The following is a 63,360-nucleotide window of genomic DNA, read 5'->3' on the forward strand; positions in this document are numbered from 1 at the left end:
TAGATTAAAAAGAGAAAATCTACCCCCCCCCCTTTCTACTCCCCCCCCCCCTATTGGCACGAATACATACGGTATACATGGTTACTAATTATCTTTTTCATTTGACTTGTACTTCCTGAAAATCGATTTTGTTGAAAACACCAAATATTTTAGCAAAATTCTATGCCATATATATTTTTTGTTAATATTCAAGTTTACTTTTTTTATTTCATTTCTCAACTCGATGATACAGCATATGAAATAATTACACAGATATAAAATGATAACCGTACAAATCAATACAAATGAATACACATTGAATATACTGATGACGACCAGAACACGCTGGTTGAAATGTCGGTAACAGTTCTTTTCAGAGCTAACATATATTCAAGAAAGAATAACAAACAGTCCTAAAGTTTCAGGATTACATACATGGTGTTTACCGTAAAATCTTTTAATATTCTCTCCACCATGGAAACCTTCAAAGATCATCTAACATTGAATATACATAATATTTTTTTTTTTTTTTTTTTTTTTTTTTTTTTTTTTTTTTGTGCGCCTCCGTAGAGATAGCCTCTTTCATTTAGGGCTCTGTTCATTTTGTTGATTTTTTGCCTTATTTTGAGGTTACCTTGAATTTAGTTGTTAACACTGCATTCTGTATATGTCAAGGATCTTGCTAGACTTTTTTTATTCAATATTTTGGTGAGTAAGCTTAGTATTGAGAAGTTGTATTTTATGTACCATATCTGAACTTGCTCAACACTGCCATTTTCAGTGTCCTGTGTTACACTCATGCCTCTATTCACTGTCTATTTTACTTATTGTTCAGGCAGTTTAGTTTGTACTTCACTTCTGCCTCTTTAATCACAGACAGTAGTGACATTCCATCTACAATGGAGGGGATTAAATTCCTTAGGTTCTTCTTTGGTGTATCATTGATTGTATTTCTTTTGAATGTTAACCATGTATTCACTCTGCCTTCTGATGCCAGAGATACCTATTCATGTTCTGTTATTCCTGTATACAGGCATCTGAAGTACTGTAGTAGGCCTATTGCTTACTATAGCAATACAAGTGCCTGTTTTCAGTTAGCCATTTTACTATCAGGTGATATTCATATGAATCCAGGCCCACGCTATGATGTTGATTCATTTAAATCTACTAATGAATATTGTAACAGTTCACAGTCAGATCGTATTCAATATGATGTTCTCACTCTCCATCAGTTAGATAGGAAGCCTTCTCATCATCTTCCTCTGACTGTTTGGAAAAGGATTTGTGACCTTGGTATCCGCCGACATGGTCCTACTCATCGCGGACACAGGCGTATGGTCTCAAGGCCGCATCCCCTTCCTTCGAGGCCTACTGGTACTCGTTTAGGTTTATGGAATGCACGATCCTTGACAAACAAGATTGATGTAGTGACTTCTTTGATCATAGATAATGATATTGATGTATTAGTTATCACTGAGTCTTGGTTTTCAGGTGATCACAGAGATGACCCTACTCTTGCGCAGTTGAAATTGTCCCTTCCAAATTACAACATTATCAATCGTCCCAGGAAGACTAGGGGAGGAGGTATATGTGTCCTCTACAGGTCCACAGCACGCTGTGTTGTAAATGAAACCTTTAATTGTTCCTCATTTGAATTTTTGGATCTAACCGTCCATCTTACCCCATCATCTCCTGTTAAATTGTATTGCATTTACCGCCCACCCCAATCCTCCCGGCACACTTTTTCAAGTGGTGATTTTCTTGAAGAGTTTCTCACTCTTCTGGAAAGTGCTGCTGTGGATGTTCATCCTCCTATTCTTCTTGGTGACTTTAATATTCACGTGGATGATTCTTCAGACAATTTTGCTAGATCTTTTCTTAATGGAGTGGAAGCCCTTGGATTCAAACAACACATCAACGGGCCTACACACAAGGCTGGTCATACACTCGACCTTGTCCTTAGTAGAAATTCGGAAGATATTATCTCCCAGCATAGCATTTTACCATCTCTGCCATCTGATCACTCTGCTATTATATGTACTATTAATCTCAAAGGGCCCCAAAACCCCAAGAAGAAAGTGACTTTCAGGAAACTTTCTAACATTGACCCTAAATCTTTTAGTCTGGATGTTAAAGATGTCTTAGATTCCTCTCAATTTCCATCTTGCCCATCTGAGGCTGCTTCTCTGTATAACGACTGTCTTGGTAAACTGATGGACAAGCACGCCCCTCTGCAGACTGTGACTGTTACAGTTAGACCAAAAGCTCCCTGGTTCTCTGCTGAAATTAGGGAGGCACGGCGACTGAGGCGACGCGCAGAACGTCGAATGATGAAGTCTGGCCTGCAGTTTGATAAGACATTATATGCGAAACTTACTACAATCTCCTCACTGATGCCAAATCAAAATACTTTAGATATGAAATCGCTAACGCCGACTCCAAACAACTATTCAGTATTGTACAGAAACTCACCACCCCCTCTCAGTCCTCCATTTATCCTGAACACTCATCTGCTTCTGATCTCGCCAACAAATTCAGTGAATTCTTTAGCAAGAGGATCAGTGATATTGTGTCCTCTTTTGCACCTGACGTTCCTAGTGATCAACAACATCCTGTGGGCTCTTTGAATTGCAAACTGAGTGAGTTTACTCCAGTGACTGAAGTTCAACTTCGCCATCTCATCAAGTCATTACCACCGAAGTTCTGCAGTCTTGATCCTTTTCCAACTTGGTTGCTCAAAGACTGTATTGATGAACTTCTACCGCTTCTCATAAACATTATCAATTCATCACTCACAACAGGTGTTGTCCCTGAATCATTCAAATCATCACTAGTTCTTCCTCTGTTGAAAAAGCCCAATCTTGATCCGAATGACTTTGGCAATTATCGCCCTATCGCCAACCTGCCATTTGTTAGCAAGGTTTTGGAGAGAATCGTCGCATCCCAGCTCATGTGCTATGTGGACAGTCATCATTTGCTTCCTGAGAAGCAGTCAGCATATCGCAACTTTCATTCAACAGAAACGGCTCTCTTGAAAGTACTCAACGATCTACTGCTTACCGTCGACAAGGGTAACGAAGCTGCACTCCTTCTACTGGACTATTCTGCGGCGTTTGACACTTTAGACCACTCAGTGTTGCTCCAGCGTCTTGCACATGACTACTCCATTACCGGAACGGCTCTAAATTGGATTGAGTCATACCTGCAAGATCGTACTCAGCGGGTGATTATCAATGGAACTTTCTCAGCACCTTTCGCTTTGAGCTGCGGAGTCCCCCAAGGTTCTGTTGTGGGCCCTCTCCTATTTCTTCTGTACACTGGTCCTCTCGCAAAAATTATCACTAGCCATCGGGGTGTGAGTTATGCCATGTATGCAGATGACACGCAAATCTACGTATCCATGGCATCCGACCAGAAGACATATGCTGTTAATCTACTGAGTGACTGCCTCAAGGACATCAAGGTCTGGTCAGCGAAGAACAGACTCCGTCTCAACGAAGCCAAATCAGAACTGGTACATCTTTCTTCGCAATTTAGAGCTACGGAGCCTCTGCCAGACTTCAATATGGGAGAGGGCATACTTAAGATGTCTGACTCTGTCAAAGACCTTGGTGTCACTTTAGACAAGCACCTTACCCTCCAGCCACATATCAGGAACATCTGCAAATCAGCATCATGGGGTTTATTTAGGATTGGTAAGGTCAGGCGACTACTCGACCAAGCCTCTACTGAAAAACTCATTCATGCCTTCGTCTCATCCCATCTAGACTATTGCAACTCCCTCTTTGCCGGCCTCCCAATTTCTTCCATCTCTCCCCTCCAGCGAATCCTCAACACTGCAGCGAGAATGGTAACCTTGAGCAAGAAACACGAACACATCACCCCTATTCTCCGATCACTTCATTGGCTTCCGGTTCACTCTCGCATAACGTTCAAAATTCTACTCATTGCATACAAAATTACCCATAATATGTCACCCAAATATCTCCAAGACCTTATTTCCCTTCGTTCTTCCTCTTCTGTCAGATCCTTACGTTCATCATATTCCAATAATTTAATTCATGGCCCTCGCACTAAGACCCGATATGGTGATCGTGCATTTTCTGTAATTGCTCCCACCCTCTGGAATAAACTCCCAATTCATATCCAAAATGCTCCCTCCGTAGAAATTTTCAAATCGTCACTTAAAGCTCACCTTTTCTCATAACTTTTTTTTTTTTTTTTTTTTTTTTTTTTTCTCCCCCTTTTTTTCCGACCGATTGACTGTATATTATTATAATCTGCCAACCTGTGCGCTTTGAAACACCAGTATAAAGCGCCCTACAAATGTTATTATTATTATTATTATTATTATACTTGAACCAATATATTTTATGCATTTACACACACTTTTCTTACTTAGCTGAACCTTAAAAATGATGATCCACCAAACATAATCAGAGTATACCACCTTGCCCCTAACATAGCAACATTAAAATAATATGGAATAACAGTTTGTTGGGTTAAAAGCTTTTTTGGAAATAACACGGAGTCATAAAGTGTATTCACAATGTGCTCACGTCTGCACAATCATAACATAGTGAACTGAAGGTGTGATACACCGCTGGAATTGTGGAGATGTTAAGCAGAGCGTTTCCATTGTTACAATGCTCAAATTTAAAAGGTTGAAGATAATTTCACAGTGGACACTTCTATAGCCATGACAGCAAGAATATTCACAGCGCGTTTACATATGATAGTGGAATTTGTGAAGATAATGCTCAAATTTTACCTCCGCTGTGTGAGTTTTCAAGGTCTTTGGTTTTCACAGTGTCTCTCATAATGAACGATGTGATTCACACTATCAAAATACTAAAGATTAACAAAGGGAAACTTCTGTAGTGTGGATTTACAGGGGTTTTGCCCTATTATAATTGATTGTCTAAAGATGCGATTCACACCACAGTTAAACAGCTCAAATTAAACACTGTGAAGATAATTTCACACTATCTGTGTACACTTCAACAGCGGGGATATATTCAACATTGCGTTCACATATAGTAGAATTTGCAAAGATGGAGTGTCAAAGCTAACAGTGTGGTGATGATTTCACACTGTGGATACTACTGTAGTGCGCATTTACAAAGTGTGTCCATATAATGGACCGTGTGTGGAGCCTGGATTTAGTTTCACACTATGGAGACCTCAACACTGAGGGTGAAGTGTGTTCAAACAGTGACCTATGAGAAGATGTATTTCACACTGTTAAAATACTCAAATTTGAACAGTGTGAAGGAGAATCTCACACTATGTTCCACTTCGTGAACACACCGTGCGACACTGTATTATTTCCCACATGGAAAAGATCGGGTTTCAATATTGGATGAGTGATTTTATCTTAACTTACCACAAGCTGATGAAACCAGTAGCGAAAATAGGAAAAAAAATTTAACAATATTCGTCATTTTTTTATCGCTGAGTTCTTTGGATATGTACTCAATTATCAGAAACAATCGGCCCCAGTTGTAGTCTTCTTGGAAAACTTTTAATCATGAAATTCAGCTTGCAAATAACATAATAGTGTTTACTCCAATGATGTGTGCTTCCTTTATATATGAAATAAGGGGGAAATGTTTGAGAAGTAAAATTGGATTGAAATTTTCAGATAGGGTAATATACGACTTCAGAGGTTGAATAAACAAACTATTGCTCATTAACCTCAAAACAGGACATGTTCATGTGTTTCCTGATCTGATTTGCAGTATGTATACTTTCCTTCCGGGGGGGGGCAAAACGCATAGAAATTTTTTGAAGAAACGTGATAAGAGAGAGCGAAGAGAGAAAGCGAAGCGACATAGATGGTTATTTGGGGCGCCATTGCATTTTCCACTGTACAATTAAATTTAAGATAATCGTGCACACTTTTTGTCAATTTTGTGAAAACTTTAGTAAAAATTTACATTTTGGGGAGGGGCAAATGCCCCCCCCCCCCCGCATCGCCCCCGATATCTAAGGCCATGTTACTCAATTTTAGATCGAGGGGCTAATTTCGAATAAATAACAATTTCCGGGCACTTTATTCTGAATTTTATTTCATCTGAGTATAAATATTTATTTCCAAATCGTTATAGAATTAATTTTAATTGCAACTCGTTTCATCGATGTATTGCACTGTATCTTTCTTTCTTTTATTTTGTTATTGAATATTCAATCGGTTCATATATCGCATTACCCGCCCCTTCCCCCATAAAAGGAAAGAACATTACGAAAAAGTTAGAAAGACTTTCTCGTTTTAATCCCTTGAAAGATAATCGCTTAAAAACACTAACGTGTCTGTATACTGACACATATCTGGCCTCATTTAACCAAGAGTTGAAACCTCAAACACGATCGACATATTTCTTCTTTATCCTTGCTTATTTGTACAATTAACCATAGATATTTTGCTTAATCATTTGTCTGTTTGTTTATTCCTTCCGCCATGACAATCGGTCAGCCAATGATGATCAGGAAAATCTGGAGAACGGTTGATTGGCGCGTATAATGATATCACCTTATTTGTTTGGGATAATTACGATCGTAAACAAACCTTCGTATTACGAATTTTCTTTGGAAGGGATCACTTTGTAAAAAAAAAGAGTTCGTAATGAAAATGCTCGACCATGGAGGTAGAACGGGACGGCATCGACTTCTTAAATGTCAAGTCCTTCCCAGAAAAAAGTTGATATCAATAAATAGAGAAAAATCAAACAAGAATAATGCTGAAAACTTCTTCAAAATCGGATGGAAAATAAGAAAGTTATGACATTAAATTTTGTCGCTTATTTTTCACAAAACAGGTTTTTCCTGAACTCAGTGACATGCAAATGAGAGAGACGATGATGTCACTCACTCACTATTTATTTTGTTTTTTATTGTTTGAATTATACAATATTTCATTTTTTACAGATTTGAAAATTATGACAATCTTTTTTGAACCACAAAATGTTAAAACAATAGAATTCCACATGTTCAGGGAGCAATGAAAAATTTTCCGCATGACAATGAGGAGAAAATTTAAATATATCATATTTCATATAATAAAATACAAAAAAAATAGTGAGTGGGTGATGTCATCGGTTCCCTCATTTGCATACTGTCCAGGATGTGCATATAACTGTTTTATGAAATTTAGCAAAACTTTAAAATGTCATAACTTTCTTATTTCAGATCCAATTTTGATGAAATTTTCAGTGTTATCCTTGTTTGATTTTTCTTCGTCTGTTCAAATCATCTTTTTGTTGGGGTGGACTTGTCCTTTAAAGAATAAGAAAATGTATTTCAAAATTACTTCGGCCTCCTAAAAAATGTTGACAGGGCTAAGTAATTTTAAAACACATTTTTTTAGTTTGGGGATACTAATATTACTTTCCCAAGAGGAATTAGAGCGCATCCCGCAAACTCCTATAGTTGACGAGGGGCCATTGATCAGAACAACCCAACCGTACTATTACTGAACGGCCTATGTTCGATGTCAAAAACTCAAAAGGAGAGGGCGCCATACTTTACCAGAATATGTGAAACATCAATCGGACTTATAACCGGTAACTAATCCTCAGCTATATGCAGTTTCTCCCAAAATATCAGCATTTTGATTGGAATACGGATAGTAAAAATTAACGGAAGAACATCATGATAATGTTTAAAACAACAAGATACTAATAATGGTAATTGTCACACTATTCATTCATTCATTCAAATATATTTCAATTAATAGGTTAAAAATACATTTACAAACACCGTGATATACATGTATAAAGACACAAAAACAGAATTAATTCATAATTATCTGTTAATTCATAACAGATAATAATAATATAGGTATATTATTACCCCGGCTTTAGCTGGGCTGCCTAGGCGCTCAAATCATTCAAGGAATTTCTTCCTACCGGGTACCCATTCACCCCACCTGGGTTGAGTGCAGCACAGTGTGGATGAATTTCTTGCTGAAGGAAATTACGCCATGGCTGGGATTTGAACCCACGGCCCTCTGTTTCAAAGTCAGAAGACTAATCCACTGGGCCACAACACTCCACAATGTGAAAATACATTTTAATACAGATGAATTATGATATGCCATCATGAATAGAATTTTTCAAAAAATCCGATCTATATTAATTTTCGTTCGGTAAGTGCTTTCGTGAAACCGGGCCCCGGCAACATAAATCTGAATCAGAAGCCGCAAATCTGTCAGATCGATTTCCAGTCGTGGATCGGTCAATAAGCGCAAACTCGTGATCGGCATATCGAACTGAAATAAACTTTTCACAACAAATCTCTACAGCATCCGTTTCTCGCTTATCGGTTTATCATCATAAAATGGTTTTTGCCTTGAAAATTCAACAGATGCTGTATATTTTAAGAAAATAACATGGGTTACTGAGTGTTTTGAGATGTCATTTTCATTACATTAATGAAATAAAACATATTCATCCCGCAGTTGTTCGAGTAAAACCAGAAAGAAAATGTATTGATTACGGGCGTTTCTTCAAGCATTGCAAGATGTAGGCAGTATTACCTTATTTCGCAAAAGTTTTGACAAGGTTGAGAAAGTTTCTCAAAATGTTCTTTTGAGTACTTGCTGACTTCATCGGAGATTGCCATTTCATCATAATCCACGAGCAAAATAATCAAGGATGTGTAAATAGGACTAGACTAACTATCAAAAGGTAAGAAATTACAAAATGTGTTTGATCTCATTATTCAATATTTGTATGGTGGTTAGCTGTTTAGTCTCAGTATTTTTTAAATATTTACTTTATGTAGGTTTATGCATTGTAAAGCATTGAACATGCATGTTAAATCGGAGAATAAAGGCCTATATATATATACATGCTTATAACATTGGGGAAAATATTGCAGTTAATTATTTCATTTGGCTATAGGCAAGGGTTTTAATAATTTTCCATTTCTAATCATCTGTCTGTTGTTATGTTGTGTTTCACTTGTTAATTCGACAGATTTAATTTCTGATGTAAAGTGATGACAAAGCTTGAATTAGCTTCTCAAATATCACTACGATTTTTGTGCACGTAATCATATGATGACAGTGGTTACTTCATAATTCATAAATATACCACAAATCTCGCAAATCATTTTGATTACTGGTTCTAGCTAAACCTAACCAAAAGTAGGCCCGCAAATAACCGAAATGAATTAATAAAATTTATGGAATGCAATGCAGTAAAGGTTCGATTCTATTGTTGAAAGATATATATATATATTTCTGGTTCACTCTGTTCCACTCTCATTTCTAATTTCCCTCACACCCCCCCCCCCCCCCCCTTTTCTCTCTCCAACAATCCCGCCATCCATCTACCTGTTTTATCAGTTTATGTCCAAAGAGCTCTTTAATTTATTTGCTGTCTTCTGTCATTTTCTCGAACTGGTTATCTTTTATTTACTTTTTAAAAAGCGAATTCAGTAGCTGTTTTAATTGTTATTCTCTCCATTTTCTCTCTGATTTGATTTGATTTCATTCTTTTCATTATTTTGTTCCTTTATCCTATAGCTCTTCTTTTCCTTCTACTCCCCTCCTCGCATTTCATTTGAAAACTTTTTAACCGTATTATAATTTCCCCATGTGTTGTTATGATTATTCAAATGTCAAAGTTTGGTTCTATTCAATTCATTTATTTATTCAACCATCAAAAGGATAAAAACAGTACAATATACCTTATTAACAAAGTATCATAAAAACAACAACAACAACAAATAAATGGTTCGGAGACCCCGGAGAAGCGATGGTTATAAAAGGGGTCACCACAATACATTAATGCATTACAAATAACAAGTGTGAAGAAAAGTACAATTCAGATTATTGAAAACAATTTGGTCGTGACTTTATGCAAATAAGTGAAATAATAAATAAAGGAAACATTATTTCATAGTGATCTATTTCCAGATAACCTACTTGCATTTTTGTACCCTAGTCCTTTTTTGGAAAAGCTTCTTTAGAAAGCGATATTTAGATGTAAAGATAATTTAATATTAAGAAGGAGATACTGATATAGAACATTTAATTTTTTTGAAAAGTAAATGTTATGCCTTTGAAAAAAATTCCCCCATGACTTATTGATTATGATCTCTATTTTGTCAGAGTTTCCTATTTTCCATAGATGAACCTTGGATATATGATCTTCATCTTACTGCATTTATCATCTCTGTTACATAATGAATCAGCAGATGGTAAGTTTCCTCTTCCCATTTTTTTTTTCATTTCCCTTTTCCTCCGTTTCCTATTCACTTTATTTTCCTTTATTCCTCCCTCCTCTTAGTCATCATTCTTTTCTTCTTCTTCTTCTTCTCCTTCTTCTTCTTCTTCTTCTTCTCCTCCTCCTTCTTCTTCTTCTTTTTCTTCTCCTCCTTCTTCTTCTTCTTCTTCTCCTTCTTCTTCTTCTTCTCCTCCTTCTTCTTCTTCTTCTTCTTTTTCTTCTTTTTCTTCATCTCCTTCTTCTTCTTCTTCTTCTCCTTCTTTTTCGACCTCTTTCCTTTAATTCGAAAACTATTTTTTCATTTTCATTTTATAGTTATTTAATTGTTTAACGTTTTTGCCATTGTGCAATTTCACTCATATATGACAGTTATTAGTTTGTTTGTTTTTTCTTCAGTTTAAACATAAAGATAAGTAATAAAGGCAGGAAAATTTTTACCAAAGTTCTTTACGAAACATGTGTTTCACTGAAAACTAATGGTATATTCTTAAATTGGGGATTTCTTACTCTTACTTTTTTGTTATAAAATATTTTAGATATATAAACCTCTCATCAATATTACTAATTAATCTTTGATTAATTGCGAAATCATTGTGAAACGTGTCAAGTATATACAGTACAAATTTGCATCGTTATAGCCTTGACCATGTTTACACTCAAACTAACAAATATCGGCTCTAATGAATTTATTCAATTTGGCCAACATTGAATGCAATCTAAAAAAATCCAGAAAAAAAAACAAGATCAGTGCCTCACGATGTGACCTTCGCGAATGAGGAGTCAATGTTCATCTCCATGAGCCTCCCCATAATCCTATGCTAATTAGCTTCCGTTTAGCCGCTCTTACTTTAGTCTAAATCCTAGAATTTTTTTTAAAGTTCTCGAATGTTTTAGTTGCCATAAAATTTGCTTGACTTTAAATAATGGAAAATAAAACTGGCACAATGGTGTAAATTACATCGAAATCGGATATAAACAAGACGAACGTTCTTTTTTTTTCTTATATTCCCACATTTTGTGATTCTTTTAATTATACAATTTTGTATAAGTTATGCAAATGCTGAACTTGTGATTAAACTATATTGACTTTAATTTATTTTGCGAAATAAGATCATACAGAGTATTATGAAATACCTGGTCATAATGAAAATTAAAGGAAAAAAAAAAACAGACTGACGACTTTTCTTTAAAAAACAAAGCTTTTACGCTGAAGTAAATTTTGTTTTCTCATTCACTATAGAGAGCTTGATGTTAGATAAAGTTATTTTTGCTATCAGACTTAAAACTGATCTTTATTAATTTTTTTCATCTTATATGTAATGGTTTGCAATAATGAACTAAAAAAACAAAGCAAAACTGTTAATGGTTTTATAATTTCTCGTCCCACAATCGTTCAAAAGATAAAATCGTTGGGCTGTGGACACTAGCGTACCTACGGTTGAAGACCTTTTTTTTTTTTTTTTTTTTTTTTTTTTTTTTTTTTTTTTTTTTTTGCTTGACGAAAATCTTTATTTTGTATTGATGACCCCTTTTTTTTTTTTTTTTTTTTTTTTTTTTTTTTTTTTTTTTGCTTGTCAAATTTTTTCTGGTACGAAAATCTTTATTTTGTATTGATGACCCCTTTTTTTTTTTTTTTTTTTTTTTTTTTTTTTTTTGCTTGTCAAATTTTTGGGCGGCCAATTTTGCCCCCCCTGTGAAAAATCCTAGGTACGCCACTGGCTGTGGAGTGTTTCATGCAGCATATTCAAAAGTGATTTTCACTGATATTTTTACCCTAAACCAATCAGATGCCAGGATTTCAGAAGCTTATAAAAAAAGAGTAAATTAAAGTCACCAACTATATGTTTCATGAAAAGTCTCCTCGCCTGAGTATTTGTTTGTAAGCCAAAACCACAAAATTAGATTTGGGGAAGCTGATCTGAGGGGCGAAACGGTACGGGGCCGCTAGAACTAAAAATAAACGTTGGCCAAAATCTTGAACATTTTCTAACGTGCTGGCTCACGCGGGCAAAATTGATTAACATCCCTTGCAAATGAAATTATTGTCTATTCATCAATCATCTTGAGCCATGCTTTAAAACAATTATTCCGAGCCGTATGTTATCATGTGTGTTAAAGGAATTCATGAATGCTAATAAGTACCTAGAATAATATAAGCTTTTAAGCTTATTTCTTCCAATTAATTTTATTTTCTTCAGTTCTTGCCTTGCCTTGTCTTTTTGTTGTTGACTAATCATAATTTCCATTTTGAGCAGACTTTAACAATGATGAAATCGGGAGAGGAAGTATAACAAGACAGAAATAGACAAAAAACATATCTTGATAAGTATACAGTACTAATAACCTTTGTTGAATTTCTTATTTGTAAGGGATGTTTGCGTTGCATGTGTTTTGTTTTGTTTTGTTTTGCTTTGCTTTGCTTTATCGGAATCAACTCAACATCAGGGTGGGACTTTTCTTTTTTAATTTCTGTATTTCATTTGTTTATTTTTCATAGCTCATCCAGCTAAACGCAGGATCGGACCTCTCTTCTCTGACTTGGGCCTCATCGGTGGAAGGAGATATCAGAAAAGATCAGGAAGCAAGAGTGGAAGCAGCAGCGGTGGAAGCAACAGTGGTAGCAGAAGTGGTAGCAACAGTCGTATCAGGAGTGGTAGCAGAAGTGAGAGCAATGATTCATCCGACGAGCGTTTCAGAAAGAAGTATCCCTCAGCAACCCTTCCTACCATAACAGTGACAACACTTCCCAGAACCATGCCACCAAGATTCACAACAGCTCGCACGGCAGCTACAACGACTACACCGCCACCACCAACGACACCACCAGGAACGACTGTGACAACCTCTATGACGCCTACAGTTCGAGTAGAAACTACGGAGCTTACCACTTCAAACAATCCAATCACGCCAGCCACTCCTACGACGCCGACAGCAACTACAACTCCTATCACATCCAGATCTCCAACCACACCTACCACTTCCACTACAACCAACACCCCAACGATAATTACAACACCTACAAAGCCTACAATCCCCACCACTCCTACAACTCCTACCATCCAAACGACTCCCAGGACACCCACGACACCAATCACTCCTACAACGCCTTCGACACCAACAACACTAACTACCCCCACGACTCCTACAACAACAATAACAACGACGCCAACTACTCCTACAAAACCTACTACTACGACGACACCTACCACTCCTACGACACCAACTACCCCTACGACACCTACGACTCCTACGACATCAACTACCCCTACAACAACCACAACATCGACGACACCTACGACTCCTACGACACCAACTAACCCTACGACTCCTACAACAACAACGACGCCAACTACTACTACATCACCTACTACTACGACGACACCTACGACTCCTACGACACAAACAACCCCAACCACCCCTACAACACCTACGACTCCTACCACACCTACCACTCCACCAAGTACTACCAGGTGTATACGTCGAGGAGATATTTGCCCAGGAGAGTGAAGTTATATACTAAATGGGGGGGGGGGTAATTGAAGAAAAATGAAGAAACACACTGAAAAGTTTAATCTCATAAAGAACAAAGGAATATGTGACCAAATGCCGGAAGGGATATGATTTCAGCTTTTCAAGGCTCGGAAACTATTTTTCATTATCCGAGCAACACACTGCTTCTATTGGAGCTAAGTGCATGTAGGAACTTTGCATGCGTAGCATTGTTAAACAGAGCTCATAGACTAATTGGACCTAAATTGGCCAAATTTATTGCCGCTGTAATATTGTGAGCTGTACGCCTGCTCAAACTCCCTCGTGCGAATTGTTAGACAAACCTGATCGAGAAAGGTTACCAAAGTTTTTGTTTATATTTATGAACTTTTTGAGCTTTCGTCAATCACCTGGAATTTATTTCTAAAATATATATATTGCAGATATCATATAGAAGCAGAATTTCATGAACACAATTATTCACAATTGAAAAAGACAATCGCCGAAGTAAAAGACGTTCTATTGTAAACTGCCCGCCCTTGTGCTTTGCCCCCCCCCTTTTTTTTTTTACACTTTAAGCAGCTGAAGTAATATCCTGTTGAATGCATGTATGACTTTCTGATATATTTGGGGAGTAATATTGAATTAATAATAAATATGTGAATATTAAAATATACATATTTATTATTGTTTTAGCTCATTGGTATGTCTGTTTGTGTACGTGCGTGAATGTTAGTAGAATAATTGTGTATGTGAAATTTAAATCGTATTTATTTCTTGACAAGCTATAACCTTGGCAAAAAGAAGCTGCTGAAAACTGCTTATCTAATAAAAGAGAGCCAATGGAGTAAATTAGAAAGTCAAAGGGGGCCTAAGCTTTCGATCCTAGGAGAATCTTTGCCTCCGACGAAGATTCTGCTAGGATCGAAAGCTTAGGCCCTTTTTGACTTTCTAAGCTATAACCTTCATTACAATTAAGCCTATAGATTATATGTCATTTGGCTTCTGTCACACAAATGAGAAAATAACAAGCGTAACAATCTTTTAATATCAAGCAAACTGTTTGTTGATATTGTCTTCATATAACGCTGAATAAAAAAATAGTAGTTTGCATTTTGCAAAGCATGTTGATATTATTATTATTATTATTTTCATTTAACACTGAAAAAAAAATATACATATTTATGTTTGTTGATCAACGCTAAATTAAAAATAAAAAGCGATGAATCATAATTTCTTACATCGTTTTTTAATTGTCTTTCAACTGTGGGAATTCGTTTCTTATTCATTTTTTTAACAAGCGTATAAGCGTTAGGATTGAATAGAGTGTGGATAGTTGAGCTCTTAGTAATACGGATCTATGAGGGGATAGAGAGAAGAGGAGGCAGAGAGATAGAGGGAGATAGAAAATAGATAAATAGGTAGGTAGATAGATGGATAGATAGATGGATGGATAGATAATGATAGACAGATAAATAGATAGGTAGATAGATAGATAGACAGACAGACAGACAGGTAGATAGGTAGATAGATAGATAGATAGATGGAGATGATAGGAGAAAAGTGAATACGTGGAAGAAGGAAGAGTGTGAAAGAAAGGAAATCATGTAAAATTAGAGAAAGCGATTTACGAGGAAGAAATGGAAATAGAAGGACATGGGAGAATTTAACAAATAATAAGAAAATTTGAGAAAGAATGGAAAAAGGGAGTGAGAGAAAAATATCAGAAAGAAAGTAATGAAAGTGAAATGAAATTAATAAACCCCAGAAAATAGATGAGAAACAGAGTGAGGGTGATTCAAGGTGTTGATTGAAACTAGGGGCTTTGTTTTTCAATTGACTTTCGGTGTGTAACAGAGCGCAAGGTTGCATTAACTCTTATGAAAACCACAGGACGAGAAATGGAAAACAAATTATAAATTTTGAAAAATAACTGTCTGTTTTTTATTACTCGTCCAGGGAACATCTCATGAAATGCAGTGGCGGGTCAAAGCAAGATTTCATAAATGGGCGGGGGTGGGCACTGAAACTGAATCCATTGTTTAGCACTTTTTCCAAGCAGAAAGGGGGGTAACGAACAAACTGTCGAGCCAAGAAGTTGTTGGGCCTATGAATAAATGCTAAAACATAATTTTCCACACCAAAAAAATCTAACCTATCAAACAAACGTCTTTACTCAACGATTGCATACAACTTTGGGCATTGGGATCCGTCCATGATAAAACATGTCTATTGGTGAATGTTTTGTTATCTAAGGATTATAATACCACCACCGGTACCTCCTTATTCCACCCAGGTTTTGTTTACAAGTATTTTAGGGATTTCCCCTCATTTCCTTTGATTTGGCGATAGAGGGCAGTTTACCGAAACGGGGAAAAAATAAGACCGACCACAACATTCACATGATCCGAGCGAGCAGCTGTTGCAAGTTTGTTGTAAAAAGCAAACTCAAAACAGACATTGTAAACTCAATCACAAAGCGGAGATGAGTCCGAAGATGGGAATTCTCAGAATCTTCATATATTTGGGCATCATTTTGAATGTAGGTCCTCTGTTTTCCAGTGCCGAGAGCCCGGGAATCGAGGCGGTTTTCAACAAAACTTACTCGGGAAAGGTCTCGGAAGGGAACGATATGCTGTACAAATTCACCCACAACACGTCCGTGGTACGTACATGTATGCAACCCGATAACCCAGGGAGCTTCCGCCCGCTTCGCGGGCGGGAGCTCCCTGGGTTAGCAACCCGATTGATCTTTATTACCTTTATTACCGGATCTACTGGAAAAATGCAATTACTTATGCAGTCGTGTTTCCAGGTCTATCATTATCACTGTTGCTATCTCCATCTAACTATTAAAATAACGTGTGAATGATAACTATTATTCTCTGCCAAGTCTGACGTCTGCGCACCTAACGATTTGAGTTAAGATTTAACATGATTTTCTTTTTATTTCACACAATCTTTCAGTTGATAATGTTCCTTACAAGCATGACAAGTTACATCATTGACATTATGAGTTTTTAATTTGGTGTGCCAAATATCTCATAAAACTAAAACAAAGTTTGAAATAAATATAAGATAATCGTCAATTACCGGAAGTAAAGATCGGAAAACCTACACAGGCTACAGGAGAAGTCCTTTATTTCCGTACCTGATGTGATTGTGATGTGATATGATTTTCGGCGCTAATGCAGTTTCGCACCGGCCGATTACCAGCATACCTCATCACCAATACTTGTTCCCAAATCATGTCATGACAAGTCTCTCAGTCACATTTTGAGGTCAATAAGACAATATACCCACCTCTTTTCCAAATATCGCGATCGGGAAAGGCTGTATTTGAGCTTTGATCTCGATGTCGTTCGAATCCTCAGACATCACTTCGTGGATCGCTTGGATTCGCCGTGCGCCGTTATCTTGATATGGACTGAAGTTATGCGACCAAAAGTTTCGCCTGCAGCATGTTGGCAGTTTGTTTGCCACATGTTCGCATGATTTGGTTGCTAACTTCAGTCCATATCAACATTACAGCGCACGGTGAATCCAAGCGATCCGCGAAGTGATCTCTGAGGATTCGAACAACGACATCGAGATCAAAGCTGAAATACAGCCGATCGCGATATTTGGAAAAGAGGTGGGTATATTGACCTCGAAATGTGACTGAGAGACTTGTCATGACATTTGGGAACAAGTATTGGTGATGAGGTATGCTGGTAATCGGCCGATGCGAAACTGCATTAGCGCCTGATTTTTTTGGATTGAACAAAAAAATGGTGCCGCACCCATTCACTTTGCACGCGATTCTAGGATTTTGATGAGAAAGGCAGCATTTTGAGGCCGTCACAAGAAATGCCAGAATTTAATTATTTTTCCAACATTGTGAGTCGGATTTTGTATTTAATATCAGTCTATGCATTAGATGTGTAAAGTTTGTGATCATTGCGTATCTTCTTTTATTAGAATCGCACAGATACGCATATGCCCAGCCCAGACAAGGGGACTGCGCAGACTTAGGGGAACTTGCCATACTTCTAGCGATGTAACTACATGTATGGGAAGAGATGATAAATGTAATATTCAGGTCACTGTATTTGGATAGGGAATCACCTTTTCAAAATTTTGATTCTTGTTGACCAAAACTTTCGACAAAAATGAATGAGATGACATGCATCGTTTCTTTTCCTCCCAGACTCCGACCCAGAAAAATGAGAAAATATACAACGTTAACGGTTTCTGCCTTCTGGATCTGGATGTATACGATGCAAGGCCCTCTTGGGCATAAACGCATCTGGTGAGAGAGGGCGGAGTGAGGATAAGAAGGTTCTGTCAATGGCCTTCTTGAATGAGCTTGTCAATGTTGAGTTGATAACAGCGTCACTTGGGTGATTCCACTCAATAATAGTGGATGGGAAGAAAGAGTTCCTGTAGGCTGTACTATTCAGTTTGTGCTCTGATTGGATTGTAACACTTGTCATTACATACATCCATGGGTGATAAAAGCCCTTTAAAATCTAGATCGCGCATTCTTTCGAATGAGAGTCAGCATCATGTTAAAATGAAGAGATGGACTTGTAGTACAGGTCGAGACTTCATTTTCATATACATGTACATGTATTACCTATCAGATATTGAGATAAGAGTGTTTTTACATGATGACCAACATGACCAAATTAGTGAATTGTGCTTTCATTCCTTACTTCCCTCATCATGTATTGGACTTGTCTAATCTTAGCTGATCAAATTATGATTTAAAAACAATGTTTTGATCCGGGGGGGGGGGGGGGGGGAGTCACATATTGGTGGTATGGGGACATGCCGCTTTGATGACCCCCTTTTTCAGACCTATTAAATTTTCAGTTGTCTAGATACTCCGAACGACAAAAGTTCCGTTCAGAAGCCGCCACGCCCCGCTCGCAAAACCCCTGAATGAAACATGAAACATCTCAGCTCCCTAGCCCTGGCTTTACAATTCACTCCACTCCTCTAGCAGCTCCATGCATAGCTAGCACCACATATACATACACAGCACCGGCGTGTACCATACCTACAGTACTGTGATCCCATTCTGTACACCCTGTTTTTCACATCGCCTGGTATATATTTGGTTCCCGAGACCCCATATTTTATCATTTCCTTAGACGTCCATTTCAGGGTTTTGTGAGGCACACCCCCATAAAAATATAATTTGAGTGCCCCCCCCCCCCCCCCCGTTTTTTATCCTATGGGGCCAAATTATATCTTCAGACTCTATGCTCTAAACGGCCCTAGATGGTCTATACATTTACTAAACTCAGTGTAAAGTCCTATGTGATGATCAATATACATGTATAAATTAGACCCTCTTGTGTAGAAATGAAGTGAGTGACGTAACTGTGGTAGCCTCGATAGGCCCTTCCTCACCAAAGTTTAGATCTTATCTTTTGTTGTTGTTTGTTGATGTCAGGTATAACACCTGTTCAGTGATAAATTTAATTCATTGTCTGATAATAATAGAATTGACAGCATAATTAATTACTTTTTATGATTATTTTGATGTGTTGATTGCATGATGCACATTCTGTTTGCTCTATTCTGTTTGCTCTATTTTGTACATGTAATGGACAGAGCTGCTGCAAGCATAATCTAGGCGGTGGCTGCAGTTATTGTCTTTGCTGTTGAGCTGAACGCAAGCGATACGTCTGATCTGGCAAAGACTAAGCATTGTGGCTGCGTTAGCAGCCACCGCCTATACACTCCCGTCTGCCCAATCAATATTCATGTATTCATCTCGTCGTTTGACGTGTTGTAGTACTACAAAGTATGATGTGGTATTATGCCCCCCCCCCCCCCGCTGCCTACAGCCATGCAACAAGAAAAAGACAAATTCTTAGTTTCATATTGATCTTGTTCATACAAGATAAAGTCAGTGCTGTATTTTTTTCTGTCACCCAAAGCAATTATAATAAGTTGCCAGTGAAGGTTCTCTGTAAATAGCAAAAACAAACAAATTGTAAAAAAAAAGTAAAATCAGAACCTTAGATTTAATGTGTATCAGAGTATTAAAGTACAGTACTTCTTTGTACTTTCAACATTTTGTAGAATTAAGATGAGATACAAAAGTTTCTTTGGCACCAACGTTCTAATCCTGGTGAATGTGCGCAGCCAAATTGCTCTGTTTGCAACCAACGAAGATACAATACATGTATACAGAGGGCCCATCAACACTTTGCAGCGTAATTGCGACCAAACAAACAGAAAGAAAATGGCGGCGCACACGTACCGGGGTCGTAATGGTTCAAGGCAATAAATCAAGCAAGAAAATTGAGACTGCTTCGTACTATAAGAGTATCATGTGAAAAATTTATCTTGATATTAAAAAGGAAATATCGGCCCATCAAGCTTGGATCTATGACGGTATTGAATTTCTTATGTACATGTACATGTATTTCTTTATTTTGAGCGGTCCACCGGTCTGAAAAAAATTTGCACTGGATACAGTCTTTATTACTTTTAAGGTAAATTGCACTATTGTGTACATCCCATGCCTGAGTGAACCCTGAACTTCAAACCTTGTTTTCTCCTAAAAAAGAGCTCTCTGGTTAATTTCTTTCACAGTACATTCAATTATCGAGAACTTGCGTTGGTTATTGTTATTCATTTTTGACAAATTATACGTGATTGTAACAGGCATAGGGTGTGCTCTTACAAACTTAAAAAAAAAAAAAAAAAAAAAAAACATTTTACATGACTTATTGTTGGGTTTTGAGGTAGCAAGACGATACATGTAATGTGTGGTGCTATTGTGTTCTTATTTATTCCGAAATAGGATTTTATTTCATTATCCTAATTTATGCAAAAAATTGAACCCCTTAACAGACATCAAATGAATGTCAAAGTTCCACAAAATGGTAAATTTATGCAAAAATTTGTAATTTTCTACTATTTTCCACTATCCATATGGTCTAATTGCCAATTCGTCCACTCACCATTTCGTCTCATAACCAGTTGGTCTACTAGCCATTTTATTAGTCCATATAACATTTGGTCTAATTGGAATCAGTTTTTATCGAGCTAAATTAATGAAAATGAAACTGATATTAGACCAACTGGTTATGAGAGGGATTGGTCACAGACGAAATGGTGATTAGACAAAGCGATGATGGGACCAACTGGTTGTTAATAATGAAATGTTGATGGACAGAATGGCATTAGACTTTAAAATGAAAGTAGACCATGTGGTGAGTGGACGAGTGGGCAGTACGAATTGGCAATTTGCCATTTGAATTCATGTATGTACATTTTGACAGTGTTCTATTCTGAAGCTACATGTACTTTCACTCTTAAAGTATCTAAACCAGACCAGCATACTACTTAAAATCACCATAAAGCTGTTTGTTTCAATAATTAACATCAAATTGCTGATGATTATTGAATCACCACAAGGGAATTAAAAGTCACAGTTTTGAATACATTGTGTTTGACTGAGTGCTCTATTCAGTACACATGCTTGTAATCCTTTCGCTTTCATTCTAACCAATTCATCTATACCAGTATACATCACTTCAAGTAATTTAAAGCTAGTAGCTCATCTAGTGTTTGGTTTTGAATTTACTAGAAATTAACTCACCACAGGGTAAAGTCAGTACAGATTTGATCAGATTTTGATAGCATTCTATTGAACTGTAATTGTTCAATCCTTCTTTCACTCTCATTCTCAAAGCATCTAAAACCAGTGTGCAAAAGGACAAGTCCACCCCATCAAAAAGTTGATTTGAATAAACAGAGAAAAATCCAACAAGCATAACACTGAAAATTTCATCAAAATCGGATGTAAAATAAAAAAGTTATGACATTTTAAAGTTTCGCTTAATTTCACAAAACAGTAATATGCACATCCTGGCTGGTATGCAAATGAGGAGACTGATGACGTTATCCACTCACTATTTCTTTTGTATTTTATTATATGAAATATTCTAATTTTCTCCTCATTGTCAAGTGGTACAATGATTAATTTCTCCCTGAACATGTGGAATTAGCATTGTTTAATACTACATGTATATGGTTCAGTCAAGTTGGTCCTTATTGTCAAATCTACAAAAAATGGAATATTGTATAATTCAAAAAAAAAAAAAAAGAAGAAATAGTGAGTGATGGACTGACTCACCTAGTTGTGCATATCACTGTTTTGTGAAAAATAAGCGAAACTTTAAAATGTCATAACTTTCTTATTTTACATCCGATTTTGATGAAATTTTTAGCACTATGCTAGTTTGATTTTTCTCTATTTAATAAAGTCAGCATTTTCCTGGGGTGAACTTGACCTTTAAAAACTGGTATCTACACATGTGATGTTGTTTGTTTGAACTTATAATGTGTATGATAACTCCTCACAAGGGAAAGACAATACATTGTGTTTTAAATGCACATGCTCATAGTCCTTCTTTCACTTTCATTCTAACCCAATCATCTACATGTACACTTTTATACCAGTATACATCACTTGAAGTCATTTAAAAGCTAGTAGATCATCTATGATATCAAAAGTGTTTGGTTTTCAATTTACTTAATCAATTTACGTTTCAAACTCACCACAGGGTAAAGTCGATACAGATTTGATCAGATTTGAAAGCATTCTATTCATGTTCAATCCTTCTTTCACTCTCATTCTCAAAGCATCTACCAGTATGCAAATTGAAATCCACATAATTTTTTTTATTATAATGTGTATTATATTCAATTTATTGATGATTTCTAATTAAAACTAACCACAAGAGAAAGTCAATACAGATTTGGATGAATACATTGTGTTCTACTGTACATGCGTGTGTTCTATTCAGTACACATGCTCATAATCCTTCTTTCACTTTCCTTCTAACCCAAGCATCAACAGTGTAACAGTATACAACACTTGAAATCGTTTGAAGCCAGATCTTATTAACATCTCAGGGCGTTGGGCAGTGAAGTGTGCATTGATTGTCAGTCAAGCATGTAGGCTGTAATTTACTCTTAATTGAGACAAAGCCAGATTTCCTTCATTACTATACCCCGTTCACACCATAGGAAAGTTGAAGGCTCGCTCGCTTTAATAATTTTTGTATTGCCCTGGGGCTGTTCATATTACATCCTGAATAAAAGAGTGCACATGTAAATAAAACCACTCCACTCTCGAACATAAAAATTTCTCAAAAAAACTTGTTCAATATCAGGGGGGGGGGAACCAGGATTTTCCAAAAAGGGGGGCACATTTTCAGAGGAAAAATTCAACAAGCAATTTAAAAAAAATAGAAAAACAAGGTTTGTAACCAAAATTTAAGGACATTTCGTCCACGAAAAAGTTTGACAAGCAAAAAAAGAAATAAGGTCTTCACTTTCAAAGGGGGGGGGGGCACACTTCTATTTTCACAACATTTTTACATTAAAATTGTTAATTGTGCCTCTCAAAAGGGGGGCACACAGGCAAGTTTGAAAAGGAAGTGGGATTACCATTGCCTACAAGTGTATGTTCAAATGGAACGTGTATCCATAGAGGGTTAACCACAAAATCTGAAAATCATTAATTTTTTTCACTTACAACTGTTATAAGCTACTGAATTCCTTGCATCTAATTGGCTGAGAGCAAATCTCTTTGTTGAATTCTGATCACTGAATGCACCATGCTCTGTGAAGATACTCCCTAGAATGGGTGATTACATGTTTGCATGGATTTATTTTCTAGTGTAAATGGCCCTCCTCAGAATTGATCATAATTTATATTTCATTTATTTATAAACAGGAAATACAAACATACATCATGCTATGTACACCGTATGGAAACATTTTGAATCAGCCACCATAAGGAAGTGCACTGATTATTTTTGTTTTGTTTTTATTGTAGAGAATCCAGAATCAGGCGCATGCTTCCTGATTTGAGAGGTTATGTTTTACCTCGAAAGTATGTTCTGTTTTATACGCTGACAATTTTTAGATGAAAAATTTCTCTCACATCATCTTGAATCTGTTTTTAATCTGCCAGAATCCCGAGTGGGAAGGTGGGGGGGGGGGGGGGCAGTCAAATGTATGGCTGTACACACGCATGGCCAAATTATTTCCAAACACCCCCAAAAACAAGTTTTTCTCTGTGTGCAAAATAACCCCCTAAGCAAGTTTTTCGCGGATTTATTTACACATTAAGTTGGCCCCGAATCAAGTTGTCGCCAGAATATGACCCCGGGGAAAGAGCTTGGGGGAAAAAAAAATGCCCTAAACATGTTTGGCTAGTCTTAAAAAAAAGCTTTGGAAAATATTTTTTTGATTCTGTGTATATAACACAAAGCATGATGTTGGTTTGGGGAAGCAACTATATAGGGACTTTAAACCAGGCTGATGTTGGATTGACTATGAATGCATTATAAACAGAATGTCTTGATCGTCAATCTTCTTACCACCTACTTCTCCTCCTTGCTGCATAATTTATAAGGAAGGTTCATTTAAAGAGGCCTGATTGATCAATGCTCTGTCCGATGCAAAGGCAGTGAATGAATATTAAAGCTCGACTTCTTCACTGAGTGAAGTAGTTTTTAAGAAAATCTTTTGATTTTGCAAAGGTCTTTGCGCGCTGATGCTGCATTATTGCACATTGGTAATCAAATTCAACAATCTAAATAATTAGTTTTCTCCCGTACCTTCAAATTGGATAAGCTAAAAGGCAATACTTCTTGGATAACATCTATATGATCATAATAATAAGTGTCAGTGGAGCTATATGGAAATCTTGAATTAAAGAAAATAACATGGAAACAATTGTCATTATTTATCCCAAAATAATAATTTAACATGCAAAGAGTTCAATATTTCAACACATTAAAAAAAAACTTTCATGGAATGCACTTGATGTAGACCGACATAAGTACACTATAGTCACACAGAAGGTATCATTTTTTTCATGCAAACTTTACTTTCTTTTATTTTTTGATATTCATATTTTATTTATTCATGAAATTGAATGAAAAATTAACAATACAGTATACATCTAGTTGCCAATTTGAGGATCACTTACATGTACATGTAGAGTGAATTTTACGTACCTTTATATGTAGCGTACATTGTAAATTGGCTTGTATTCTACTATAATATTGTAATTCAAGTTTCAATTCAATTATTTTCCTAATTTTCAAATAATGATCCTAACGATAAACATAATACAATGCCTGAATACATGCATATATAAAGGCCACCGCACACCTTACGACCTTCACTGGTCTACGACTGGTCTGCGACTGAGTGAAGGGAGATGTGACGTCACAGCTCTTGTCAGCTTGAGAGTTGCAGACCAGTCATAGTCAAATTGCAAGGAAAATTGTAAGGATTTGACATGTTGAATACTTACAACTGGATCGCTAGCACAATATAAATGTGACTCGTCCTGTCAAAAGCAGACAGAATTCGATTTTTTCAAACATAATTTTTTGTAAGATTATGATTCTCCATTTCTCAAGCTTTAATTTGGTATATAGCACATGCTAAGGGACATGGTATTTGCTGAGAAAATAGTTTTTAAATGTCCCAGGTACGAGAGTTCATAAAAAGTATTTTTACGAGAAAATCGCTTCTGAAGTTTCGCCCGCTTTCAGACTTCTCGGAGCTTTTTTCACATGTTTCACGCGGAAACTCATCCTTTCATTGACTGAAAGTGCTTAGCAACCGTCAATGATTTACAATAAAATTGGGTTTTCCTGAATCCTTGAGATCTCTCCTCAAAGAAAATAAGTTTTTGTAATCGTTTCAACCATTAATTATACGTTTTTTTTAAGAGAGAAACACAAGCTAATTTTATTGGACCGTGAGGGATTTTGCGTGGCTTTTGCCGTGTCTGGTGTTGTTCTCTGTCTATTGTCACATTGTGCTTTCAGGTGCGATTGTGTGTGGCGTCCATGTTGAATGCGGACTGAACCTTTTTGAGTCTATACCAGCGCCTGTATCGGCCCTATACTACCATGAGTCTAATCCGGGAGTTTAATCTGCTATCTCCTCATTTTTTTTCTTCTCCTTCCTCTCTTCCTTCTTTTTTGAAGTTATTATCAATTTCGTGGCATCTTAAGAACTTTCATCACCTTTATGAGAAGAGTTTAAAACGTAAAATGCCGGGGTAAAATGAGTAAAGCGAACTGTGTTTATACCACCGTAAAAACCAACACACAGAGGCACACGCCGTCTTTGCTTTTATTCCGCTTTATTTTTCTTCCATGAAGGATATTTTCACAGATGTGTTTCTTAAAATCATGCAAGAAGTCTAACATCCCCCCACTCATAGACCCCGCTTTTTGTTAAGAACGTGTTACGTTTAACTCTTAGTGTTCGTTCTCTTTAAAATTGATTAACTAAACTCACTTCCACTGCCGATCAATCTTTTAAGGATTTGAAAATCTTTCTTTTGAAAATGTTAAAAACGCTAATGAAAATATCGTAATCATGATTAAAAGAAACTTTCTTAATTCTGCACATCCTTGATTATTTCAATGAAATTAATTAATCCTCACATACATGTACGACCGGTCTTTTTAATACGTCTTGTCCTTGGTTATTTCGCGTTCATTGTTCATTATCAATTTTTTTTTTAATACGTAGAGGCCTATGCTTGCACCATCAAAAGTAATAATAGGAATCTGGACAGATTGGTTTCTTATCTTTTTGTTATGATTGTGTTGTTTGTATTTCGTCATGAAGGCCTACTTAAGCCAGACACAGATGCTAACTCGAACATAATTGTTTGTTTTTTATTATGATTTTCTATCATAACTTTTTTATTAAACCACAAGCAAGATTCAGTATTGATGCCATGTTTTTTTATCAACCATCAAAGAACGCTATATGCCTATGACAAATTAATATTAAGCTTATTAGTCATTATTCTTGAATTGGTTAGAAGATATTTCATTTTAATAGCTAGTACTATTGAGATACGGATAAAAGATCAAGCTCCTGATATATTTTTTAAATTGTATTTAAAAAAAAAATCATCATTCATAATCAACATTTTTACCATTACAGGCCTATCATCATTACCATTGTTATTTTATATCTATGATTACTGTTATAATCGTTAGTATTACTGTCATTGTTATTTCCATTATTATTATTTTTTCAATTATCATGATTATTGTTGGTGATGGATTAAGCCATCAATTTCTTTCTTTTTCTTACATAATTCACCATTGTGAAAGGGGCTTCACTTGGATAGCGCAAACTTTGATGTTCGATTTAATTTCTTTATTTATTCTCTTTAAAACTAATAGATTAGCACACGTTCACGGACTATCAATATTTTCAAAAGATTTGAAAATCTTTAATTCTTTTGAAAATGCCATCTCCGAAAAAAAAAACGTTTTAAATAATGAAAAGATCCTGATCATGGCCTATGATGGAGAAAGTACCTGTTATCATTGTCTCCTTGATAGTATCTTTTGTAATTCTAAGGAAATTAATCCTCATAAAAAACCGTGTTTTGAATACGTTTTGCCCTTGGCTTTTATTTCGCGATTATACTCGAGCTCATAATCCATCGCCCACGCCCCCGCCCGGCCCAGTGCCATTATCGCCACACCTACGCCTTTAGAATTCGCATCCTCTTTGTAAACTTTTCTTAAAAACATGCTTTTGGGAACACAAAAAGCGATGTTTTTGATCTATCTATTTGAAGCGCGGGCGGGAAGGCGAGGGGGATGCTTCCTTTCTTTACCCCAATCTAGCTTTTATAATTAGAAGAAAAAACCTAAACCTTTTGAAGTATTTTACAAAAACTTTGCACCTGGCGCAGGCCGGGAGCATCCCCACCCCCATCGCTACACCCTGGACTATCTTCATTGTTCATTATCAAATCTGTCTTTTTTCTACGTAAAGGCCTATGCTTGCACCATCAAAAGTAAAAAATAGGAATCGTAACAGATTTTTTTTTTTTAATTTATTTTTGTAATGATTGCGTTGTTAGCATTTCGTCATGAATAGGCCTACCAAAGCCAGACACAGATGCTAACTCGAACATGCTTGTTTTGTTTTTTATTATTATTTTCTATCACAATAACATTAAACCACAAGCAAAATTCAGTATTAATGCCATGTTTCTTCTCACCCATCAGAGAACGTTATTATGCCTATAGGCCTTTAGCAAGAAAACACTAAGATTAAGCCTAGTAGTTTATGATTCTTAAATTGATTAGAATTATTTTATTTTGATAGCAATAACTGTTGAGATACGGAAAAGGCAGTACAAGCTCAAATTGATTTTTATATTTAATTATTGATTTTCTTTTAATTATCATAATTATCATTTTGACGATTATCACCACCATCATCCCTGTAATTATAATTGTTATTTTGTATTATCATTATTATTATTTTCGTTAGTATTATACTATCATTATCATTGTAGTTACCCTGAATCACGATTATCGTTGGTGATTGTGATTGATTAAGCAATCGATCTTTTTTTCTTGTTTCATCTCTCTATTGGATTTGTTGGTATCTTTGTTAACATTTCGCTAATGCTATTGTTTCTTCAAACGACATGAGAAAATTTGACGGCGAGAGGTTTGAATCATAAAGGGTTTGATATGATTCTAATCCCTATAAGTTCACAAAGTGTACAGTAAACAGTATACATTTCCAGATCCCGCTTTCCCTATCTTGAATAAGTGATTATGATTATTCCCGCTACAGTTTTAGTTCAGTTCAGTTTTTTTTTTCTCATTTCCCCAAAAATACAAAATTACAAGTATCATGAAAATAATGCAAAGTAGAATACATGTACATGCAATCTACCTTTCAGTTATATTTATATATTTTCAGTTACATTTGTAAATGTGAAACCAAAATTGATAAAAACTCATTGCAATAAAAAACTATGGTGAATATTTCGCTGGAAATGAAGAGGTCCACTTAGAAGCTGGATCGTAGACCCCTCGGATAACAATAGTTATAATGAATTACATATGAAATAAATACCTATGACAATGGCCAACAGAGAGAACCATACAAAAAAAGAAAAGACATGGGAATACACAGTGAACCAACATAGTGAGGGGAGAATGATAGATTTGATCTCTTTCGTTCTCTTGAACTTAATAAATAAACACGGATTCACTGACGATCAATATTTTAAAGGATTTGAGAATCATTCTTTTGAAAATGCCATCTCAAGTTTAACGCTTAATGAAAAAATCCTGATAATGGGCCTAAGATTAAATAAAATATTATTTCTCAATTCAGCATATCCTTTGTAATTTCAATGAAATTAATCCTCACTTACAAACCGTGTTTTGAATACGTTTTGTCCTTGGCTTTTATTGAGACCCAATAATCGAGCTCATCGCCCACGCCCCCGCCCTTCCCAGTTCTATAACAACCTTCCCGCCCGCGCTTCAAAAAGATAGATCAAAAGCATCGCTTTTCAAAAGCATGCCTGTTAAGAAAGATTTACTAACGGGATGCAAATTCTCAACTCCAGCTCATCGATTTCAGCTAAATAATCCCCTTCATGCACCGGCTACGTGCGAGTACTATGAATAGCCAATCAACAATGGCGTACGTTGCTAGGGGCGGAGCTTAGTACAGCGCGAAGATTTGAGCTTGCTGAACGAGCGGAGTGTCAGAAAAGTTCGAACTGACCGAAAAAAACACTCGCAGAAAAACGGCTTTTTCGATACTTTCCCGTTATCATTTTCGATTGATTTTTTTACAGACTATACTTGAAACATTAAACATCCCTAAAATGTAAAAATAAAAATTTCGACATTTTTGAAGATTTTTAGCATTTTACCCATTTTCTCAATTCGGTATCGAGCGACTTCTGTCTGATTTAGACAAACCATGTCACAAATGTTGTGGATCATCATCGTAATAAAGGGATGGTCCGGGCTGAAAATATTTATATCTTAATACATACAGTAGTGTAGAATTCACTGAGCAAAATGCCAAAAATTTCAAAATCGAATGACAAATAATAAAGTTATTGAAGTTTAAAGTTTAGCAATATTTTGTGAAAACAGTCGTCATGAATATTCATTAGGTGGGCTGATGACATCCCATCCCCACTTTCCGTTTTCTTATGTTATTACATAAAATCATAATTTTTTCATTATTTCATACTTGTGTGAATAATATGTCTCCTTATAATGAAATAAGTTGCAGCAATAAATATCTAATGCACTAAATCAGTTGTCAATCCAATTTTTCTAGTTCTTGGAGGAAAAATTGAATAAACCTAATTTAATATAATAAAATACAAAAGAACAAGTGGGGATATGAATATAAAAAAATAAAAGAAAGTAAAGTTTGCATGAAAAAAAAAATACATTCTGTGTGACTACATATATATGTAGTGTACATGTAATATGTCGGTCTACATCAGTGAATTCTACTCTATGTATTAAGATATAAATATTTTCAACCTGGACCATCCCTTTGAGGGAAGCTCGTCTGGACATTAATTGTAGTAATGGTATACATGTACAGTAGATGATTATAAGAAGTGTAGGGTAAATGTGATCATATAATAAGATAAACTAATTAGGATTTTGATAACAAAGAAAAAAAGAATTGTTCCTTCACAAATTAAATTATATCTTGGATCAGCTGACACTAAAATAAAATAGCCAAGCATTATATCTTTTCCAATTGTCTGTTGTTTCTCATCAGGATGAAGCTATCCGTTTCCACTTCACGAGCGATGATGCGGTTCCAGAGTTTCCTGTGCTCCTGGTAGTTAAACAGATGAGGAGTGTGCTGTCTTGGACTGTGCCTTATGTGTCTACTGATGGGTAAGATAGATGTTCCGATTTAAGTCTTAAATTTTACATATTAAACAAAAAACAACAGTGTACTATTAAAGGCTACTCTTTAGCCAGAATGAAAACAGTAGTGTGCGAGCAAAGTTCTTGTTTTACAATGAATAATTTTCCTAATTTTTAAAAGCATTGCTGTCAGATTCTCCTATTTTGACATTGAAATAGTGAGTCTTAATATAAGTGAGCTGGCCCTTTGTGATTTTTTTTTGTCATTTGTTTGAAAATGTCTTTTTCTTTCCTTATTAAAATTTTACATTTATATTTATTAATAACAGACATTACACAAAGTGCAGGGTTATTCAGTATATAGCCACAATTAAAACATGAATATTTATGTGCAAGCAAAGTTCTTGAAGTGCATCAATTTGGAATATTTATCCTGATGTTAAAGAATAAATGCTGTCATATTCTTTTATTTTGTCTTTAATCTTTTCAATATACTGGCCGTTTATGCTGTTTTTGTGGGTTTTTTCTCATTGGTTGAAAATATATTTGCATTTATACCTTATATCCGGTATGTATTCCCAGATTTCTACCAAGATAAATATTTATGGGGTGCTACAATACACTTACATGTATGCTTTATTTCAAATCTACATATATTGCAAGTCTCAAATTCAAACTTAATGGGTCGTTACAAGAAAGTTACATGGCAATCAAGAGCAAATAAACAAAAAAAAAGCATTTCACTTGCACTTGATTTATGTTTGAATCAGAATTAAATATTTTATATCAGTCTAATGCACATATGATGTATTCATTTCCCTGCCCGCAGCCAAAAGTATGGTTCCGTCAGCAAGACGCTGTGTCCTGATGCTTCTAACCGGAATACTAGCATGGAGGAAACTATCATAGTAGTCGTCAGTACATCATCGGCCATTGACGTATCATTCACCCTCCTTGGGAATTTTGTCGGTGATTTCAATCTGCAGTAAGTTTGATTTCAAATTGGCAATGTTTTCTGTTTCCTTGTTCATCCTGGTAAAGTGCATGTTTTCTGAAATACCAGAAACAGAATAAATTCATAGAATACATGAAGTACATGAGATCTATGATAGGAAAAAATATTTGTCAAGCAAAAAATAAGAAAAATTATATGGGCAGTTAAAATTATGAAATGAAAATCCACGTCCATTAAAAACAGAATTGTCCATCAGTGAATATTTTTGTATCAAACCTGTTTAGGTGTTGTGTATGCCTATTTGCATTCCTTATGTACAGTGCATACATGTATATGGAAATTTATATATTTGCTTTATCATGATTTTGTTTTATAGTGCACCATGCCAACAAGAGTAAAGAATTAAACAGTTTTAACACCAAAAGAACCCAGTGTCTGTAGAGATGTATTTTAGACATTTCAAAACAGAGGACTTCAATTTCATACAGTACATGTATCTTTGAAAAACATTATTTTTGTGAGCCAAGTCTTCAATAACTTGGATATCAAGTTAATTTGTAGTTTTATTTTTTTTATTTCTCTCTCTCATTTTTTCAGTTTCGAGTCCTTAGTGTTTGTGATTTATTTTGCATTTAAACAAATTATTCTGTATTGAGAATTATTGCTTTTTTGTTTGTCTACTCTGAGTTCTTACTGTATCTTTCTAACCCACCAACAAAGACGTTATTTTAACATAGACTTTTATATACGAATGAAATTTAATTGTCTTTCTGAATATATTATTATTATTATTATATGACCAGACCACATTCATGTTGTCTAATTATGAAAGAAGACATTCAGAAGTATTATTTATACCTGGTACAGAGGTAACATGTTAGTATTTCCTGTTTTTATGGCTATCAAATTTAACATATTTCCTTGTTTCATTTTCAGATCAAATAGAAGCATTACATTCTCAAGCAATCCATCTGCGCCCCAGGTAAAATGAATAATATTATCATCCACTACAATTTAAAAAAAATTTCTTTCACATTTCTACTTTTTTCTTATTGCTTGTATTGTTATTTAAATTCTGTTACTTTTTTCTTGTTGTATCGTACAGTATTATCCTTGTCCATGTGTTTGTATATTTTCTAAAGGATGTCAATAAAATGATTGGAATTGAATTGAATTTTTGAAAGTTGCAATACCAAATACATTATGATAATTTGTTGATAGTATCAGTAGTATCAATCAATGTTGATCACTTTTTTGTCGCTGGTTTCCCAATTTTTTTTTAAATGTCCATGTATTACATGTATTATAATACTCATTCACACCACAGTCCTATAATCTTGTATTTTATTGATGTTATGAGCTTAAAGGGATGGTCCAGGCTGAAAATATTTATATCTTAATACATGGAGTAGACTTCACTGAGCAAAATGCCGAAAATTTCATCAAAATCGGATGACAAATAATAAAGTTATTCAAGTTTAAAGTTCAGCAATATTTTGTGAAAACAGTCGTCATGAATATTCATTAGGTGGGCTGATGATGTCACATCCCCACTTGTTCTTTTGTATTTTATTATATGAAATTAGGTTTGTTGAATTTTTTCCTCCAAGAACTAGAAAAATTGGATTGACAACTGATTTAGTGCATTAGATATTTATTGCTGCAACTTATTTCATTATAAGGGAGACATATTATTCACACAAGTATGAAATAATGAAAAAGTTCAATAACTTTGTTATTTGTTATGTGATTTTGATATGAAATTTTTTTGTATTTTGCTCAGTGAATTCTACTCTATTTATTAAGCTATAAATATTTTCAGCCCGGACCATCCCTTTAAAGCCTCTTTTACTTTGAATGAATCGGAATGTGTTGAATGTTATTTTGTTTGATATTGATTATTAAAGCAAGCATAATGAATGATACGTATGTCACCACCCTCACTCAATTAATGTCCCTCTTTCACAAGATTATTAACTATTTGTCTATTTGTCTTTAATTAGTTTACTTTTAATTAGTTTTAAAGATGTTCAGATTTGAAAGAGAGCCAACGATGATTAACATCATTCATAGCGAGGTCTCTTGTTCTCCTTGATGTAACTTTAATAGAGAAATATACAATCTCAAAAGCAAGACTGAACCAAATTACACATTAAAAAAAAGAATGAACCAAAAATGATTAAAAAAAAGATCAACATGTACATGTAAAAAAAAGACTCTTATCAATAGAAGAATAATTATGAGGACTTGATAATGTCATTGTATACTTTATTAGGGGGGATATCATTCTGAGCTATTCATGTACATGTATTTCCATTCATGATCTTATTGGATTTGCGAGCAGTAATTCATTTTTTTTATCTTGATTTCATATTTCTCTTCTCAACCTAGTATTTAGACCACCCAGATTCTGTGAAAGTATTGAATTAGCCAAGGAAGAAACCTTTTGTGATGACAAATGTAATTTATTGAATTAATTTATTAAAAAAAAGGAGGAGGGGGTAGTCTTCAATTTTCCTATTTTCCCTTTCCTGTTATGTCTACAAAATCTCCAAATCTATTTTCTTATTATCTTTTGTATAGTATTATCAATATGAATTTCCAGAGGGAGTAGACATGGTGCTGGTGAAAGCCCATTCAGAGAATTCAACATGTGCCTACCTTTCAGTGCAGAATGCACAGGTGAGTAGACTTATTCCACTTCCTCCATTCAGTAGATAGAAATCGGAATAACGCTCCAAAGAAATTGAAAACAAGAGTAACGTTATTGTAATGCTCTTTATTTCATTTTATAATTTTCATATTTAAATGACTGATAAGTAAACAGAAAAATTCTACAGGGCCTACTAGTATTAAGGGTGGGTTAGCCCCCGAAATACTAAAAATAGAAAGGAGCCCTGGAAATCGCTATTCATCCCAATTAGTGCTGTTAGCGATAACCTCTTTATCGCTAGTCCTGTCGATAATCGCTTCTTTTTTTGCCACTTAGCGATATCGATATCCTTTCTCTTGTTGTCGATAATACCTTCTATTATTTTAGGGACATGACAGTGTTTTTCCGTGATTGCGAAAATGGACGGAATTCATGGAAACGGCCTTTTGAAAGTGGCTTTTCAAACGGAAAATGCACAGAACAGCAACAGAAATCTCAACAAAATACAAATACTTACTAGCCACAAAACACGATCTCACTTCGTTGCAATAATGACAATCCAATCATCGTGGCTGCACTCGTCTCCATCACTCGATCATATTGAAAGTACCAACCACAGAGCTACATGTAGAAGGCAGCACACAGCCATGTGTTGCTGCCCTCTACGTTCGAATATTTAACAGCACAATATCAAAATGGTGGATAGGCGAAAGTCGTTGACTGCTCAGAACGATGTCCAAAAAGCCCCAAAATTTCCGATAAAATTTTATCCAACCCTAAAATAATGCTAATAACGTGAAAGGTGAGGATGTATTCATGCTAAATATGTTTGTTAAAAGATGTTTTGTAATTTTTTTAATCCGTTGAACGCGGACTTTTAAGCGTTTTTGGTACAGTGGCAGATACAAATTTTGTATTGTGACATCGCTAATATAAAACATGCGTATTGATTATTTTCTTTTGTCGATAGTTATCGATATCGGTAAGTCATTTTTAGCGATATGTAAACAGAAAATTTTAAATACCAATAACAGCACTAATCCCAATCTCACAGCTAATCCAATGTTGCAGACTTAGACAGTAAGTTGTGAAAAGTACCGTAGTGTTTAATAGTAAAACATATCAATGTTTGAACGGTATTCTTGGATTATCACCGTATTGTTTAATAGTAAAACATATCAATGTTTCAACGGTATTCTTGGATTATCTGTCCCCCGTCTGTCCTGTTTTCATCTTCTCATCTATTTTTTTTCCCTTTGTTGGAGAAATATTTTCATATAAAGTTAGAGATTGCTCAATATTTTTCTACCCATCTCAGTGTCCAATCTTTGACGATTTTTCCACTGTGAGGTACAACGAAGGAATCTTTCAGACGATGACAAAACAAGCCGCAATCACAGTCACAGTAAGTCAAGAAGGGGGCAAAAATTGTCAAAAATTAAAAATGCCTTTGAGTTGTAACCACTCTTTGTATGAAGGAATAAATATTCCTTGATTTAATTTGTAATTGAGCATTGTTCCCATAGAATATGTTCAATCACAAAGTGACCATGTAAGTACATGTATACATGTGTACTTTATGAAATGTGCAATGGTTTCTGAATTTCCATCCATTGCAGACATGAGATTTAACATAAATAGTGAAAATGCTAATTATATTTCAGTTATCTGAAATGTCATTCTCTTTGTTGTAATCTACAGCAGTTCTCTGGTTTATAAAATGTTATTCTCTTGATTATAATCTATATAGTTCCTTTGTTTATAAAATGTTATTCTTGTATCTTGTTTAAAAAATTTCATTCTCTTTTTTAATGTTTAATCTTTTTTCATCTTGACAGAGAGACATGTATAAATCAGGATTCTTTTACGTTGTAGTGGTTGTGCATCCAAATGACAATATGTGTGACAATAACTACAGGACACTGACTCCTCTCGAAGGTGAGAAATCTGTAATCTATATGTGTGGGTGCATCGTGGTCTAGTGGTTCTGACTCTCGCCTTTCAAACAGAGGGTCGTGGGTTTGAATCCTAGCCATGGCGTGTTTTCCTTCAGCAAGAAATTTATCCACACTGTGCTGCACTCGACCCATGTGAGGTAAATGGGAACTGGCAGAAAGTAATTCCTCAAAAAGCTGTGCGCACCAGAATCGGTAGACTAGCTTAGCCGGGGTAATATAGGAGTGCCTTGAGCACCTAGCAAGGTGGATACGTGCGCTATACAAATCCTATATTATTATTTATATGCGAGATTCAAATTGGAAATATGTCACATCAACATATTATGTTACCGTGAAGGAGGAGAAGCAGGAAGATAATGTTTGGATTTTGTATATGCCATTTAAACTAAGTTCTACCGCAGTGGTATTAATGAAAATCCATATTCTGTGTTTTCTAATAGATTTTTCTATGATGATACTATTATCATTTGAGAGTGCTAGAAAAATCAAATTAAATAAGAGGAAAAGAGAAGGGGAAGAGGAAGGGGGGGGGGGTGGGTATAGAATTAAGTGTCATGATTTTGTCTTCCTCTTTTAAAGTTGTACCACTGGATTAAAATTCTCTTTTATATTCCTCCAGCTCAATATTCAGGTTCATCTCCACGGACGAAGATTGTGACCCTGAGAGTGAAGCACACACTGGAAAGTGAGTACTTTATTGTCTGTGCAAACATATTTATCATCCTTTACATGTAAAGCATAGATACCAAAATCCCTGCAATCTAATTGGTCAATCTTTGTGCAATTAGTGCTACTAGCCCTTCGATCTATATCAATTGATTTTTTGTTCACAACAGCGATACATACATGTACATGTATACTATACTCAACTGGTGTTGTACTTGAAATCAGATGCACAAGGTTCCAGCATACATGTATTCCTTGGAAACTCCAATTTCTTAAGATCCATATCTTTTCATAGACCGCTTGAATGACACTTTTCTTTTTTATTATTTGGAGAGTGGGGGGAGGGGAGGGGCTGTTGTTGCTGTGGTTTTTATGAGCAGACCCTTATAATAAGTACAGGAAAGGTACATTGTATACATAGTATAGTAGCTAGCCATGGTATTGACATTGTACAAGCTTTCCAGCCATCACCCCCGATGTCCCACTCTTAAGCCTAGTATAGGTAAAGGTATACGGTATATTACATGTATGTGGCATTTGAGCCTAGTAATGGCATCTAGACTAGCATATTGTGAAGTTACATGTACATGTAGCTACAATGTACAGTATACATACTATAGTACTGTAGAAGGGATGTTAATGATGTGTATTTAGTACATGTAGATGGTCACAATTTCTCACAGAGGGTCTCTATAACACTTTTGGCTTGCCAGGCATCCAATAAATTTGCCATGGATCTTGTAATCACCAACACATGGTAACTTGATATTGTTCTTGGTCTTTACTGTAGCTCATGATTACTGGAAACCGATCGTGACCACTTTTGGGGTCATCCTGGCTATCTACTTCCTCTCTGGATTCATTATTGCTGGAAACATAATGAGGTAAGAAAAAAAAACCTATTTTACTCTGATGTCACAAGCTATAATTATGATCTCTGATGAGTGTCATTTTTTCTGTTATGATTAGTCACATGAAGGGCTCTCCACTAATAAAATAGCAAGAAATTCTCAGTTCGGGATATAAAGAAGTATATCTGTCTCCAAAAAAACTTCATTCATATTCTCAATGATTTTCTCATCTTTTCAAGCCGTACCATAATTTCATGATTAACATTCAGCCCTCTATTTTGATATTTTTGTTCGACTCACAACTCCAGCTTACTTTCTAAATTCTTACAGATTTTGGCTAATTGTAATTGTAACAATACACATCTTAATAATTTCATGTCATCTGCTTTTTACATCATTGTACTTTTATTGTTAATTGTATGTTTTTACTTGCCACTTTAGCTTTAAGATTCCTTCACATGTACTCACCAATTTATTTATGCCTCTCTTATGATGTTGTTATGTAAGTGAATTGTTATAATTGTTATGTTATGATATGTACATTGTCACAGGGCCCCATGGGAGACCAACAAATTGTTGAATGGGCTTCCCTGAAAAGAAAAAAAAGTCTCCCCTCATTGGCCGTTATGTATGAAGCAAAGTTACACTTACAATTTTTTTTTTTAATTTTCAGGCAAAAGAAAGCTGATATGATGGCAGGGACTGCTTCAGAAAGAGGTAAAGATACAATGCAGTTCTGGTTGTAGATTTAAATCCAGAAGAGAAGTGTATCAAAGCTACCACTGTGAAACACAAATATGCTTACACAACTGGTGGATCCAGGGGGGCACAGCTGGCCCTAGTCACCCCCCTTTTTTTTTGCTTGTCAAATTTTCCCTTGGAAAAATGTCCCCCCCCCTTTCGAAAAATCCTGGATCCGCCCCGGCTTACACTTTCAGAATCATCAAAATAATACCAAATTGACTCCATTGAAAGGTTGCATATGCACTGTACACAATTGAGTATGTACATGTACATGTGTGTATTCTCAGTCTGGCGGTTTCTGTCTGCCCTTGATATTTGAATGTAAGGGCATTTGGAGAACCATCCTGTACAGTGAATTTTTTTTCATTCCCCCTTTTTTTTTTATTTAAAAAGTTTAAAGCTCACAATATTACTACATCTATTTCCATTTTTGCCATGACCCTTGTTTATCTGTACACCTTGTTTTGTCATTTTCCCCCCATACATTACATGTACAGTACATGTATTTCTGTCATATCTTCAGTGTGCTCTGTTAATTACTGGTTTCCTGTTGATAATGATAATGATTATAATAATAATAACGGTATATTTACCTAGGGTAGCCACTTCAGTTCGGAAAACTGTTCTCCCAGCAGGCCCTGCTATTATTGATAGACATACACTTTCAAATGTTTTTGTAAAGTATTCAAATTGGATGGAAATTTGCCCTCTTAGACAAAATTAAGGGGGAAAAAAGCACAGGTAAAATGTAATAGTGTATGAATTGTATAAAAACACCTAAACAAGTACATGTACTACAATGCAAGTTTTTTTTTAATCAATACATACAATTTCAGATTTTTAATTTTTGTGTTCTCTGCATCTTAAAAAAAAAATGATCATGGAAAAACAGAATCACCTTTATCTCGTCTTAAGAAAGTTCGGCAGAACATAGACAGTGTAGTTCTAGTATGAAGTCATGAATCTGACTTCTCAAAACATGGTTGATTTACAAAAATTAGTTTAAATTTCTAAGTATATTTGTGTGCATGATCTCTTGTGCATCTTGCTTGTCATTTATATAATTTAGGAACAAACTTCAATCCAAAAGCAATTGAATACCCGGTTTTTTTTTTTGTTATTCAAAATTTTTGATAATACCAACTTTACTTCTTCATAACTTTATATTTTCAAATGGACAGGTATAAAACTTGTAGACACAATGTAATTTTGGTATTTCAATCAATGTTTCACCTCATCTCAAAATATGTACAATCCAGAATACATGTACATGTAGTTTATTGGGTGATTTCAAGTTCGGTGTTCGGTGTTGGTGTTGAGAGCGTAAAAAGGCCGCTGAACCGAGCTCCAACACGGAGCTGGGTTCAGAGGAACGATACCGATTGCGTAATCGATAGCACATGATGTCACGCCTCTGTGCTGTGCTGCTAAATCATCTCAACTTCATGCGAGAAGTCTCGACGAAAATGAAATCGGAGAGAAATGCATTAAATTCTCATCATACAGAATACCCATACTTTAATTTATTCAAGAATACTATAGAGTAAACATTATTCTTCATCAAAATATATAAAGCTCAAATGATTTGTACTCATCTTAACTGTAAAATTTAATTATACGGGGATGTTTCATCTGGTTCGCTGCATGTTCGCGAGCTTGAGATTGCCAACACCAACACCAAACTTGAAATCACGATTTTCCCAATCTTAGGGGGTTTGGTGTTGGTGAATGGGGAAATTGCACGTAGATCGTCAACACTAGCCAGAGTGCTGGGTTCAGCAGACGACATTAAACACCAGCCTTCAACACGAACTGCCGGAAATACGTCATATTTTCCGAGGTCAATCCCAACACCAGCCTGATTTCAAGTACGGTGGTGTAGCTGGTGTTGGTGTTGTCACAACACCAACACCAGATTTTAACACCATACTTGAAATCACCCATTGTGTTGTTTATGTACTGTATGTATGTAGAGTAGCATGTTGAATCAATTGTAGGAATGTTTTGATAATCTACATGTATCTGTAGACCATATTCATTGTCATCTGTTAATGCCCTGCCCCCTTTTCTATGATTGACATATATCTTTGTTTATGCTGTTGCCTGGATACTATTCTACATTCCTCTGTGAAACGAATCATTTCATCAGTTGTTCTGCTTGGTACAGTATACATATTTTGTCATATTAACATATTGCATGATGTGCACGAATGGCATGATATACCTTTATTTTGAGTGCATTTTGCTTTGATGTGAAGTGGATTGGAATACTGAACCATAGGTTAACAAAAAAATGCCTTATACTAAAATCTTGATTATTTTAACCAAGCAAGTGTAATTTAGAATAGGGTATTGCTATTTTGCTTTATGTGTCGAAGTGAATAGAATATTAAAAACAGGCCTATTATGATTTTCAAGATCTGTAGAACATTAGCCATTTTATAAAACTCCACAGGCATAATTGTGTTATTTCACCATTACATGTACATGTTGCTAAACCAAGACGGCCGTTCTGACATGTAGCAAGAGTACATGTAGTTTATAATTTTAGCACTAGGGTGTTATGGCAGCATTTGTACTTGTAATGACAGTGAGTATTGTTGCAGCACTGGTGTCACTGTGGTATGATAGGAACACTTTGCATGTTGACAAGCACCAGCACTTTAGAATTTACATGAACACCATGGTGTAGCCCCATTGTTCAGAAGCTGGTATTTTGGGGGTTATTAACTAATGTAAATGTATATGATTTTAACACCAGGGGTGTTTCATTCTGCATGCAATTGGGAATTGAAGTGCGGCTCTAGGGGTTGTTGCAAGAAAATATTTGCGATCAATTGCAAATATTCTGTTGCAATTTTACAATTGATAGATCAATGTTACATGTAGCTGTAGCAAATCAGATTAAACTTCTTGTTTCAAGGAGCAGATTAGCAATCAATCACTAATTTGCAATTAGCTTCAAGTCATCTGATTTAGGGACCAAAAAATAGACTTGCAATTGATCACAAGTTTCTTGCAAACACCCCATATGTCATACTTAATTCTTTGTGAAACCTCTTCCAGGATATCTTGTGAGCACCAAGTTTAATAACATTTTGGTATAGTGGAAACACTGGTGGTATACATAATGTAGGCACAAGGTGTAAATAGAACACTTTGGTATATACATTGAAATCACTTGGTTCATTAATAGAACTATAGTTTTATAATATGAGCACCATGGAATGAATGAGAGCTCACTGTGTTGTGTGAAAAGCACCATGGTCTATGACAGTCACTGAGGTATTGGTGCATGTTGAAGAATATACAGAATATAATCTGTTTTCGATGAAGGTTTCTAACATTTGTCCTGGTCTGGGGAGAATTCATGAAACAAGTAGTATTTTTGACTAACTATCGTTATAAGCTACTGAAATTCTTGCACCTGATTGGCTCAGAGCAAATTTGTTGGTGAAAATCACTATCTGGTTCATGAAACACTTCCCTGATCTATACAGTATATTTCAATTTTCAGGTTAACATGCCTTGAGTTGCTCCTTTGCTTCATATACATGTATGTAATTTCTAAAACTATTTTTCTGCTTTTAATAGTTTCAGCCATGTAATACTAACATATTACCATAGTCCAGCTTCAATAACTCATATTAACAGAATCAACAATTTCAACATGTTTTTCAGTACTTTGTTGCTGTGCCTCCTGTGAGAGTTTTGCTTGTTATTGGGTTCAGGTTGATACAGGTGTGGACCAAAGGCACCAATTTGAGGATGTTTATTTGCTTGTTGGGAAATTGTTTGTTGGGATATTGCCGTGGTGGGAGTGGCCTTTTATTAGCTCTTGTTTCATTTTTTGCACTGTGCATGTACATGCAAATTGTGTAGATGCTGTAGTTGAAAACAATCCGCTTTATTTGTAGAATCAAGTATTTTGAAAGTTTGCATATACATAGATAAAAAAGTAACATTTTTATCTCAAAAGGGAAGTCTACTTTCACTAAACTTGCATGTATGTCAATAAATCAACCTGTTAAGTATTATATTCTGCAATTTCCATAAGCTTTGTCAAGGGCCCAATGTATTCTAGTTGGCAATAGGTTAAATGCACTCCCATTGATAGTTGCACTTTATAGCCATGTGCAGCAAAGGTGCTCAATCAATACCCCTCCTGCAACAGTTGCACTATGAATTTGTGAAGCAAGAAACTTATGCTGTGATGTCTCAAGAATCTATTTTTTTTATGCATGTCACTGAACACATACAGTACGGAAAATAATAATTATATAATTTCTTTAATACTGAGCTCCCATATGATAAAGTCTTCCTAAGCTTATATTGAGATCAAATTAATGATGTTGAGCCTGCTTTCATCCCAAGAATATTCCAATGCACTAAATCTGCAGATTATATCATTCTCTCAGATCCAGAGTCCAATGCTCAAGACGGTCAGATGCCCTTTGCACAAGCAGATTCAGCAAGCAGTAACTACGGCACTGCAGGTCGGTATCAAAACCTGTTGTGAAATTTGTAATTCTGTGATTCTGGGGTAATATGATTTTATCCTCTTGATTTCATCCATTGCATGCTCAGTTATGAATCAATGTCCTATGAGAAAGTCTGTCTGGATAGATAGAAAGGGGGCTTGGTCAGAGAATGATTTTTTTTTACATTGAGCGAGACATAACATGTTGTTATTATGATCATTTTTCCAGTATAATTGAATACATGATACAGATATAATATCCTTTTTATTTTCTAATCTTCACGCACTAACATGGTATTAACAGAGCTAGAGTCAGGGGATTTTTTCCTCTATGGTAAACCACATTTTCCACACTTTTCTCATTATTGCTGATTCCCTTTTGCAAAACAGACGGTTTTCTTACATTTCAGTAGTATTGGCAGCAGCTGCATTTTAATACTGGTGGCGGTTAAGCTGTCTATACTTATTATAGGTATAGACATTATATGTAGATATTATAGGCCCACCAACATATTAGGCCTACGATATGTACATGTCAGAAACAATATAATCCCATTTATATTTGCTTTTATAATAAAGAATGATGCTAGCATTTCATTTTTGAAAAAAAATTCATGAGATTGCCAATTCAGACATATACATGTACATGTATTATTGACATTAATCATCATGCACACACATTCATTGCACATAAACACATGGCGGGGCTACTGCAGGGAATATTCACTCATTTAGGCCCGTATTCTGAAGTCAGGTTTTAATTCATGAGGAAAATTTAATTGTACATTGCTTTCACTGCAATAAGCAGTGAAAGCTGAAATCAGTTATTGGGGTTTCTTAATAGCTAAATCCATCTGTTGGTGTACTTTGCACCCATGTTTCTCTTCAGTGCTTCATCTTTACTTCCTATTTTTAAATTTTTAACATGATGCGTGCCTTTTCTACAAAACATGTTGTTTGCAGTGTATCTGTATATTTGTTTTCATGCTGCTATGGTTTATAATACACTGTAGTATACTAGCAGATGGTCTAATTCTCACCATCATGGCTCATCCCACTTGGTCTAACAATCAATTTCATGACGAAATACCTCCATTTGATTACACTATACCCCATTTTTTCTCAATGAATTCTGTTCTCCGAATACGAAAACCATACTGCCCCAGGCATGCAATGTAATTATCAAAACACCTGTTTCTTGACCTCGGTCCGAAGATAACACAACATCCCGAGTGCGGTCCGGGAAAACATGTCGCCATTTTTTATTCACTTACTTTCCTTATTTCGAGGTTGATTTTCTTCGTTTGAAATTGAAAATGGGCTAGCATTGAATTTCTGAATACAATATGCCTTTGAAAACGTGATTAAATATCGAATACAATAATTTAATTCCGAAGGTCCTTCTACAGGCAGAGAAGACTTACGTAATACACAGCTGTTGTTTATCATTTTGTCCTTGGCTCAACGCTCATAATCTGGCCTGTGGGGATTACCTGGCCAAGCGGGGTTGATCAGGCGGGTGTTTCATAAAGCTGTTCGTAAGTTAAGAGCGACTGCATGGTGATCATGTCTTGCGGTAAATGGTACAAACCATTGGCGATGATCACCAGTCGTTGTTAAAGTCGCTCTTAACTTACGAACAGCTTTATGAAACGACCCCCGGGGCTTGGAAATGATGTTTTAGATTTTCAAATGCAAAATGGGGTGAAATACCGCAGTTTGCCATCTGATCTGCGGTCCGTTTTCAAACGGGGGTAAGACGTAATGTGATAAATTAAAATTACTGTTTGGTGCAACCATCATTTGGTCTGATTTTTTCATTGACCTGTGCCCCGTTTTACCAAGAGTTGCAATTGATCCAATCAAACTCAACTATGGAAAGCCATCAATGTCAACATCTATTATGTATGTTTGTTCAAAATATTTTCTATTTTCTATGATGTACATTCATACATTCATTGTTTTCTTGAAAATTCAGTGTGCTTCTCTTTGTTTACAAAAGACATTGTGCAAAATTTTATAGAAAAAATTATGACAGTGATGGATTTCCATAGAGTTGAGAATTATTGAATCAATTGTAACTCTTTGTAAGACAGGACCCCGGTCTAGCTGTAATTTAGTCTGATAGCCAGAAAATTTGGTTCATAAACAGTCCACTTAATCATAATAGTCTAAGCGTTGTTAGACCAAGTGGATATTAGACCAAATGGAATTAGCCTAATTGGAAATTAGACAAAATGGTAAATGAGCTAATAGGCAATAATGCTAGTAAATGGTTAGTAGACAAACTGGTCTTAGATGTACTACGATTAGACCATGTACATGTAGGATGAGAAAAAATGGAAAGCAGACAAAGTGGGTATAAATCAAGTGGCAATTCGCTATTTCCTGCTTCAGATTTATAGAAAAAATAGTATAATGCACACTTCCATGTAATGTACATGAATTGAAGATATTATAAAGCACAGGGGTGGTATTCTGAAAATTGTCTTAACTTTTCTTGTAAGTCAGCAAGATAACAGCTCGCTAAAATTCTCTTAAATTGGTATTCTGAAAATTGTCTTATCTCTATAAGGACGTCCCCTATTTTATCTCTGACACGCCCAAAATTTCATCATCATCCAATCATTAAGCTTGTTACATGTATATGCTTAGGTCAACCAATAGAAGTGTCTCTTCTGAAAAAGAATGAAGCGCATTGTTGATATGAGGCGTAATTTCCTTGCGCCCCCGACGCTTATGCTTGTGCGCTTCTGTGCTAAAAATACACGTGGCTCTTCCTAAAGACATATTTTCTTTGAAAAGGTTCATCGCCTCGAACACCAATTTTTAATTGCTGAAAAGTCTACCAATCCGTTGTTATTTTTTCTTTGGAATGTCTCCTTTTGTAAAACATGATGTTATTGCGGGATGCAGCAAGAAATAATTATTGCAGACGGACAAATATCGCATGCAACAATAAGTTACAATAGCCCCCTACCTCTTGTAAATTTTCTTGTATTTTCCAAGGAAGTTAACAGAACGCAAAGATAAGAGAATTTTCAGAACACCTTTTATCTCGATATGTTATCTTGCGCACATAGATATTTATGCGCCGTTTTTAACTTTACGCATAATTCTAGCTCTGACATCATACGCGCTCAGCTTAAGTTACAAGAAAATTTACAAGAAACGATACAATAATTTTCGGAATACGGATTTGATTGTAACTCTAAAGATTCAAGAATATTTCTTTTAAGACAATTTTCAGAATACGGCCCCAGGTGTACAGTGTACATATATTTGTATTCATGCATATCCTTCTCTTGCTCAGGCTTGACTAAACTCCCTAATATTATACACTTTTTGTCAATACATGTACATGATAACTTACTTTTTCACGCTGACTCTTGCTGACATTGTCTGTTAGCTCTGTAGCCCTATACTGCTCCATTCATGTTTGAAAAAGAACCTGTGAGTCTGCATGCATAATTAACGACTGAATTACTTTCATCATCTCAAGTATTCGTGCATGAAATAGCATCCTTTTTCTGTTTCTCTTATACATTGCACATTAATTTCATTCTTTCCTTTGAATCTGTTATTTGGACCTTGCTTGTTCTGTCTACTGTTTATTACTTAGGTCCAGGCCCAATTCCAGGACTAGAATCATCTAACAGACTGGATAATGTTGTCAGGAATGGGAATAGTCCAACCTCAGGCAAGGACTAAATACAGTTTTCTATATTTAGTCAGATGTAGACTAATCTTGAGCCACTAATTTGCTTCAATAAGCCAAGGCTTGGATCCAAACCTTGTGTTTTCGAGCTCTAAGTTTCATTTCAAAATATAGGTTTTTTGTTTTTGTTTTTTTTCATGTAGGGCAAAAATAAAAAGGTCTTCAAAATCAGGATCCAAATTTTCACATCATCAGTACATCTCTAAGAAAAACAAAGTCAACCCCTCAATCTCATTTCAGTTATCGTTTTCATTCATCTAAACCTGTATGTAAAACATGGGTCTTACAGGTTAGTACATGCCTGCACATATTAATGTGCTTGTATGAGAGGAAAACATCTCACTCGATAAAAATTATACACATCCAAAAGAAATACATGTACATGTACATGTAAATACAAACATTTATTCCATCAAGTTTGAGCACCATTTTGATTATCCATTCATATCTAACACCCTTATTATTTTTAACCACTAAACTGCGTAGCACGTTATTATTACGTGCTGGGCGAGCGTACAAAAATCTGTGCGGGGCACGTAATATTATGTGCTTGACCTTTCTTATGTTTGAGGCGTCAGCTCCGCGCTGTTGATACCCCTACGATGAAAACAGCGCATGTACATGTATATCAAATTTTATACTATGGACACCAGATGGCGCTTTTCCACAAAAGTTATCGAAACTTTTGCAGTGATTTTTTATAAATGTTTGTATTCACTTTTCTATAGTGAAAGTGTACGGCGTCTCAGTTCAAAATGGCGACTCGCTGTGGAGAAGCGAATCGGAAGGATTTTGACGAAACTTTTGACGATAGGAGTGATAATTTTAGTGAAGGATCTGTGTCAGAAGGGGAGGATGTTTTTGTATGGATATTGGAAATACATGTAGTGATGATGAAAGTGATGTGATTATTTACAATTTTTTTCACCAAGTTGCTGTCGGTTGTAGTCCCAATAGATATACATGTAACTTGTGAGTCCCATTCAATAGCACTAGGGGGGTCAGTGTAATTATAGTCTATAGCAGTCAAGTGGTTAATGCAATTCATCTTTGATTTTGTTTTCAGATATTTAATAATGGTAGCAATTTCACTCAATACATTACACATGAGAACTAAGAATTTGATTGAAATGGACATGAATTTCCTTTGTGCATCTTATTATAAATTCATACATCATTTCAAACTAGACCCATTGTAAATGACGTGATAAATGTTTGATTGAGTGAAAAACACTGCAATTTCAAGTTTAGTGTTGAATTTTTGGTGTTGGTAATGTGCGATTTTTTGTACACTGTATATACATGTATCAGAACAACATCAAACTTAAAATATCCTTCTCAGCCAATCAAAATCAAGTATAGCCATATAGGCCGTGTTGCATTTTTCATGAAATCCTTGATTTGATTGGATGATGAGCATTGTTTCCATGGTAGTTAACATTGGATGGCAAAGTTACCATATGATATTGATAATAGTAACTTTGATAACCCAACCCCCCACCCCCATAGGTCCTGGGTTTTAGTTTTAAGCGTGAATTAAAAATGTTTGATGTATACATGTTTTTATATGTTTTATACGTTATGCAGAGAGACAATCGAGTCCTTCAAGAATAAAGCCAGATTCAGCAGAAAGAATTATTGCCAGTAGCGATGATGAGACTGATATCGATATGCTTGATGACATTGAATCTACCAAAGAGGTTTATAGGACAAAGGTAATAGAAAATGACAGAGTGAGAATTAGTGCAGGCCTGAATGATGTTTTTTTTTTGGGGGGGCATGGTGAGTGACTTAATACCTTACCTGACCGCTGTTCCTTCTCTTTGAAGAGGTTGGATGTCATGGTTTTCCATCTTTCTCTATCCAGTGCTATCTTGCAGCATTCGTTTATCTTTCTGCCTGTCATCTCTTCAATATTTCCAAGCCAGCTTTTTCTTTTACGTCCCCTTAATAAGAATTAAAATATGGTCTTTTGGTTTTAAGGAAAAAAAGTCCACTGTAACAGCGAAATGTTCCATACTTTCTGAAAGTATACTGGAAATTAACATTGATTCAAAAAGACACATCACCCATTGCAATTGTTGTGCATAATCTTATTGATTTTGATTTGCTCATTTCTCAGGCAATTACAAATTTTTCCCAGAATCATTCTGCAGATAATTTTTTTTTGTCAAATTAGAACTGAAAAGAAAATTTATTCATTTCACATCTCATGAAACCAGAATACTATACACAAAATACACAAACAAATATGTGCAAACTGATTTTTATGTATTTTGTTTGAAATAATTTTGGCATCATCACTAGAGCTGTAATAACATTTCATTATAAGTCTTTGCTTTTCTCTGATACTCAAATCTTTATAACATTTTTTGTTAAACAGACGGAGCTTTATGTCAGCGATCTATCTCGGAAGAAAGTCAACACACTGGAGAAGAAATACAACATGTACGCCTGGAACCTTATAACCGTCTCTGTATTCTATGCTCTCCCAGTTGTTCAACTTGTCATAACATATCAAGTGGTGAGTGGACTACAAGTATTTTAAGTTTTGATAGATCCTCCAAAGTTCCATGTCACCATTCCAATTTACTAAATTAAATGAGAAGAAATACAACATGTATGCATGGGACCTTATAACAGTCTCTGCATGATATGTTATAACCAGTTTTTCAACTGGTTATAACATATCAAGTGGTAAGATCTTATACCTACATGTATTTCAAGCTTTGATAGTTCCCCCAAAAGTCCATGTTACCAGTCCAATTTAATACTAGATTATATGAGAAGAACTGAAACATGTGATCCAAGAACTTTATAACCATCTCTTTATGCTATCCATTACATTTTTTAAAAATCCTTGTAAAAAAGTACCATACAGTACCATGGTATACTATACTATAGTAATACTATGGTAATACCATAGTATGCCATGGTACTGTGATTACAGTGAACCTTTCAAGTAGTATTATAAATTATAAACCTCTCTTTAAGAATGTCGAATAATCCGTTCCTCTGATTGGTCAAAACTGAGGTCATGTAAACGACCATGCCTTCAAAACAACAAATTAAGGTGGTAACCAAGGGCAACGGGCATAGTTAACAAGATTTCTGCCCGTTGCCCCCTGACCCACCCCTTAACGACGGGCATGGCAAAATTTGGCCGAGATCCCCATTTGATTGCATGCAAAATGTTGCTTTCTGCGGTGATTGCGGATACCATAAATATCCGCGCGATTTGATCGGAAGTTTTAGACAATTCGCGCATTTACGCGCTTATAGCGCTAGTGCGCGCAACGGATATGTCACATCGATGGAAAGATGCCGATCTTTGTCTTTTGCTTGTTGATTCCTGTTAAAATATATGGCATTATTTAAAAGAAGACTAACTTATTAAGGACATAACGGATGTATCAATCATCAAGTCTTGTTGCAGTTTTTCATTGAAATGCATGCTCGCAAAAGGTGAGTCGAATGAAAAGATAATACCGTTCGGTCACTGCACTTTCTAATTAATCTAACGTTAGACTACTCGTTAGGTATGACAAACGACAACGTTAGGTCGTGAAATCTACCGTTAGCTTTTATAGGAGTTAAGAGTAGATTCAAGATCTAAGTTAGATCTAATTAACGTTAGGCCTAATGAGTAATGTTCCGTTTAATCTTACTTTGGATTTGACGTAGCCGAGATCTAACGTTCATGACGTCGGTTAGATCTAACTTAGACTGTAACGTTAATGGAGATTTAACGTTAAGTCAGTAAACTTAACTTGGGGTAGCCTAGTTCAGACCCTAATTTGGTTCCTAAATAGGCCTAGTGGCAGTACTCAGTAGATCTAATTGGTATGGAATGCTTTAGTATTCGACTTCGAGACCTAACGTCAGGGGCTGGGCTAAGTTAGGGCCTAACGTTAGGCCTAATGTAATGTTAGCCTGTGGCTTAGGGCTTTTAGGCCTAAAACTTGTTTAAGATCTAGATCTAGCGTTAATTCGGTTCATAAAATATATATGGACTGCTTTTATATTCGAGACATGGTTGTTTCTTTCGGCTCGCGGGTACCGCATCGGCCAGACCATGCCCTCGGGCAAAGCCCTCGGGCATAGTCGCGCTGCGGCCCCCTTGAGCCTCTAGAAACAACCATGCCTCTCAAAGCAGTCCATATATCTATACTATTTGCCTGCTGAGCCATGAACCCCTGTGTGCTGAATTGTTTTCAGGGAGGGAAACAATGGATTGTTTGTTTGAGCGTGAAATGAGAAGTTCACCGCAACACCGAGTGTGCATTGGTGCGAAGTACCTTTGGAAATGGTTAAAGGCCTTTCTCTTTATTTAGATTACCCCCCCCCCCCCAAGTGAGTGTGACCATTGCATTTCATTACAAGATTATATAAGAATGGAAATGTGTTTATAAAGTGGATACATTTTGTCAGGTGCTTGATCAAGAAATAAATATGTGTACCTGCTTATTTGTTGTTTTGTTATATCAGTCATTTCTCAAGCATGGAATGGTTTGAGTACTTCAGGAGATAATCTTTGTATGTACCTTTCTGATGTCCAATAAATACATTTGTAAGATATGAATAAATGAATATAAAGATAATAAATAAATTAAATTAATAGATTCAAAAGGTTCTGGTTTTATGTTTAAGAATAAGAACACTTATTTTGCTTCCATGACTTGATTTCTGAATACGTTTTCAATCCATTTGTATTTACCATTTTTACATTAACAGGTTACGAATGTGACCGGAAACCAAGATTCCTGCTATTATAATTTTTTGTGTGCAAAGCCTTATGGATGGTTCAGGTAATGTTTTATTATGATGACAATAATTTTATTTCTCATTTCCGGTTCTTCTACAATTATTTTTTTTAAGTTAGGGTTTCTTTAAATATGATTTTTGAAACGTAAATTTGTCACTGGTCTATACCCCCTTGGTATATATTTAGCTTGGTCTCATCCCACATTGCCCAATCCTATTTCATGTGTACCTCATTAAAGTAAATATTACACTCATCTTTGATTCATGCAATATTGGGATTACCTTGTGGAATATCTTTGGTATCCCATTTTGAGCCATCCGATGCACAATAATTATTAACCCTTTACCAATTGAAATCTCTCGACCTGCTTTGATCCTTTGCCCGGCAGAACGATCATATTTAGCAGAAAAAATAATTTTAAGAAACTGTATTTTTAATCAATAAATTTGCTCTTTTTCCTGTTGGTTACAGTGCCTTCAACAATGTGTTTAGTAATACTGGCTATGTGATGCTAGGAATATTATTCCTCCTTCTTGTCTGGAGGAAAGAATATGCTCATAAGAAAAGAGTCCATGCTGGATACAAGAATGAATTGGTAATTATTCCCTTTCATCAAAAGTTTTTTCATTTTATTTCCCGAGGCTCATAGATGTCATATATATTTTTGTTTCATTCCTATCATTTGTGTTAATGACGATTGATTAGACTTTTATATTCATGACCATTTCTGTAAACAGATGGCTTGAATTTTTCCTGTTACTCTCACTTTAAAGTTCTATTATATGAAAACCTATTTCAAGATTTACCCAATTTAATCAAAACTGAATGAGTGTTTATGTATGAGAAATGCCAATTGCCCCTTCAACATGTATAATTGTTAATTACGATTCCATTTTCAGACTCATGGTATTCCTAAACACTATGGTCTGCTTTATGCCTTGGGCTATGCTCTTATCATGGAAGGTATTATGAGCGGCTCCTATCACGTCTGTCCAAACAGGGCAAACTACCAGTTTGGTAAGTACAGTGTGTTCTAATAAAAGTATCGCCTTAATAGGCTCCTAAATTTAGAATTTAAACCCCATATTTGATTTGATTTGATTTGATTTATTCATATACATCATTTTCAACATTACATAATATTCATATTAGTATAATCATTCATATTATATATACATGTACATGATTGGAGCATCATAAGCTCTATGAGCTTGAGAACGATGTTCCAATAAAAAAATGCATACACATGATACATAAATTATACATTTGCTAAGAGAATACATTCAATGATGCGAACATCAAGTAAGAGGTAAAAGAAGAGCAAGAGAGATAGAGTAAGGGGTGAAAAACAGAGTGGGAAAGAGAGAACTGAATAGAAGAGAGAAACATGAAGAGAGTACTAACAATATATAAAATACAAGACATCATACATGTATATCATCCTGTGTTTGTATCCAACATATATTCCCATTTCAAGTCGTTCATTCTGCATATTTCAATAATATTTTAATTGTTTTTATTATATGTATATAACCAGAAAATGACTTGACTATTTTGATATCTGAAAGATTAAGAAGGGGCTGATTCAGGCCCCCTTAGGTCTTAGCCAGTGACTGCGTGATCGGAACGAAAAATCGACACAAACCTTACCCTCAGTATCATCTCTGAAACTGAATTCTGAATCCGAATCACCCCCCCCCCCTCCAGTCTTATGATGGTTATACTGCACTTTCCCATTTTACATTACATAGCTAACTGCTTACAATGAATGTTTTCATAATCACACAAAATGATTAAAAGATAATCATTGCGAATAATTTTGTCCTATATAAATTAGAAGCGTGATCATTGTCTGTTTGATAAATAATGTACACTGTGTCGTGGTCTAGTGGTTGCAAGTGTCATCTTTCAATCTGAGGGACTCGGGTTCAAATCCCAGCTATGGTTTGTTTTCATTCAGCAAGAAATATACCCACATTGTGCTGCACTCAACCCAGGTGAGGTGAATGGGTACCCGGCAGGATTAATTCCTCGAATGCACCAAGCGCCTTTAACAGCTGGAGCTAAATCTGGGTAATATATAGTGCGCCATTGAATAGGCAACTAGATATTGCAATATTATTATTTGTTTCCATAGATACCGCCTACATGTACATGATAGCTTGTCTGGGGATGTTGAAAATGTACCAGCAGAGGCATCCAGATATCAACGCAAACTCCTACAAATCATTTGCTTTGTTTGCCGTTATACTCTTTATTGGATTTCTAGGGCTGGTAAGTTGTTCTGAGGAGTGGTAATAATCGTGATGATGATGGTTGTGATGATGGTTATGGTGATGATGATGATGATTGTGATGATGGCTGTGATGAAGATGATGATATTGATGACGATGACAATGACGATGATGATGATGGTGATGATTATGAGGATGATGATGATTGTGATGATGGTGATGATGATGATGATGAAGATGATGACAATGACGATGATGACGATGGTGATGGTTATACTGATGATGATGGTAATGATGGTTGTGATGAAGATGATGATGATAATGGTGATGATATGATGATATTGATGACGATAATGATGACGATTACGATGGTGATGTCAATAATTATGCAGGCTATCACGTCGATGATGATGAGTTTCGTGATTATGAGATCGATGAATATAATGATGATAATGAAGGTGATGCGCTGTTGTTGATGGTAATGATTATGAGGATGACATGAAGGAGGATATAGTCTGGTCTGTTAGCGAAATTATGTGGACACGGTGGACAAAAGCGTGATTTTTTCTCCAGACCTTTGTTTATGTATAAGAATTGATAATGGGGTATGCTCCAAAAAATCTGGCTGCAGGAACAGAGAAAAAATGGGTGAAAATGTCAGAATTTATGAGTTTAGATTGGTCTGATATATAGACTAGCGGTAGTGCAAAACTCAATAGCAGTGCATTATTTTGCATTGGATTAGTTCTTGAATTCAGACCTTTTTTGAACAGATCTTCTGTTTGTCCTCGCATCTCAATGCACCAAATATCTGAATGCAGATGCTAACCAAGCCCAAGGGTGGCGGTGGAGGGGGTTGAATGTTGGTGTGTATGTACATATTTTGGTCTTGGGGTAAAGATGTGCAAGACACATTTTTTGCATGTGTTGGAAATGGTGTTGCCATGGTAACAGTGTATTATGGCAAAAATAAGGTAAAAATCTTGCAGTTAGAACTACTTCCTCTGTTTTTAACCGATTCTCATGAAATTTGGCACACACATTGGTCTTGAGGTGAAGATGTCTAAGACACATTTTTGTGTGTCTTTCAGAAATCTTGTTGCCATGGTAACAACACATTATACGGTGAAAATTGGGAAAAAATTTACAATTCAAACTGCTTCATCAGTTTTCAATCAATTCTCATGAAATTTGGCATACACATTGGTATTGAAGTAAAGATGTACAAGGCACTTTTTGTGTGTGTTTCAGAAATTGTGTTGCCATGGTAACAACATATCATATGGCAAAATTTAGGTTAAAAACTTGCAATTTGAACTACTTCATCAGTTTTGAACCAATTCTCGTGAAATTTGGCTCACACATTGGCCTTGGGGTAAAGATGTGCAAGAACCTGTTTTTTTTTTTTTTTGCATTTGTCAGAGAGTGCATTGCCAGGGTAGGCATATATGATTGCCAGAAATGCAGGAAAACTCATTGTGGATCAAACTACTTCCCCTGTTTTTAGTCGGTGCTCATAAAACTAAAAGTTGGAAGAAATATTCATCTTGGGGTAAAGATTCATATTAAATTCTAAATGTCTTCTCTGCATTAAAATGTTCACGCCAGAGTGTGGGGGTACTAATCACCTTCATTAATATTTCTAGGTTTTAGGGGGAGGGGCGGGATTGGTCCTTAAAATCTGACATCGAAATAAAGAAGGTTAAAGGCGGTGGCCATTAGAAACATACACATGATAAACACTCTTAAAATATGCATCCCCTCAAGGGCATAGGCTGGAGGTACACTGGGTGAATGTGAAACCTTCCGCTGAGGCAGAGGAGTTCCAACACTGGCAAGCAAAACAAAATGTGTACCCCTTCTACTTTCAACAGCTGATTTTCCAAACCTTAGTTCCACCTCCCCAAGATGTGCACCCTTCCCCATACCACTTTTAGTTCTACCTCCCCAAGCTCAAACCAGTCTACCTACACCTTTGCCCCTCAGGTGTCTTTGCATTTTTAAAGCTAGACATTGCTCTTTTTTTTTTTTTTTTTTGGGGGGGGGGCTCTTTAGAAAATGACCTCATAAAAGTTAAAAGTTAAAGTTAAAGGATTATGACTAGGAACTTTTCACCCCCCCCCCGAAAAAATAGGGGGCTATTTTTTGAGCAGAAAATGCCCCCCCCCCCCCTTAAAAGGTAAGAAGAGTCCTTTGCACTTCAGACCATTCATTTGAAGTTTAATGCATTCTCATTTGATAAAAAAATGTTTACGGTACCCAATTAACCATTGTTTATTTATATTCTCCTACTCAGTTTTTTATTCATATTCATATTCCATTTCTACTCTTTCTTTTTAACTTTCACATCACTCTTGATTTTGAGCTTCACCATACCATCTCCTTCTGTTTCCTCTCTCTCTCCAAGTATATTTTTTCTGACATATTTTAAAGTGTACCTTTAATCGTGCAACTAATTATAGAAATATAAATATATACAAAAATCTCTGCACTTGTTTTAGAAATTCACTTGCAAATCCATGACTCAATAACATACCATATCAAAAATATACTTATGTGCACAATATATTTTATCCTTATATGTTCTTTCATTTAAATTTTTCAGTATGTTTCTGTGATAGCCCCTGCTTTATACATCCTACATCTCCCATTGTCAAAAAATGAATATTATGTTTCAGTAGCAAAATTGTTGGATGCAAACTCTGACTGTCATAAAAACAAATGCAAATAATTTTCCATTGGAGTAAAGACAAACTTATAAGGGATATGACTAGAATATAATTATTATCATATAATATATATTATATAATTATAATTATATAATTATGTAGAGAAACTTTTATTTCTCCACATATAATTATATTCTAGTCATATCCCTTTCAGATGGTGGTAACTGCAGGAATAGGAAAACTCAGTGATATAATATAAAACTAACATTTTCACAGAGGATTTTCGGAAAATAAGTAGGGGAGACCGGGGTTAGTTGGAACATGGGGTAAGTTGAAACATTGTAATTTTCTTTAACGTCTTTAAATAAATTTCTGCAATACTGCCCTCAAGTTATTGTCATTATCAACAGCCATCCACCATATTACAGACAACACATGTGCAACAAGCCTGGTGAAGTTAGAAACAAATTTTTGTTTTTTGACCTTCTGAGTAAATTTTTTCTCGTTCAGAAATGTTTGATTATCTCAGAGAAGTTTATAGATCAAGTTGGCCAGTTTGGGGGTATAATAGACACTTATACCAAGCTACAAAATGAGGTTATTATTATGCCATGGTGAAGTCCCTTTTTTGTGCTGTAAGCTTATAAACGTCAAATGGGCCTCCGGGGTTAGGTGGAACAAAATTGAAGGGGCTAGTTGGAACATGTTCCAACTTACCCCAAACACAATTATGAATGAAAACATTGGATATGAGAAAAAAAAACAAAGTATTTCACACTTTTCTGAACATGTATTGTATACCATGCTTGTTTTGTTTATCAGTTACATGTAGGTCTGAGTGTGCATTTAAGGCCTATTGTAGGCACCTAATGCAAATGTTAACCCTTATCAAAATGGGGGGGGGGGGGTCAATTTGAGCCCCCCTCAAGAAATTTCGTCACTACGCCGTCGCACGAAATTTTTTGACTACACTGCTAGCTGACTTTTAACTTTCAAGTCTTGCGCATCATTTGAGACCAAATTTGCGATGCCTGTGTGCGCGGTTTCAAAATTACGCAACAAATTGTATGTGCATGTTCGGACCCAAAATTGTTCAAAAACGTGATTCCATGTACAAGGTCAATGCAAATTGTGTTTTTCAACCAAAAGTCATAAATGTATGATTATTTTTTTTTACTTTTGCTGGTTCAATTAGATTCATTTTATGCTATTTATGATCGCAAAAGACTCCTGACAAAGTCCATCGGAAAAAACAAAGTTCGAAAAAACAAAAATACAAATAAAAAACAAAAAATACATAAGAAATTATATTTTTTGGTGGATATTTGTTATAAATGTGAAAATTGATACTCTCACCAAAAATTAGCATTCTACTAGCTTAATAAATAGAGTTAAAGGCAAAAACATACCAAAAAAAAATAAGGATAATTTTATATGCTTATTTGCATAATTAATTATAAAAAAAATATAAACAATCAATTTTTGTCTTAAAATTTGATGCAGAAGTACATGAAATTGCTGACAGTACACTTAATTGCATGTAAACTCAAACGCACCCAAATATGCAGAATTCTACTACACAGTCTGCTTGCGTGAGTGGCTGTATAATAGAAAACATAAAGTTCAACGAATCCACAATTTAATATTTTGAACTTGAATAAGATAAAGCAAATAGGCTAAAACCATGTAATATTACAGTTCTAAGTAGTTTTAGTATAATTCTTAATTGACCATGCAGTGTTCCAACTTACCCCATACCATGTTCCAACTTACCCCGATATGGGGGTATGTTGGAACGTTTGCGATGGTCTTGTTCAAGGTGGATTTTTTCAGTAACCATAATAGAGTTATAAATTTTATTGGGTACATTTGAAGCCCTGAGATATATGCTTCAAGCTGATATATTGATTGTTTCTCGAATAAAATCTATTTGGATTTTACAGCCATTTTTGTCAAAAATGTTCCAACTAACCCCGGTCTCCCCTACATCCATTTTTGTCAAGCAACAGTTATTCCATTCTGAATGCTGCAACCTTGTTAATATGAATTTGATGTACCTTTACCAAAATATAATATCATGACAGTCATCTCTTCAATTCTTTAAACTAGAAATTAAATATTGCTAATAGTATCGACAGAGTGTAGCCAAAATGGAGTTTAAAAGATTATGAAGAAAAAAAAATAAATGTCATTATTTCGGTGTAGGTGTAAGCATTCAAAATGGAATAATTGTTGCTAGATAATAATGAATTAAAATAGCAAAGAAAAATGTACTTAGAAATGGAGACAAGGAGGGGGGGAAGAGAGGAAACAAAACAAGAAGGTATGGTAAAGCTCAAAAGTGCAAAGAGTGATGAAAGACAGTCAGAGTAGGAACTGAAATGAACAAAGACTGAGTAAAGATAAATAAAACATTGATTAATTGGACACCAGAAACATTTTTTTTTAAAGCAGAATGTTTTAGGCTTTAAATTAATACGCTCAAGTGTAAAGGATTCCCCCCTTTTTTTTTTTGGGGGGGGGTTAAGTTCCTAGTCGTAATAATTTCCGTTTACTCTTTATGCGGCAATTTTCTAAAGCCCCCCCCCCCCCAAAAAAAAAAAAAAAAAAAAAAAAAAAATGGAAGGGGTGTTTTTTTAAGAGTGTTTAAGTTCCTAATGGTCATGGCCTTTAACATTCTATATTTTTATGTTGTCAGTTTTTAAGGACCTTCTCCGCCCCCCCCCAAAAAAAAAAGAACCTATAAATATTATTGAAGGTAATTAATACCCTGCGCTATTATATGACGTTATAAAGGGGAATCCAACCCAAATAAACACTTGTTTTAGAGGAAAATGAAAAATCAGACAAGTTTATAGGTAAAAGTTTGAACAATATCGGACAAACCATAAGAAAGTTGTGAATATATAAAAGTTGTAAACATTGGAAAAGTTGTCCTTGCGGCCTCACCCCTTGACATAATTTACTTACCCAGTTACCAATTTGAATTCTACATACTAGTAGCCTTAGGAATCTTAATTTTAAAGCAGCCATAACTTTATTTTGCTTGTCCGATTTCTTTCAAACTTTAACCATTCTTATTTTTCTCCTTTTCCATGTACACAACATTATGACCAAGGCTGGATTCCCTTTTACCACTGAATATGAATCTTTACACAAAATGAATATTTGTGTCAACTTTTATGAGCACAGGCTGAAAACTGAGAAGTAGATTGATCCATAATGAGTTTTCCCCATATTTCTGGCTATATGTGGTTACCAAGGCAATGCACTCTCTGACAAATGCAAAAAAAAAAAAAAGGTTCTTGCACATCTTTACCTCAAGGCCAATGTGTGAGCCATAATTATTTCATGAGAATTGGTCCAAAACAAAAACAAAATTGATAAAGTAGTTCAAATGCAAGGTTTTTACCTAAATTTTGCCATATGATATGTTGTTCCCATGGCAACACAATTTCTGAAACACACACAAAAAGTGCCTTGTACATCTTTACTTCAATACCAATGTGTGTGCCAAATTTCATGAGAATTGATAGAAAACTGATGAAGCAGTTTGATTTGTAAATTTTTTTCCCAATTTTCACCAAATTATATGTTGTTACCATGGCAACAAGATTTCTGAAAGACACACAAATATGTGTCTTAGACATCTTCACCTCAAGACCAATGTGTGCGCCAAATTTCATGAGAATCGGATGAAAACAGAAGAAGTAGTTCTAACTGCAAGATTTTCACCTTATTTTTGCCATAATACACTGTTACCATGGTAACACAATTTCCAACACATGCACAAAATATGTATTGCACATCTTTACCCCAAGACCAAAATATGTACATACACACCAACATTCAACCCCCTCCACCGCCACCCTTGGGCTTGGTTAGCATCTGCATTCAGATATTTGGTGCATTGAGATGCGAGGACAAACAGAAGATCTGTTCAAAAAAGGTCTGAATTCAAGAACTAATCCAATGCAAAATAATGCACTGCTATTGAGTTTTGCACTACCGCTAGTCTATATATCAGACCAATCTAAACTCATAAATTCTGACATTTTCACCCATTTTTTCTATGTTCCTGCAGCCAGATTTTTTGGAGCATACCCCATTTTTAATTCTTATACATAAACAAAGGTCTGGAGAAAAAATCATGCTTTTGTCCACCGTGTCCACAAGTAGGGCATTTTTGACGCTAACAGACCGGACTAATACCAGTAAGGCTGAGATTGATGGTAATAACCATGATGATAGTGCTGATTATGATCGCAACAGCTTCACAGATCTTATTTGCATGTGATTTTTACTTTGCGTTCATCTTATCAGATAAATAGGTTGTAGATTGCAAGAACCCTCTTTTCTATCTCTCCCATTTACTGTTTGATTGAGTAGTCACCCAAAGTGAAATCCCTCCAAGCACTGTCCATACACTCTATCAATCATAGAACTTTTTCCTATTCAGTCCCCCATGAGCATATAGTCATTCCTACACATTTAGTTCAAATACAACAGCGCCCCCATGAGTTCGTTATAATACACCTAGTCTCTCATTAGCGGAAGGGAAACCCCCATTCCAGTCTCATCTTTCAGGCGAGGAAGTCGGACACTAATCTCATTGCCGCTAATGGGATAGTTCCTACCGCCGAACCAACCTGCTTACCGTGCCCCTTATGGAGTAACGAGGGAGCCCTAATGAGAATTACGTAAATAAAGCCGCATGACAGTGATAAGCTCCTGTTTGTTTGTGTTTGTCCGTGCGTGCAGAATGTTGCGTGCAAATAAAAACTCTACTCTTGTTAACACATGGAAATACCAAATGTTTGAATCATCCAAAAAGGATGCACATTGGAAGGGCCTTTGAGATTATTTGTATGTCAGCAAAGATTGCTAAAAACTGTTGAACACCAAACAGGGTAGCAGCAACTCCTATCTTTTAACGTCTTTTGGTCTGATGCGGCCGGGTTTGAACCCCGACCTCCCGGTTGTGAGACGGACGCTCTACACACTGAGCCAACACACCAGTACAGTATATAAAATAGAATGCAAGGCCCCACACTAGCTTTTTTTCTTCGTGGCCTGAACGGTCCACCAAAATAATAAATTTTACATTCATGGTGGCCCGCAAGGCCAATTTGGTGGCCCTAAAACAGTAGAAAACATTACAATTTATCAAAACTTTGGGAGCCCAACTGGACCATCAGGTGTGGGCTTTTGCAGAATTTTGGTGGCCCGACTCTCATTTTTGGTTGCCCTGGGCCACCGGGCCTCTGCTAGTGTCGAGCCCTGTATAATGTACATGTACTTTGTTTCAATGAATCAGCCGTTGCATGATACTACACAATTATTGTATAAATGTTGTATTTCTTGTTTTCTGGAATATTTGTAGTTGCCTGAATGCATGCCAGAATTATTTCGTTCGTTCGGAAAGAGAAAAATAATGTAATTCATTCTTAAATCATCAGCTTCTTATCTTTTGGAACCATGCTAATGCAATCAAGTAAATCTTCCACTACCAATTAATCCTAAGAGATTTATAATTGAAAAAGTGGAAATGGGGCCAATTGCAGAAATAGATGCATTGATTCAATCACAGCTATTAAACTAACTGAATAAATATAAGTCCAAATGTGTGATTCTAATTGGTTGGAAATCAAATTGTATTTGGTGCATGCTAGTTATCTGTAACTAGTGAAAAGCTGGAAGCCACATTTTAGTAAACCATTTCATGATTCATTTCATTTGCATATGTTAGACATGTTTATTGTTTCATAGTGTACATCAATTTGTATATTTTTGATGATCCTCTACATTATGCGTGTGATGCTAGGTATGATTTGAATCAGAAAGGATCAGTTAGGCATAAATTGAAGAAAAAAACAACACCATATTGTGTTTAATGGAAATCTAAAATGTTTCATGTGATTCAGTCTCACGTTACACCATTGGGACAGCAGTATTCTCCATTGTAAGTATATGAAATATATTTTTTGATTATGGTAATAAATGATGAGGATAATATGAATACTATATAACAATCATGATAATGTAGTATTAAAATAATACTTTTCGATGTACACACACTTAGGGGAAGCCCATTGAGCTAGCCTTGAAACACATATTACCTCAATACATGGACTACTAGAACAGTTTGGGAAATAGACTGGCACATGTAGATAGACATTTATTCAAGTAATCACAAAAACAAAACAAGGTACATTCAAAGTTATCATGGAAAATCTTAAATAATGCAGTAATGATCAAAATCTGGAAAACAAAAAAGTAGTTAATAATTGAGGAGGGAAGTACATGTAGAAAGGCAAAGCCTTATTAGTGCTGCCATCTTAACAAGAGGGAAGATAAGAAGAGATTCATTCAGTCAAGGGGGTCTAGATGGGGTATATTAGAGATAAAATACAAAACTGGTAAAAGAAGCAAGATTTTAGAAGCCATTTCACCCCGTTCCTCAACTTGATTGAGTCACTGTCTTCATTCTTCAACACCTCACATCTCTCATTTCCTACACTGATCCCACAGGGGGCCTGTTTCATTCTTATGACTTTCACTAACAAATTCACTCTCAGCCAATCAGATGCAAGGATTTCAGAAGCTTATAACAGTCCTCATTAACAAGATGGTTTGTGCAATGTTCACTATTCCTATTGCACTACTTATCTACCAGATACACACACTAGGGGAAGAGGTTTACGACTTTGTATTGATTATCTTATTACCAATACACGTGTATCTGCGTACTGCCAGCGAGTTTAGTTTTAGACCTTGAATTGGTATTTTATTTTTTATCCTACATGTATATACATGCATGTGCATCCTCCCTCAGACAATTGTGAAGAAAATTTAATTTCATGTCATTTCATTTTATTTATTTCCATATTCAATTAAAAACAAACATAATCATCAAATCACAAACAAGAATACCTGTATATACATATACATACAGAGGAAACATATAAAATGGAAAGAAAGTGAGAGAAGGCTATATTACATACATGTAAAAACTACATTACAAAAAATGCCTTAATTTTTACTTGCTAAATGGTACATGTATGTTTGACTTTAATTGAAGATGATCTGGAAAAATGTACTAGCAAAGCAGTGAAAATACATGTAACATCTTCAACTATTCTAAAAAATATAGGTTGGGATTTTTTAAGTTTTGCACCATCGCAAAGAAATAGATGTATCTTCTGCATGAAAGTTTATTTTCCAA

General features: G+C 35.5%; 2 protein-coding genes across 7 annotated transcripts; both read left to right on the forward strand.

Annotated features, from left to right (window-relative positions):
• The first annotated feature begins 10,099 nt into the window (after positions 1 to 10,099).
• Positions 10,100 to 13,718, forward strand: LOC129267350 (integumentary mucin A.1-like). Its single transcript, XM_054905065.2, has 2 exons — positions 10,100 to 10,185; positions 12,709 to 13,718. Exons 1-2 carry the CDS (start codon positions 10,116 to 10,118, stop codon positions 13,716 to 13,718), a joined length of 1,080 nt encoding a protein of 359 aa, XP_054761040.2. The 5' UTR covers positions 10,100 to 10,115.
• A 16,634-nt stretch (positions 13,719 to 30,352) lies between these two features.
• LOC129267351 (SID1 transmembrane family member 1-like) lies at positions 30,353 to 53,565 on the forward strand. 6 transcript variants are annotated; one of them, XM_064103353.1, is made up of 18 exons: positions 30,353 to 30,469; positions 31,272 to 31,427; positions 32,334 to 32,379; positions 33,981 to 34,079; positions 35,369 to 35,455; positions 35,889 to 35,988; positions 36,628 to 36,693; positions 37,465 to 37,558; positions 38,199 to 38,242; positions 40,419 to 40,430; positions 42,688 to 42,765; positions 46,372 to 46,449; positions 48,055 to 48,182; positions 48,851 to 48,991; positions 51,202 to 51,275; positions 51,704 to 51,827; positions 52,132 to 52,249; positions 53,370 to 53,565. In XM_064103353.1, exons 1-18 carry the CDS (start codon positions 30,423 to 30,425, stop codon positions 53,528 to 53,530), a joined length of 1,653 nt encoding a protein of 550 aa, XP_063959423.1. In that variant the 5' UTR covers positions 30,353 to 30,422; the 3' UTR covers positions 53,531 to 53,565. The 6 variants fall into 6 exon arrangements, with proteins under 6 accessions (XP_063959423.1, XP_063959426.1, XP_063959422.1 ...); XM_064103356.1 differs by lacking the exon at positions 46,372 to 46,449; XM_064103352.1 differs by lacking the exon at positions 40,419 to 40,430 and having other exon boundaries at positions 42,670 to 42,765.
• Positions 53,566 to 63,360: the final 9,795 nt, after the last annotated feature.

This window comes from Lytechinus pictus, chromosome 8 (assembly GCF_037042905.1).
Source record: "Lytechinus pictus isolate F3 Inbred chromosome 8, Lp3.0, whole genome shotgun sequence".
Taxonomy (NCBI): Eukaryota; Metazoa; Echinodermata; class Echinoidea; order Temnopleuroida; family Toxopneustidae; genus Lytechinus; species Lytechinus pictus.

Coding starts and splice junctions, on each gene's coding strand:
- LOC129267350 (XM_054905065.2), top strand. CDS start 10,116: ATGAACCTTGGATATATGATCTTCATCTTACTGCATTTATCATCTCTG. Junction 10,186..12,708: donor ACATAATGAATCAGCAGATG/GTAAGTTTCCTC, acceptor TATTTTTCATAG/CTCATCCAGCTAAACGCAGG.
- LOC129267351 (XM_064103352.1), top strand. CDS start 30,423: ATGAGGAGTGTGCTGTCTTGGACTGTGCCTTATGTGTCTACTGATGG. Junction 35,456..35,888: donor AAGCCGCAATCACAGTCACA/GTAAGTCAAGAA, acceptor TCATCTTGACAG/AGAGACATGTATAAATCAGG. Junction 51,828..52,131: donor CTGGATACAAGAATGAATTG/GTAATTATTCCC, acceptor TTCCATTTTCAG/ACTCATGGTATTCCTAAACA.